Source organism: Copidosoma floridanum, unplaced genomic scaffold (assembly GCF_036245765.1).
Source record: "Copidosoma floridanum isolate Cflo_tuat_1 unplaced genomic scaffold, Cflo_Japanese_pri ptg000018l, whole genome shotgun sequence".
Classification (NCBI taxonomy): domain Eukaryota; kingdom Metazoa; phylum Arthropoda; class Insecta; order Hymenoptera; family Encyrtidae; genus Copidosoma; species Copidosoma floridanum.
Window position 1 is genome coordinate 1,787,639 of NW_028321895.1, and position 72,089 is coordinate 1,859,727.

Below are 72,089 nucleotides of genomic sequence, written 5' to 3' on the forward strand. Positions count from 1 at the left end.
AAATGAGTCTTCTTATTTTATGACAAAACTTTTATTTTAAAAAGAAAATAAAATAAAAAACATGCATGTTTTGTTGTAATAAAATACGAGGTGTGCTGTTACACATCTCCACGGAGCTATAATAGCCAATCGCATGCACATTGCACTTCAAAATGCCACTTAAGACCATTAAGACACACATGGCGACCTTTGGGAGGGCGCAAAAATTTTTCCTCATGAACTAGCAGTATACACAAGAATAATTCTTGTTTACATTTTGGCTTCTGCTCCGTAGTACAAGTGACAACTAACATTTCTGTCTATGTATACAACATGCGTTCACTGTTGCCAAACCAATATTAAATTGAGATTTTTACATTCAAACTCAATACAAAATTAAAAATCAATTTTATTTGAAGAAGTGTAACCAATTTTTTTTTTCTCGGCATCGCATTACATGCTGAAGTGATCGAAATTTTTTAAAAACTTGAATTTTTGAATTTTAGGCTCAACGAATTGACTCATGCATAACGTTTATTTCCACAGCGTTTATTGAAGATCATACATTATTTATACAACGTATAATTCACTAATGCGTGAACTATATTTTTTAATAGTAAAATTCAAAATTTGGCGCCTAAATTGTTGCTTAACGCAGCAGTCGGTAGCAGTGGTTGCACGTGCTGTACAAGGCACTAGTGGTGGTGTTAATAGCGAAAAATAAAATATATTTATTTACATATTAATCTGTATATTTTCTATTTCCACAAATTTTTTGTAACTTGGCAAAATATTTGCAAACGATCTGTGTATATTTCATGTTAGCAAAATGTGTAAAAGCTGAACAAATCCAATTTCTTATGATTCTCACCGCAAAAAAACTTTTTCTTCAATTATAAAAAAACGCAAAATTCGAGAATTTTCTGTTACGTTTTGTAAACGTTGCATACGATTCCGCATTTATTGGCATATTTAAAATTTATTAACAGGTATCCTCTCGTTAAGTTCGCCAAGCCGGTGCAGCTACGTATAGACTAAGGCCGCGGTCACATGGAGAGCGTAACGCGTACTGCGTAACCATTTCAGCCCATAAGAGTGAGAGAGAGATATAGTACGCGAACCTCTCTCTCACTCTCATGGGCTCAAATGGTTACGCTACGCGTTACGCTCTCCATGTGACCGAGGCCTAAGAGCTGAGGCCCGAGGATAATGGAAAATTTTAATTAGCCACCACTCTCACCATAGAGATATAAGGATAGAGTGCGCTAATTATACTAATGTACGTAAGAGGGAGCGATACGGTAAAAGAAAGATATGGTCTATGACTCTCACAGAATCGAGGAACCTTATTGTCCCAGGGGCCACACCATACAACTACTTTTCTTTACATCGGCCTATGTTATAACATAGGCCCGCGAAGCTAAAAAAAGTTATATGGTACGGCTCCAGGAGATCCGAAATATTTTTGTCATATTTCTTCTGATGAAGTGTTATACGGTAATTATAGTTGTGCCATACAGTCTATTCTATAAATCAGCCACAACTCAGACAAATGGATGGAATATTAAAAGATGCCGAGAGATATAAGGCATTGTAAATTAGATTATACATAAAACTAGAGACACTGTTTGAAAATGATACTTTGGTTAAGTTTTTGTTTGGTACCTACCCTCACCCCGGCTGGGAGAGAGACAGATATCCACGCTTGAGGCTGTTTCTTTCTACCCGTGCTTTAGTGTCGTACATACCGTAATAGAATAGTAGTTTTCCTACGAGTTTGAAAAGTCTTTATTTGCGAACCGAGAGGTTTGCGGCCCGAGCCGAAGGCGAGGTCCGTAACGAGGTTCGTAAAGGAGACTTTTCGAACGAGTATCGGAAAACTGCTTTTTTGCCCGAGGAAGTACCAGCCTTCCAAAACCACCCGAGGGCGGTCTTTCCGAGCAGTATACAAACTATTACCAGGTGCGTTTCCGGGCAAGTTCAGGCTTTCTTAGCTTCCGCCTTCCAGTTGCTAGGAATAGACCGTGGAGTTCCTGTAAGGTACCAAGTACATATTAAATAAATAACAAATTCAACAAACGTCGGTGACATGAAAATAGCGTAGCTAATGAAAATAAAACTATACAAAAACAATGTAGGGTAAATAAAAAATTTCTATTAGGTAATTTTATTAGGTAATAGAAAAGAAGTTAAAAAAGTACGATCCTACTCAACCCATGTAATCATAATTATACCCATGATGATAATTATCATTATGTTTTGTGTGACATAGGTAACGTAAATTCATACTTTTTAAACTCCTTTAATAAAAAGGACTCCTTCAAAAAACCTCATCACTATCATCAGCAGGAGCAACGCGATACTTGTCGGCAAACGTTTCCCTTTCATCCTCAACACTTTTACTCAACTCTGATTCATCAATAAATACATCATAATTTTTATGATTAAAGCAGTGTATTTCATCGGAATAATTATCCACGTCAATACCTTTTTCATATTAAATAACCAAATTCTGAATGTGTATTACATCACTCACATTGATGGTCTTCGAAATTTTTTTGTTTTTGTCGAGTTCTCTGGCTTTCCGTTTTCTTATACATCGCATTTAAACTTTCTTATAGTACAAATGAGATTCGAACTTTTTATCGATAGTACACGTTTATTTATTACTTCAAAAGTATTTGTTTGTATACAACGATAATTTGGAGTAATCGGAGCAGAAGCTATAACCTCCAAGTTTAAGATGTACCTTCAGGGCCAAGAATGGTCGGTATATGGTAACCGTACCTTCAGGTCACCTGAACCCGCACCTGGTAACGCCACCTGCGGAGGCCATAGAAATTAGTGTCCGGTAGCGGGAGATGGCCCTGAAGGTACCTTAAGGGAAACGGAATCTATTTCTATTCGGGTAAGAACGAGCAGTCTATTTTTTATATGTCCATGCGCAGGATAGAATTGTCCCCACAAGCGACTGTGTTAAGTCTATTGCGCTGCAGAATAGACCTATTGCACGGCGCAATGAACTGAAGAGAGGCACTTATAGGGACAATTCTATCCTGCACACTCTATTGCGCTTCATCCCGAGTAGAAATGAACGTGGGCAGCCTAGCTTAAACGCATAGTCCAAGTCAAGCAACCAAGCCTGGCCGCAGGTGGGTTTGTAATAAATACGGCGCTGACTTGGTCGCAGCTTGGCCTGACTTGACATGACTTTTGCCCAGCAATCGCCCACTTTCGTCTGCACTGATATTGAATATATACAAGCACATAAGTTTGTATATTCATGTGTGTGCTGCGGCTGCGCGCGCGCAAATCATACTTTATTTGTATACTTATATATAGACGTTTCTGTATTATACTGATTTGCAGACGAAAGAGGGTGATTACTAGGCAAAAGTCATGTCAAGTCAGACCAAGTTGCGCCCTAGTCTGCGCCGTATTACAAACCCACTGGAGGCCAAGTCAGGAGCCAAGCTGCGGCCAAGGTGGGCGGCATGGCAGCCAAGATTGGGCCCAGTTTTCGCCGACTTTTAATTTGTACTCAGGATGTGACTACAGCCTTATAGAGATTTTATAGAGATAGAGATAGAGATATTAGAATAGAGAGCGTTGAACCTACGCAACCCTGTATATCGATGTTTTCATCATAACGGACATTGGTTGTCTCGATTTTTGTGAAATATTTAACCGATCAACAATGGCCTATTTATTCGTCTCGTTGTTAAGAGAGGCTGCATTGAAACTGGAACAGATTATTGTTTGTGCTGTGCTCCGTAAATTTCATCCAGGTAGGCTCATTCGATAGTAACACGTAGCGTACAGTAAAACTATGCTTGACTCTGAGCAAATAAAAAATAAAAGCCCATATACTCCAAGATGTAAGAAATGCACATCAATATTTGTCAGCAGAATACATTGATATACCTTTTTTTTATTGTAATGTTATACATCTTTTCTTTTGCGGCACTCAACACACGATAGTGAGATAGAATAAAAGAAAAGGTGGGAGCAGGTTATAGGGTAAGGGAAAATTTGTGAATCATTAAATATTGCGCTGTTAACATTGCACTAATTAAAATTGTGTACGTCTGTTTTTGTGAAACGAATTAAACTGCCACTTTTCATAAGATTATGTGTTGAACTGATCAGTAGAAAATGCCCATCTCTTTCTTTCTATGCATCCTAGGACCACAAATATGTCAGTGGAACATTTGGGCACTCTCAAATCTAATATGTTAAATGTCATACAAGTCTCGCCTTCAAGATTAAAGCTTCACTATTTTCAGACCAACTCAGTTCGTTGATGAATATTGGAATTTTATTTTTTCTGAGGCTGTATTAACACTATGTGTTCTCTGCTGCAAAGTTCCACTCTCTATGTGAAAGTATGTTTATACTATGTAAATACGACCTGTGTATGTTTATTTTTCACACAGATGCTTAGTGCTTTCGAGCATGTTTGCACTACAGCATACACTTATGTAGGATGTTCACAGGTTCTTTAAAGCCCTCTATTGGTTGGTACCGGCTCTGCTGTAAATATACATTAAAAAACTTAAGCTTTTTATGTCTTTGCTCTGTACAAACAGGTAAATTGTTAAAATAACATTTATATACGAAAATTTTATGAAGAGGAATCAAATCAAGTAAGATATGCAAACTTGAACATTACCGTAACCTGTCTCCGATGGTAATTTCACATTATTTACCTTTATTAAAAAAAAATTTTTGGTTCTTTTAGTTGTCTACATGAAAATATCTTATAGTTAAGTCAAATACCTACTTAACTGTACTTAATTCTTAAAAAATTTTCCGTCCTATGTGTTGTCCTTCGAATTGTGTCTCTCAATTTTGATAATTTCTAACTTTTCGCACCAATTTTCGCAGTATAATCGCTTTTTCGACTTCAGTGGGCTCGGCACTGACTTTATCTACCTTTACTTGTATGGACTATGTTTATAAACCTTCAAAGCGGTTGAAAAATTGAAAAACTTTTTTGCAACAGTATTTTTTTCGTGCACTTGTAAAAATAATGTAATTAGTCATTACCGTAACCGGCTATCTTGTCGTCAAGGTCTATGTACGTTAAGTGGTTAGAAATCGAATTAGTTGGTAAGTACAACTTATACATGCGAGGAAAATATTTTTAAACAATTATTTAGTGTCTACACTAAAGAATTAAATGGATTTCTAAATCCATTTATTAAGACGATTAGTCATTACCGTAACCCAAAAAAATGAATTTTACGGTTAATTATTTAAACAGATATATTTTTTCGCGTAGGTTACAGATTTAGTGATTTAGAGTGGCCCTGGTTTTGAGAAAAAATATACAAAATTCCGTGAAATTTTGTAATTATTGAGTTTTAAAAAATTGATATTTATCGTAAATGGCATTACATAACCTATAAATCTGCATATGTTGAGTAAGTTCCTAATTTGAACTGGATATTTTAAAAAATCATGAAAGGATGGGCGTTTGTCTTTTTGTTTCACAGGCTCTGTCAAAATTGCAGGTAATTCGATGCATAACTTTTAAAAAAAAGTTACATTTCAGATTATGAACACTGACACACTCTTTTATTATCAAGAAATGTAACTTTTCTCTCTCAATTTGCAACGGATTGCATTGAGTTTGGGCTCGATTGACTCCTTAAAGTACCAGCTTTGGGACTATTCTCCTTATTTTAGATTTAAATAGCTAGATAATAAGTTATTAACCATTATTTCTCACAATAGAGAGGTTGGTAGAGTAGAAACTCCGGCCTATATACTGAATGCCCTTAGGTAGTTGCCTGGCACAATAAAATAAGGTAGCCCGAGCTTAAAGTGGCTTAAGTAATCAAGCGATTTCCTTCCGTCTGGAGGGCTCGGGTATCAAACTCCGTTCCATCACTCTTTCGCAGGAGCGCCATGGAGTTCGCCCACAGAGCTGTTAAAATCTAAAACAAACTTGATGTATCGATTGCGCGTAGAAAATGCTGTAGAAAGTTATTTTACAACTTTTTTGCGCGTGCAATTGTTTAAGAGTTATAAGGGAAAAACACTTAAGGGCTGTCCCCAAAACTCAGTGGCTAATTTCTATTGATTAATTATCACAACGAATTATGTATTATTGATGAAAGGATTGCGCGTAAGCTGCGCGTGCCACCCCCAAACGAAATGATAGCTTAAAAACCTTGGATGGTAATTATTAATGCAAATCTGCTTTACGCAACAATTTCAGTTAAACCGCAGCCAACGCACATGCGCACATCCCTTTGATTGGCAGCGATAGGATCACGAAGTAAGAGATAAGGTGAGGCGCGAGATTCAAATAAGGCCCAATAACACAAGCATCGATCACCCAATAACCCGGGGCGCTTACTGGCCTCTCTGTTAAAAAAATAATTATTAATAAATAACACAATCGCCTATCACCCAATGACCCGGGGCGCTTACTGGACACTCTGTGAAATAAGTAATTTTTAATAACACAATCGCCTATCACCTAATGACCCGGGGCGCTTACTGGCCACTCTAACAAATGAATAAGGTGATAGGCGCTTGTGTTATTAAAAATTATTTATTTAACAGAGTTGCCAGTAAGCGCCCCGAGTCATTGGGTGATAGGTGCTTGTGTTATTTATTAATAATTATTTATTCAACTAAGTGGCCAGTAACCACCCCGGGTTATTGGGTGATAGGTGCTTGTGTTATTTATTAATAATTATTTATTCAACTAAGTGGCCAGTAACCACCCCGGGTTATTGGGTGATAGGCGCTTGTGTTATTAAAAATTATTTATTTAACAAAGTGTCCAGTAAGCGCCCTGGGTCATTAGGTGATAGGCGCTTGTGTTGTTTATTAATAATTATTTATTTAACAGAGTGGCCAATAAGCGCCCCGGGTTATTGGGTGATAGATGCTTGTGTTATTGGACCTTATTTGAATCTCGCGCTTCACCTTCGGTACTATTTTTTTTTCGATTTAGTGATTTCCCACGTCAGAGAGGTTGGGTCCTAGAGAATTCCCAAATCTGGCTGGAACTATATCCCATCCACGAAGTAAGAGATATCTCTTACTTCGTGATCCCATCGCTGCCAAGCAAGGGGATGTGCGCATGTGCGTTGGCTGCGGTTTAACTGAAATTATTGTGTAAAGCAGATTTGTATTAATAATTAACATCTAAGGTTTTTGAGCTATCATTTTGTTTGGGGGCGGCACGCGCAGCTTACGCGCAATCCTTTCATCAATAATACATAATTCGTTGTGATAATTAATCAATAGAAAGTAGCCACTGAGTTTTGGGGGCAGCCCCCAAGTGTTTTTCCCTTATAACTCTTGAACAACTGCACGCTCAAAAAAGTTGTAAATCAACTTTTTATAGCACTTTCTACGCGCAATCGATACATCAAATTTGTTTTAGATTTTAACAGCTCTGGGGGTGAACTCCATGGTGCTTTTCGCAGGTACCTCTGTGGTTTTCCTATAAGTCGCAAATGCTGTGGAGCTCCTCAACATGGTGTAATGCTTCCGTGACATCTGAGAGTAAGGGAAAAAACGGTGCCTGGCTCTGCGGTGTAATGCACACCGTGCCGTCGGAGCAGTAGGAATCAACGATAATACCGATGTCGCAATGCGTGACCCAACACCAACCACAAAGATAAAAAGAAAAAACAAGATTGGTCCATGCGCATGTTTACATGATTGAACTAAGCAGAGAACAAGCCTGCACAACGTCATAATCGGTGCTAAATTCAAATTGTCTATGCAAGTAAACAGCTAGCAACTTAGGGCTCGGGCACATGGAACCGCGTAAAGCGTGAAGCGTATCGCTTATCGCGTTAAAGTAAGGAAGGTTAGGTGTACGCTACTTTGTGGTCACATAGAAAAGGCGTAAAAGCCTTGCGTATCGCGTAAGTTCGAAGTAGAGAGTAGTTAACCCATCTGCTGTCTTGTCAACAAAAAAGCTTTCGAAGTTCTCATCGCAAGTGAATTCTAACCTGTACATGTCAAAAAAAAAGTTTTCAAGTATACACTTCTTATTTTCTGTTCATTTGAGAGCCGTAAATACATTTCATACAGCTTAATCATTACACTTTTTACCTTTTCTTTGCGATATTGAGTCATCGCATGGGTCGTATATACTTTCCACAGTTTGCCCAAAATTCTTACGATTTGTTTTTCATCCATGTCAGAAATTCGATTAATTATACAATTGAGACTTTACTTGTTGTTGTTGACATTAGCTGCTGACTGTATTTACAGGTTGCGTACTTTATTTACACTTTACGCAAAAAAATTCGTCACCGTACACATGGGTACAAAAATATGGGCGTAACTTTATTTTTTCCATGAGTGCCAGCGAGACAGCATGTGCAAAGCCAACGAAATACTCGCTGTGATTGGTTTAAAAACACTTACGGGCGTATTTTTTACTCCCAAGTGTGCGATGACAAATTTTTTCGCGTAAAGCGTACCTCACCTAACTTTCCCCGATCCTATAATTTTATGCGATTCGCGGTACGCTTCACGCTTTACGCAGTTCCATGTGCCCGAGCCCTTAGTTATTTATTGAAAAGACGAATGCTGATGGTCAGTGTTATTTAAAAATATGTCGTATAACGTCTGATTGGTAAGAACGACTAACCTGTTTAAAAAAATTTTTAATTATAAGTTTTGAGTAACAAAAGAGAAATAAAATAGCTTTTAAAAAAAATTTCAAAAGTTATCAATAACATAAAGTTACCATTTTTTTTGCTGCGACATAAAAATTTGTGTATGAAGTCTTAAATTTTATTTTTGCACATAAAATAAATATTATAAGTCTATTGCTTTTATAACTTAATATTAGGTATTTATTTTATTTATTCAGATTCATTTAGGTATTTATTTATTCAGTGAATCAGTTTAAAGATAGCCTTGTGACTCACGAATCATGAGCCCATGTCTTTGATCTATCATGATACTCCATTTAATTTGCTGTTATTCAAATGATTTCATACTTACCACTAAAATTTGTTCAAATTTGGCTCTCAATTATGACGTCATGCAGGCTCCGGTGCGTACTGGGATAAAAATTGTCTGGTTAGTGGGCCTATCTTGTTTTATTATACCATGGGTGATAGGTAGTTAAATCACTTGTATCCCAAATTGAAGTAAGGTGGTTCAGGAGGTTTTAGTTCGCACTTCGATATCCATATTTAGTCAGGGTGTATGAAAGCTTCTATCCACCATAAATAGGCAAGCTGTTTGATTTCCTCAGTATTTATTTTATTTATTTCATACTCCGTCCCTTACGGGTTTGGAGGGGTTCCGTAACATTTTTGTACATTTAATACATACTTAATCTACGCTATATAATATATTCATTTTTAATTCAACTATTCTTCATATTCTACTTTTGTCTTTTGTTAAAATAATATAGTAATAAAACAAACTTAATATTACTACAATTCCAAATATACAAAACTCAATTCTCAAAATTCAAAATTTAACACATGTCTATCAAAAATTCAAAAATTTCCAACTTAATTCTAAAAATTATCAAAATTTCCCATATTTAACTCAATAAACAAATTTTCTAATACTACTCAACTATCAAAAATTTCAAAAATTAACAACTCTTTTCTTTAAATTGTCCATATATTTACTTGTATTCTTCATTCTTTCTTGCATTTCTTTTTCTCTCTTCTTTCTTGTCCTACTAATCCTTCTTCTTTCTTTACTACCTTAACTTTCTGCATACTTTCTTTTATCTTTTAGATCTTTTCTGACTCCTGCCTTTTTCTGATTACTTTTCTTTGCACTTCTATCTCTTTTGCTTCATGGCTTAGTATTTTTTCCATTTCTTCTTCATTTCTCGTATCTCCACAAATCTTTAGTATGTGTCTATGATCTTCTTCTTCCTCCTTGCATAATCTACACTTCTCATCCTCCTCTCCTTTTCAGTATTCTCTACTTCTACATTCATTTCCGCATCTAAACCTTGCTACTAACTTTCTATCCTTTAATGGCATATCCTTTTTCAAGTATTCTGGTTCAGCTTCTGTTCTTATACTTTTATATATTCTGTTGTACCGTGAATTCTCTATCTTTTCCATACTCCTCTCTTTTTCTTTTCTTTCCTTGTTGATTAATATTTTTTCTCTTACTTCCTCCCTAAATTCTACTCCTTTCATAAATCTTGTTTCTTTTACTTTCTCTTCTCGTAGTAATTCAGCTCTCTTTTTTGATTCCTTTCCTATTCTCTCTCTTTCCTTGTTCTTGTCCTTTTCTCTTATGCATTCTTTTACTAATTTTATGTCTGACTCCCAAATTTTCCCTTCAAACTTTAACGCTCTCCTTAACTCTTTCATACTCATCCTTTCTAATCTACACTCCTCCTCCACTACATAATTTGGTGTATTGCTGTCTAATCCTAATATCCATTTCATATATCTTCTCTGTACACTTTCTAGTCTTTCTTCTTCTTCCCACCCCCACACTTCCGCACCAAATAGCGCTATACTTTCTACTAAGGCTGTAAATAATTTTCTTCTTTTTTTTGTAGCTATTCTTAAATATTCTTTCTCCTATCCTCCATGCATTTTTCATAGCTATCACTGCTTTCCTTTTCCTTTCTTCTATATGCCTATCGTTTCTCCCATTTTTCTGTAGTATATATCCTAAATATCTTATTTCTTTTACTTTTTCTAATTCCTTACTCCCCCACTTCCACCTTCTCTATCATTCCTCTGTCTTTTTTCGAACACTAAAATTTTCGTTTTTTTCTCACTTAAAATTATCTTCTTTTTATTTATGTACTTTTTGAATTTTTTTAACATCTCTGTCAATTATTCTTCTCTATCAGCTATTAATACTATATCATCCGCGTAAGATAGACTCCATACTTTTTCCTTACCAACTCTGCATCCTCCCACCTGCCCTTTCTTTAATTCCTGCTCCAGATCCGCTAAGTACACATTAAACAGCGTCGGGCTCAGTGGGCAGCCTTGCCTCGCACCTTTTTCTGTCCAAAATTCCTTGGATTCCTCTTCTCCAACTTTAACCACATTTCTCGTTTCTTTATAAATATCCATAATCCTATTTCTTAGCTTTTCACTCACTTCCATTTCTATTAATCTTTCCTTTAAAACTTTCCTATGCACTCGATCTAATGCTTTCTTTAAATCAATAAAACATGTAAATAATTTTCCTCTTTCTTTGCTTAATTTTTCATCAACAATGTGTTTCAATGTGTATATAGCTTCTATTACTCCTCTCTTTTCTCTAAAACCAAACTGGCTTTCTGATAATTTACCTTCGATTTTCTTTTTTAACATCTCATTAAACATACTCGCATAAATCTTATATGCTGTACATGTCAATGTAACTCCTCTATAATTTTCTAACATATCTTTATCACCTTTTTTGTGAATCAAACAAATCGTACCTTGCCTCCACTGATCCGGTAATTCTCCTTTTTCCCATACTTTTTTCAGCAATTCCCAAAGGGCTGCATCCACTTCTCCCGGCATGTACTTCCATACTTCATTTTCCAGCTTGTCTTCTCCTGGTGCTTTTCCTACTTTTAATCTGGCTATCTGCCTCTTGAACTCTTCCTTGCTCATTTCTTCCTGATCCTCTGCATTTTTTATCTCTTCTTCTAATCTTTCAAACCTTTTCCTATTTGCCTCACACCAGTTTCTATACTCTCTTTTTTTATCTATGTAATAACCTCTTTCTACTTTCTTTTTTCTCCACCTTTTCATTATTCTTCTGAAATCCTTCATCTTCTCCTTCCATTCTTTATCATGCCATTTTTTATCCCCAATCTTCCACACTTTACACTCTTTTTCCACCTTAGGTACTGCACTTTCTATTTTTTCTTTCAATTCACTCCATCTTTCTTCAACCTCTTTTCCCTTCCGCTCCCAGTCTTTACACCTTTCTCCATACTGATCAACCAATTCTTGAGTCCAATCCCTCCTTGCCTCGGTTCTCTCTTCTTTCTCTACAATTTCTACCTCTACTTCCTTTTTTAGGTATTCTTCTAGCGGCATATTATCTGATTCCGTTTTTTGTCCTATCTTCATTTCCTTAATCTGATCTAACGCTTCTTGACATCCTATTGCGTAATCTATTACCGACTCTCCTCTGCTACCAACGTATGTGAATTCTCCTTCTTCTCCTTTTTGCCCATTTACTATACACCATTCTTCTTCTGTTATTTCTTTTATTAGTCTTCTACCTTCCTCGTTGATCTTTTCGTCTTTCGACTTTCTTAACCTTCCGTCCTTGTCGTCACTATCACTCTCACTATCACTTTCATTAATCCAACCTCCTTCTCTCCCAGTTCTTGCATTCCAATCTCCTAGTATAAGTACACATCCACTTTTCTTCGTTTTTACTTTTTCCTTTATAATTTCCATCGTCTCTGCTACATTTTGACTATATACTCCTATGATCTTCCACTTCTGATTTCCGTGTTTAATCTCCTGCATTACTATATTATCGCTCTATACTTAATGATTTCTACTCTCCAATTTTTTGCTTGTTCCTAATATTACTCTTCCTTTCGCTCTACCTTTTTTATGCTCTCTAGTCGCTGCTATACACTTCCACTTATAACTTATTGACAACTCACTTTCTACATTAGCCCACTTGTCCAGTTCCAACCATGTCTCTACTAACATCATCACATCAAATTTACTTAGATACTTCCACACTTCACTGTCCTTATTTAGCACTCCCACAATGTTCCACGCACAAACACTAACATTTCTTCTTGTCACTCCCTCCTCCTCTACATCTTCTTGTTCTCCTCATTCTTGGCTCCTTCTTCTTTCCTCTGTAAAGTCTCCTTTCCTTTCATCAAATCTAAGCCATTTACCATCGATCAAAATCTTCTTCATTACTTCTTCTTTCATTTTTTTACTTGCCAGCCTTACTACCACCAACTTCCTCACATTTTGCCCAGCGTTTACACTTATCTCTTTAGCCTTCTCTATCTTGACTTTTAATTTTATCTTTTGTTCAATATATTCTTCGACCTTCTTCTCCAGATTCTCTCCTTCAATATTTGCTCCTGTTATAACAATGTTCGGTCTCCTTTTCTCTCTCTCACCTTTTTCTGTTTCCTGTTCCAACTTGCTTAATCTTTCTTCTAACGCCTTCTTTTCTTCTATCCACTGTTGCCTTTCTTTTATCCACATCTGTTTTCCCTCTTTCCAATCTTCTTCTTTTCTTTCTAGACTACTAATCATGCTGTTCAACTTCCTTTCCAACCTGCTCATCTTATCGTTTAATTCTTTATTTTCTTGATTTTCTTTTGTAAAATTCAATAAAGTCTGTTTCTTTAATTTTGCATTTTTATTATTTTTTGGACTCATACTTGCTGCAGGCGGCTTTCCGGCCATTTTTAAATTTTGCCGATAATGCAGTTTTCTACTTAACCGACTTCTCCCCTTCTTTCGACCAGAAATTCTATTTACTAGCCTTACTCGACAAAGTAGTGATCTTCCTTATCGACCTTAATATTGTTTTTTTAAGGGTCCTCCCTTATCTACCTCTCAGATTAACCCTTTTATCGACCTCTTTCTCCAATTGCTGATTTTTTTCTTCCTATAATTTTTTTTCTAACCTCACTTTCTTTCGAACTTTATTGCACTTTTTCTTTTACTATCACCACTTTAACACTGTTTTCCTGTCCTCTTGTCTTTCGTTTTTCCGCTCACTAATACCTTTCTTTATAATGCCCTATTTTTACTACCCACTCCTTACTTGCCTTACACGTGTTCCGTTCTCTTTACCCTGACACTACCACACTAATCTCACTTCATCCTTTCAAACTTTTATAATTATTCACTTTACACTTTTTTCTCTGCTGCTTCTTCACTTTTTACACTTCTTGGTACTTTTTGTTTCTTTTATTTTTACTTTAATTACTTTTTATTACTCTTTTCTACGGAGCGTTCTTTCGACACGTCCGCACTCTCTCGCATGCACAACGGAACTCTATGGATTTATAATGACCTTATTTGTTGAACTTCAAAATGTGAAGATTGTAAGTCATTTTTTTAAAAGGTGGAGAGCCTCCTCAAACTCTAGTTCGTATTAAAGTTTGTGCTATTCGAGGTTTTAGACTTTCGATTGCTCATATATTAGAAAATGTTGAACTGAATTGTTAAGTCAGTAATATGCTTGTATAAAAATAAATAGAAAAATACAATATTACGTCGGGATGAGTAATTTTGAGACTAACTTAACTGCTGTAAAAACAGGAATTGGTATTGTCGTTCCATTTGAGGATGCACTCGAAGCTCGGAAGTCTATTACTGTTCAAGGTGTCTGGAAACAGGGAATTCTCTGGGGAGTTCCAAAACACAGGAGAAACATCACAACTCGCCATAACCGAAAATTTGGCTGGCCTGACTATATTTGGAAGCCAATGGTACCTAAGAATAATTTAATTATGTGCCGAGTGTGTGGGCACTTTCATGAATCCCAAATTATTTGCAGTAAGCATAAGTCTTTAAGTCTTTAACGTATTTTATAAATTAAGTAGACCTTTTACTCATTTACTATTTTTAGGACACTGTTATGAAAAAGTGAGAAATGAAACAACTGAGATTCAAAAAGTCATGGAAAAAGAATTAAAACTTGACTCCATGGAGAATGAGATCATTGTCTCATATGAAGGAGAGGACTACTCTAAATCTGAAAAATTTTGGAAGGTTAGCTCAGGTGTCAGTTTATTACACATACATAAAAATAATAGACCACGTGTGATACTGCACAGTTGTCAGCTCATTGCGAGGAGTAACGTCAGTGCTATTTCTCTCTAACAACTAACGCGATTGGCTGTTGCAGACGTCACGCGTTTAGTTCAGATTACGGTTGAAAGCACATTAATTATTATATTATGATTAAAACTGAGCTTCTGATTACACATGAACTCTCAATGAACAATAGTAATCAAAAAACACTATGAAACAAGCTCCCAATTTAAGCCTTCACACAAACCTTGCCTGAGGGCAACACCTTAAATATTACTTGCATACATATACTGGTAATATGCATCGATAGCCGAGTGGGCTAAGGCAATGCACGCTCAGAAACGTGCATCGGAGGATCAATGATCGATTCCTGTGACCATCTATTTTTTTTTTTTTTTTTTTTTTACATTTTGTTCGTAAGAAATTTTTTGAAACTGTAACTGTAGAAATGACTTTCAAAAACCCAAAAATACTTTGATTATTTAAAAATTTATCTAATGGGTTATTATTTTCAGAGTTTGTGGAAATGTTTTTTGTTTGGAGAGCTCATAGGCTGACAAATCGTGAATGACCAAAAAAAAAGGTCGCAAGAAATAAAAAGTGTTATAATTTAAAACATTTATCCAAACTGTACGTATTGGCAACAATATTAAGTATAAAAAAAAATTAAAATTTAATAAAAAATAATAATAATATGTATTTAATCAGGTAACAAAAATACTTGAGCTCTTTCGTTATTTCCGCCAATGAATTCTTTAATTAATTTATTCATTGATAAATCTTAAGTTTGTGTTTTATACGCATTTAAAAGAAGTAAATTTATTATTCTGCTCTGTATCATGGTATTCCATAAATCTGTTAGTAATCGCTGGAGAGCATTGAATGACCGTTCAGCGCAAACTGATGTTTCAGGTGCAGTTAAAATTAATTCTATCAAATTAATAATTTCACTAATCATATCACGCCCGGTTTTAGACTCTTGTTTAAAGATATTCACAATTTGTTGTACAGTAATCTCAATTTTGTCAAACTTAAATACTGATTTTGCAGTACTTTTTTTTTAGTAACACTTTGAGTTAGTAAATGTTTTTGTATGATTTCCGGTAAAAACTGAAGATAAGTTAATAAGCTAGATACACTAAAATCAGTTGCATAAATGCCTGAAGATGTTTGTAGATCATTCATATCGAATGTTTTTCCCTTGGCAGATTCAAGTAGTATGTTTTTCAATGTTATTAGGCGATCAATTTTATCTTGACTAAAGCGACGCTTTATTTCAGCAACAAAACAATCAATAATTTCGTTAAAATTTTTGCGCATGGTTGTTTTTGCATCTAATTTCACAGGCTCTGAGCTCACCACATCTAAATATTCGTATTTACGAGGAATTTATCTTTTTCTCTTCATTTCGGGGCTGCGTAACTCTATTTAAATTAAATTTACAGACAGTGAAATGATAGAATAAATTGTATTACCATTCCTAAAATACAAAACTAAACGGAATTCTTACGTAGTTCCTCCGATGCTTTTTCGACAGCATTCATTATCAAAATATTTTTCTGTTCCGTATCCATTTAACGTTTCCATCAAATACTCTGCAACTTTTTTGCACCGTAAACCGTAAAATTAGAGCTCTGTAGAGCAACTGCAAGCTCTTCACACTGTGCAAAAATTAATTTTGATATATATAGTGCATAGACAGTTTCGAATCGATGTAAGTGTTTTAAGTAGCCTTTAAGACTGGTTCTTAGATCATCACGAATATATCTTGGTAAATCCAATAACTCATCAACAATCTGTTGAACACGTTTTAAATTTTTAATAATTCTGTCGATCGACTTGACTCGGACAACCCAGCGAGTTGGGCCTAAAGCTTTTAAATCAAGAGTTTCGCTGTTGTACCTTTGATCATCTGTAGAGATTAGTATAATAATATCACGATACATATTTTTTCTCTTAGATGATTCTAAAATAACATTTGATACATATTTAACGGTTGTGAGAGAGTCATTGAAATCGTATTTTTGTGCTTTTTCTTGCAGAGTCAAATCTAGTGAATGGTTAGAGCAATGGATAAAAATTGATTTCGGATATTTGTCACAAATTTTCTGTTTCACACCACTGATTTTTCCTGCCATGTTTGCCGCTCCGTCAAAACAATGATGTCTTAATTTGTTCAAATCTAAGTTTAATCTTAAGCAAATGTCCAGTATGAGGGATATTACTTCATTTTGAACGTTATGGCTTAGCCAATTGTTTCTTTTAGTCAACCAATTTTGCAGTACTGGTGAAAATTTAGATCTTTCTTTTAACAAGTTCATAAAATTTCCAGAATCAGACTCATGATCTTGCAGAGCAAGCCCGCATCTAGATAAGAAATTTGTGCTAGAAACAATTATTTTTAGTACTTCTAACGCATCTTTTCGTTGTTGGTGAGCCTGTTTGTTCGAAAGATATACTACTTTATCATTTTTTTGCAACTGATGATTTTGAAAAACAGCTTTTGAATATGCATTGCTGTTTTGGTACTTACTAAGTTTTTCTAATGCTCTTTTCCAACTGTCCATCCCCTTAGTAATAAAATCACTATCATCTTCAGATGAAAAATCATTGCCTAAAGCTTTTAAACATTCAAAACTAAAAACTTTGTCTCTTTTACAATCATAATGCAGCCATTTGTACGTCTGAAACCATTCTTTTTGGTATGAACGGTTTTTACTATTTTTTGGAAATTTGAAATCTAAAGATGGAATGTACCGATTTTTTCCAATCAAAACTCCATTAGAATTTTTTTCCTTTTCAGGTGCCAATGCCAATGAGCTAGTATTATAATTATTACCAGAAATTTTATCATTTACAAGAGAATCTGTATTCGAATCTAAAGAAATCGATTCATCTTCTGATTTCCTTTTCGATTCATCCTCACTTTTTTTTTATCTACTATTGATGACTTTAACCAATTTATCAAAAACATTCTTTTTCCGGGCATTTCTAATGATTTTTTATTTGCTTGAGCGGAAAATTAATATTTACACTGAGTTAATTGTTAACTTTTATTTATAAATTTTAACAGCTGACACAAACCTTGTATTTTTATTACACTATCTTCGTTTATTGCTAAGTACATTTTGTAGTACCACGTGTAATTGAGTCGTAAAAACCAATTGATTAACGCAACACCACATATATGCGTGATGAAAAAACACAACCTACCTTCGTTTGATACTCAAACACATTAACATGTAACAAAAAAGCTCACTGAAAAGCTGTGGGCCTGTGTGAAAAGCAGAAGCTCTTTAGGCCTTATATTTACATCTCAGATCACAAAAATATAGTTAACAAATTAGTAGATGATTAAATAAACAAAAGGGCAGAACAGGTAAGAAAGATGGCTTCAACTATAAGCTGGCGATCATTTTAAATCGGAAGGGGCACTTCTTTTTTTTTTTTTCCCCAGCATAAAAGTAAGCCAGCAGGGTGTGTGGTTTTAGATCAGTTGAGAATTAAAAGAAGCTTGCCTACCAGTTTCGTATTTTTGTAGTTATTTATTCCACTGATTTTATTTATTAACAACTCTAGCACCTCAGATTATGTGGCTATTTAAGCGCTAGAGTTGAATTATATATCATGTATATTTGAATTGTGTGTACTGTAAGTTTTGTGTTGTATTTAAAAAATTAGGGGGGCTGCGTTCCCCCATTTTTTTAACAGGGGGCTCAGGCCCTCTAGTTCTGCAGCCTCTGATTATTTTTATACATGATTTATACAATTGGAATTCGGAACAGTCTGTATGAATTGTAGCAGGGTGAATTCTAAGGAATAAGACAACTTATGAGAATAGTAAATATTGAATCGTAAATAAATAAAAAAGTTTTTTCGGTAAAATACAAATATCACATAGTTAAATATAATAAACGCAGAAGCCAAACTGCTGATGGTTGTTACTGTAGCTTTCAGTTTTAACTATTGGTTTTGACATAATGTTAGTTTCTTGTTCCTGATTCTGATTTTTTGAGAATAAGCTTCCTTGCAAGAAGCTTCGTGGTGAAGTCGTATTTAGAAGAATTTATCTAAAATCAAGCTAATTAACTGATACCTGTGATTAGCTAGTGAAGTTTGTTTAAAGCAGTGGTTGTTGCTACTGAATGTTGTACGAGATATAACGCACATTGTTTTAATAATCAGTTTTTGAAATTTCATTTCTCTTTAATTTACAAACTTTCTCAGCTAATTTGAATGTATGTTGGCCATCTTCAGACGCGCTCGTTCAAGAACCACGACACTTGCGTTTTTGCAAAAATGATAAACAGTTTCTGTTGTTCTTTTCCATTACACTGCTTAAACAATTATCGCATCCTATTCTATTTTTGATGGATTTAACAACGAAACCAGAAATATATGCAACATTGTCTTCCGCAACAAAATATAAATAACTCAATCTCACGATAGAACTTGAGTGTTCTAATTCAATGAGGTTGACGTCGAAGGATTTTTCACTTTTATGTTCATGATGACGACTCGTATGAATCAATAAAGTGTCATCTCGAGGAATTAAATTTCCGGTCAGTGGAACTTGAATACTAACATACCTCAGTAACTTTCTGTTAGCGCTTTTAAATCGTCGGATTATTATTAAACCTACTGAATTTCCTGATACAAGAAAAAAAGTTTCGAGATGATCTTTTGATATCTTAAAAGTGCATACAAAACTTAGCACACTACTTTCAAATAAATTTTGAGCTAGTTTGACAGCATTGTTCAATCCAACTATAAACCCCAAAAATCCGTTTCGTCTGCTTGTCTGTAAAATAGGTATTCCATGTATTTTCAAACTTTCAATATAATGAATGAGTTTTTGTACTTTATCTATGATTTTATTCAAGTTGGCCGATGTTATGGCATGTTTTCCAGGATTTTTATTAAAAATATTTCTAGAGTTAAGTAAATCAAAGCAGTCGTTCATATTTTGACAGAACTCTGCTGTCGCGCTAGCATTTTCGAAATTTTTCAATTTGTAATCGCTTTTAATGGTAAGAAGAGCTTTTGTAACACTGCCGTCTAAAACTTGAGCAGCTAATCGAACCTTCAATTTTTCAATTGTATAATACACATGTCGTTTCGTTCCTTTATTTGCGCAGTATAATCCCATCTTCTCTTGCAAATCATTGAGAGTTTTGATATTTCTCCATGAAATAGTTTCGTTTCGTTCATTCGTCAAATCGTATTTTGAGAACTTTAGCATATGATAAGCATCTAAAGTCTTAAATATAGGAGATGAGTACGGTTTGGAAGTAAAAAAAAGCTTCACTTGTGTTGTCGTAAATTGTTGCTCCAAGTTCTTCGACCGTTTTAACATTTAATAAAGCATCATCCATCGTATTGTTGCAAACAATAATGTCATTCAGAGCGCGCGGTGGCTCAGTCGGCTAGGTCGTGGATTGGTACGCGGGAGACCGTGGTTCGATTCCCGGCCAATGCAAATTTTTGGGCAAGTACCTCTGTGATTTTTCACATGTGCTTTTTCACTACGCAATGCTCCTTGAGGAGCTTTTAGGCGACCTTCTCGCAGCAAAAATTGCCTCATATCCCCCTACCCCTCTCCTGTAATGGGAGGCCTCCCATCCCTTTCCTTGTCCCTATCCCAAGTACCAAGTGCCCACAGTAGTGCCCTTATTAAAGGAGCCGGACGTAGAGCACTATAGTATGGAAAAAAAATGGATAATGTCATTCAAAAAACATTCAATAATTAGATCGCCCGAGTCGCTTTTTTCCTAACAAACTATTGATAAGGTGAAATGCTATTAGAATTTTGAAGTATGTATTTATACCAACTAGCATGAATACCAGTGCAATAGTTGCTTGTGGGAAATTGTCATTACATTGCTCACCATCATCACCATCAATGCCCAAATCTACGTAACCGGTAAACTGCTTTCCATCTCATTCGTTTTTTTTGTGTATCGCCATTTCGTCAAGTGGCAGATACCAATTTTGTATTTTTTTCTTTTGCAGCTTATATTAAATTTTTCACCGTATTCAATGCATCCGTAAAAATTCCGGTGTTGTGATTTTTTTTTTAGACAGTCACGCCTAGAAGAAGGATGCAGAAGAACTTTAATGAAACTTTTGCCGACGAAGTCATACGCTGATGGAGAGTAAAAGTGAAGGGTCACAGCAAAGTTTTTTTAAATCTGATGGAATTTGTTTGCATCGTCTATCAGCTAAAATGCTGTTTATTAGTTGTTTGACGCCGGGACTTAAAGATTTCAGCAAAAAATGTGATTAAGTTGCAAAATTTAATCACTTTTATTTTACTTTTTTATGATAAAATAAGAAATAATAATTTTTAAACACAATAATACAAAAATTGGATTTCTTAAGAAATTATTGGAATTCGGAACTTTCGTTCATGTTGCCGTACACTATCGGTTTTGCACAGACTATTTTTTTTTTTCGGTAAAAAAATTTTTTATTTTATCAGTCACGGATTAACATTAAATTTTTATGGTAATACATCACGACTGTATCTAGGCCTATAATGTATTTTTATGATTTTGCTTACGTTCTGTAATAAACTATGAAAAACTGTACAGTTAACAAAAGAAGCCGATGGCGCGACATTTAAATGTGAAATCCATCTTTCGAATTCCCTTAACAATAAATATTCGAGGTGAGACGCGACTACTAGTGCCGAAGAGCTTGACAATAACGCGAACAATAACGCGTACTAAAACCTGTCCTACAAGTATCACCTCGAATTAGAAGCGTCATGATTGTGAGCTATACTCAAATGGTTTACAACCTTTGAGTGGCATAAACGTCTTTTATATCCCATTGTAAGAAAATGTAAGATTATTATTATTATTATCATTACTATTATTATTCAAAAAGTTCATGCGATAACCTGTCAGTAAGCACCACCGTTATTTTATAATAAATATTTGCTTTTGAGTGTTGACATTCATTCGAAAAACTTTTGACTTTCTTTTTTAAGGAGGTACTTCAGCCATGAAGTACTAACCTAGAAACGTCTGAAAAATGTCACTAGAAAAATGTAACTATATTTCTCTACCAATCTTAGCGCTATACAAATGTTTCGATGAGACGCGTAGGTGACGTGTGACGTACGATCATAAGAGCAGGTGTCATATGTAAACATGACATGAGTTTTTATTGGAAAGAAAATTTTAAATGCTAATATCTCATTCTATGTATCTACTATCGATGTATTAATAATAATTTTAAAGTTATTGAAGATTTATTTGCAGAAGATTCCAAAGGACTGATTCGTGTAACCAAATCACAACATGAGATAAGCAGGGTGAACACTTTTATAAAAGAATTATTTGACCGAATACTAAATTGATAAGGTAGTAGTATTAACACTCAAGTCTTTGATAGTCTGTAATTTTTTGTTCAAAAGTATTTTTTATTTAGCCAAAATTATTTGTAATTAATTAAATTATTCGAGTATTACTTAGTTATGTGCTAATAAAGAAAAAAAAAATTTATGGTTTGCCAAACCAAATTTTTTAGAGTTACGTTCGTATTTCCTGCCAACAGTGCCAACGCATCATGGCATCAAAAGTAACCAAGTCCCGCGAGTGTCATTTATAAATAATTGATTGATCATTGAATTCAGAGGTGAGGTCATTGCCTAATTTCTTTACCATACTTTTCCTTGTATGTTTATTTATATACTCCCTAATTTTTATAAAAATGATCATAATCTCCACTTTTTCCATAAGAGTGCATATTGTTACATTTTTCTCTTCAACTAACTAACCCAGGGCAACAAAAAATTAACGGTGAATTCTATATTTTTAAAGCATCAATTGTACGAAGTTTAAACAAAATCTATTCGGTAACTTCGTGGCTGAGGTACCTCCTCAAATACCGTTGACTGTCTTTGAGATTTTTTATTTTACGATTCTTTTGGCTAACTAATGTTACTAAAGCATTCCAAATATCATCTAATTGCAATTCGTCTCTTTTAATCCATTTCGTTTTGTTATTACTTATCACTTGCAATTCTTTTTTTTTCAACTGGACTGTCATAGTTTTGTGCTTCATGTTTCCTATTAGAACATAAATTTTCATGGATATTAGTAATTTCATTACGAAATGTTACAAAATGGTACCATCATACTGCATAATATGTCAAAATTACAATAGAGTTACTGAATTGGTGACAAGAAAGTGAAAAATTTTATGTTACAGTCAATAGTATTACCGTTTCAAAGTACTGTATATTCGCTGTGAGGATGAAGACCAGCAGCGATTCAGCGGATTTTTTTCAAGACCTGAACGTGTCGTGAGCCAATTGTTGTGCCGTGATACATACGGACTCGTCGACATAACTATTTAATGCACTTAATTGAGAGCTCCTGGTACTCTGCACCTTTATTGTATGAAAGTTTGTGTAATGAGTTATCCATAAAAAATTTGTTAATCTATCTCAGTGCTGTGCATCAGCAACAAATATGAAGGATGATACAAAACGGATATGGGTATAATATACATGTGTATATACGTGTGTGTCTCTCTGTGTGTGGTTGTCGACTGTAGCCGCTGTGCCGACGCGGCGACGACTGTACACAGTGTACACTTTGCTATTTATAACTAAATCAAAGACATACTAGATCGAGTTACTGTCAGCCAATTATTAAATTCTTATGGATAACTCATTACATAAACTTTCATATATTAAAAGTGCAGAGCACCACAAGCTCTCAATTGCAATAAATATTCATGTCTCCGAGTCCGTATGTATAATAGCACAATAATTGGCTCATGACACGTTCAGAACTTGGGAAAAATCCGCTGGAGCGCTGCTGGTCTTCATTCTCACAGCAAATAGCTACTATCTTCGGTGCTTCACTAGCTTTGTTTTCGTTATTCTCATTATTCATCATTTCTTCGAGAGCACATTCATTATTACGTATTGTACTCGGAAAAGAAAAAAAACAACTATTTTAATAATTATTCTCGTTAATGTTAATACTCACTATAACACAATTTTTCGGTGTAGTTTTTAACTCACTTATTCGTTAGGCCAACTGATAAAACGGCCTTTGATCTTAAACGTCTACAATTATAAGTAGTATTGCAGAAATCTGTGTGCAAAAAAAATTTGCTGCAAACACAAGCTTCATTCGAAACGTATGTTTAGCCAGTGCTGATTAACCACTTTGTTTTCTCTTCAATATCTTTAGAAAACCTAAGTACATGTTTATGTACTTACTGACCACATTACACTAATAATAATACTTACGAATGATATGAAATATTCTTTTCCGTAGGATTCTTTTTACGTTTACATATAATGCAGTACCGAATCATTTTCACTGCCAGGAACTAACTATTTCACACGGCGAAAATTTTTTTTGCACGAGACGAAACAAACAATAACAAATCGTCTGCAAGTTTAGACTTGCCATATAGCAAAAAACAAAACTTCGCAACGCGTGAAATTTCAAAATTTAATTACTTTAAGGATAAAATTTTAACTACAATACTTACCTGCACAGCATTAAGGTAGAAAATCCGTCGTCACTAACAAATCAAACTTTTCTTGAATTTGAAGTATAATGTACATCAAATTATTTCATGTTATCAAAAATTTTTTAAAGTTAGGGTATCGGGACAAGTTCTTAAGATATTTGAGTTCAAAGTGCCTTTTTTAACATAGGTTGAATAGGTAATACCAATAACAGCTTTGAAGACATACGTAACAAATCAAACTATTTTTATAAAAAATACTGTACAAATCTTAAAAATGCATACTGTAATTTGGTCCTTTCAAATTATGGTGTGATGGCACTAAATAAAAATCAGTTTATTGATTAATATATATCATGTTATAAAAGCATACGGCCATAACCTGTGAGACTGTCACAATACGGTAAATGACGAACTTCACTCACTTGATTAACTCAGTACACGGATTTTCTACATTTACTTAACGAAATAGTGCAAAATATGTATCTCATTCATTTAAAATATTGAAAGCATTTTCGAGTTCTTGAAGGTTATTTCTACACCTATAGTTTCAAAAAAGTTTCACGTACAAAATTTAAAGAAAAAAAAAAAATAAATAAAAAAAATAGATCGTCACGGGGAACAATCATTGATCCTCCGACGCACGATTCTGAACGCGTATTGCCTTAGCCCACTCTGCTATCGATGCATATCACCAGTATATGTATGCAAGTAATATTTAAAGTGCTGCCCCCGCGCAAGGTTTGTATAAAGGCTTAGATTAGGAGCTTGTTTCATAGTTTTTTTTGTTTACTATTGTTTCTTGAGAGTTCGTGTGTAATTAGAAGCTCAGATTCAATCACATTATAATAATTAATGTGCTTTAAACCGTAACTAAGACTAAACGTGTGACATCTGCAACAGCCAATCGCAGAGATGAGTGGAGAGATTGCTAATGCCAAATGCCAATGCTGCAAGGTGAGAGGACTTTTTGGCACTGATCAGGGTGACCCACCGCGGCCAGCCGTCGAACCGGGTGCACATTTTACGAGAGAACTAGACTCGTATCGAACAGCGTGCGCCTACGAGAGGAGGAGTGGATTCGCGTGAAAATGAGCATATAGGGGCACATTTTGGAGGTACGTGGAAAGGGTATACCGAATTTGTGCCTACGAGGAGAGGAGCGGAAACGTCGACTATAGCTATATAGCTGAGCCACGACACAAGTTTTTCTCTTTTGACTGCAATCGAGTATATGATATATACATTTAACTGACTCTTGTATCTATGTTGTCCTATTAGTCTGATTCAATTAAATCGTGGAACTAAATGCTAATAATCACATGCACAGAATTTGAATTCAAAACATTTTTTTTTCCGTACGTTAATATTTATTTTTCAATCCAGTATGATTTAGAAAAAATATTCAGCAATTTTCTAAGGATGGCAGTTCAGCTATAACCACTAATATATAATTTTTTCTTATTATAATTGTTCTGTACTGTCGGACAAGCTCCGCAGGTTGTCAATGAACATATGCGACTTTAAGATCTCTCTCACCCAAACTACCGATAGCTAAGATGGTTAGGGCTTATGCCGCTGCTTTTTTTGTTTTACTATGTAAGGATCTATTCCAGCTGTTGGCAGAAAAAATTTTTTATTTGAATGTGATTCATCATTCTCTTTTATATATATATGTATGTTTTATTTAAATTTATAAATAATGTTACAGAACTTTTTTCCTATGCGTCAAAATAAATTTATTTTTAATATTAATTTTATTAAGTAATTTGGTAAGCTGATACTTATTGTTAGCAAGGCCATTCGTAATTTTAGAATAATAAAATAATTTTTTAGGATATGAGTGGAATTCTTACATTTTAAAACTCCCAAGAAATTATTAACATCCAACTTAAGAGAGAAAAAATCCGAAGGCACAAAAAAACTTACACAAAACTCCCTAAACATTCATTTTCCGTCTATTGTTATAAAAAAATTTTAGGTATCGCAGCTATACTTATTGTATTGATAAAATATTTCATTTCAATTTTAATTATATAATGTTGATTCTAGACCAAAGTTTTGATTAGCGTATGTAGATATCAAAACTTGATACCTTTGAAAATTAATCTACAAAAATCTGAACAGTAATGAAAAACAGATCCTATAGATCGAGATTAATTTTTTGAGTAGTAGTTAAAGCTGTTTTCTTGCGTACTACTGCAAATCAGAGCTACTTAGCTATACTTCATTATTGGTCTAAATTATTGAGACAAACCATCAGCGTCCGTCTAGTATGAATAACTGCATGTTGAAATTTTTATCAGTAAAAACATTTAATAAATACAATAAAAAATATTATTGTGAAATTAAAAATTACTTTAACATCCTTTATTAGGTACATAACTTAGTTGTAATTTTAGACTGAAAAAAGAATTATATAATAGCATTTTGATCAATAATTAATTGAATAAAATCATTTGGCAAGTTTTTTCTAAGGCATAAGAATTTTTCCAATATATTTTATTAGTTTGTAAATAAACAAAATTTTGTAGCAGTATGCAAGAAAGCAGCTTCAACTACTAATCAATATTAAATCAAAATTAATCAATCGATCCTTCGATAGAAAAACAAAAAAAGCAGCGGCATAAGCCCTAACCATCTTAGCTATCAGTAGTTTAGGTGAGAGATCTTGAAGTCGCATATGTTCATTGACAACCTCCGAAGCTTGTTCGACAGTTCAGAACAATTATGATGAAAAAAAATAATGAATTAGTGGTTATAGCTGAACTGCTATCCTTGAAAAAATGTTGAATATTTTTTCAAAATAATACTGGATTTAAAAATGAATATTAAGGTACGGGGAAAAAAAATTTTTTGAAATCAAATTCTCTGCACATCGACTCCCTGGGCGAAGACTAAGCCTTTTTCCGCAGTCCGGACGAAAACTATGCCCTATTGTCTGTTTCAGACGAAAACTATGCGCTTTTCAGGAGTACAGACTAAAATTATGTCCTTTTGTATGTTCTAGACGAAAACTATGCCCTTTTGGAGTCCCGGACGAAGACTATGCTCTTTTCTCGCGCTTGGACGAAAACTATGCCCTTTTTTTCTAGTCCGCGTGAAATATTACATTTTTTCCGAGTCTGGACGAAGATATTGACTTTTTCTGGAGCCCGGATAAAGTACAATTCATTTAAGCTCACCTTACATTTTTGTTTGTAATTAGATATATAGTCAAATATACTTATATAGTGGATGTTGTTTACTTTTACATAAATAATTGTAAATAATAATACAAATCAGTGCAATTTAATGCATTTTATTGCAAAACTGTAGGTTGTAAATTAGCGAAATTAAGGTCCTTAACAACAAGTTTTTGTTAAATAACTTTTTTGTTAATTAATTTAAAAATCTGAATTTTTGGTATATCATAGGCATCATCAGTACCTACCGATTTCAGCAAAGCAGATTTTGATTCGTCTTGAAGGACACGCTGTACAGACAATTCAAATTCCAACTTACCAATTTTGCAATAGGCCGCCATTTTGAAATTTTTCAATTGGACCGGGCGCATAATATTAAGTATATCAAAGACTACAACATACTCGATTTTCATTGAATTTAAAGAATTTTTAGTACTGTTTTTAAAAAATTCAATTTTTTTTGCATTTTTTTACTTTTCTGCCTGGGTAAACTAAGAATTAATTTTTTTAATTTTTTGAAATGCCTAATCTTTATGCAGAATCATCTCCTGAACAACTTTTGTATTCAACATTTTTCTCTACAAGCTACTGTTTCGGAGATAATCGACAATAACCGAAAAAAAAGCTGAAAAAAAACTTATTTTGCAATAATAAACAATGTTCCCGACCTCGACCATTGTCAAGACTTTAGGATGTTGTTCTATATATTTTTCTTGTAATTTTGAAATAATGGAAAGGACCACGACTTTTCGCTTTTTTTTTAGTCTCTGGTGCCCCGACTATCGCCCGGAACGTCGAAAGGGTATAGTATTCGTCCAGGGCCAACTAGGGCATAGTCTTCGTCCGGGGCGTCGATATAATTTATGAACATTTAGTTCCACGATTTAATTGAATCAGACTGATAGGACAACATAGATGCAAGAGTGAGAGAGCAAGAGTCAGTTAAATGTATATAGCTTCTACTCAATTGCAGTCAAAAGAGAAAAACTTGTGTTGTCGCTTGCTTTGGCTGTGCGCTGAGCTATATAGCTATCGTCGACGTTTCAGCTCCTCTCCTCGTAGGCACACATTCGGTATACCCTTTCCACGTATCTCCAAAATGTGCGCCTATATGCTCATTTCTACGCGAATCCACTCCTCTTTTCGTGACCGCACGCTGTTCGATACGAGTCTAGCACTCTCGTGAAATGTGCGCCCGGTTCGACGCCTCACCCCGATCAGTGCCAAAAAGTCGTTTAGTCGTTTCGCATCGTAGCATTGGCGTTAGCAATCTCTCAACTCATCTCTGTCGCAATGAGCTGACGACTGTGCATAGTACCCGGAAGTACGAGCCCCGTTAGGTTGCGTTGATGCTGATCTCAAAGTTATATTAAGACCACTGTTACGTTCAAGCAAAAAATGCTTGAACGCGGGGACCTTAATATCGATTGTTCGGGAATTACTGAGGATCAATAAACTGTTGAGTGGTAGTAGTTTAAATAGCGTTTATTTAATAGCGTATGTATTTACCATAGCGGTTAGCGGAGCTCAGAGCGCAATTGATGTTGGCTCTTTGCTTGTTGAGACGTATCTGATTTATTACAATAATAGCGGAGAGAATAACTAAAGTTAACTATACAAATATACACTGTAGTCGTCATATGAGTCAGAGTAGAAAAAGAGATAAGATAAGAAAATATAAGTTCTGAAATTAAAGTATGTATAAATGTAAAGTGAAAGTTATAAAATTGATAAGTGTTACTTTTAGATGATAAAGCAAAGATAAAGCTATTACAATTCCAGGAAATATAACTATTGCATTTAACGTATTGTGCTAAAGAAAATTAGAAAATGAAGAGAGAAAATTAAATGTTCACGATTGGCGTGAACAACCACGTTATACAGAGGGGCAAATACAAAACTTGTTTACAATGTTGGTAGATTAATATTATAATGTTGTTAATATTTATCAAAATTTCGTGTCCTACAATAAAAATATTTAAGCTAATTAAATATGTTAATGGTGAAGTAAAGCCTTTTAAAAAAGGAAGCATAATTTTAAATTCAAGTCAAGTTTTACTATGTAGTCATTATAAGAACTCTAAAACAGGATTAGATAAATACTTTGCTCTGTATTTGCAATCGTCTTTTTTTAATAGTTACCCCACGAAATCGTTGATATTAAAATTGACAATAATAAGAAAGAAATCGATGCAATGTGCAGTTGTAAGGCAGGGAATTCTGGTTCTTGTAAACATATTGTGATATTGTGGGTGCATGTTTATTTTTAAACAGGTAAATATTCAATGTTAATAGGGTACTGTAGCATCCATGTTGGAGGGAAAACGAAGAGCACTGTAGAGCAATTGAGTTGCACAAATTCAAAGCAGCATTGGGGTTATATTAGACAAAAAGGTAACGATGCATATATCTTGCAACATTATTTGAGAAATTTTGTCATCGAGAGTCCACATAAAATATGATACATATCCTGCAGCAATTAGGTCAATATTTAAAATATTTAGCACCACAGACGTGGAGCGTAAGTTCTTATGTAATGTATGTTTTGTTTATTTTGAAAACAGTACACTGTAGTAGTAGTACACTACAGCGTATGTACACTGATAGTAGTGTAACACTACAGTCGTCTGCTTTGTTTGGTATAACTTTGAGATCAGTATCAGCGCCACCTAACGGGACTCGTACTTCCAGATCACACGCGGTCTATTCTTTCTGTGTCTATGGTTTATTACTTCCCATGCCAGTATAACATTATTAAGACAATTACTGAAATACTATTATGCTGTTTTATTTTAATGTTGAAGTATATCTATAGCACAACGTAAGTTACCACAAAAAAATTTTTTTTTAACACTTTTAAGGGAGTATCCCCCTTATGTATAATAACATCAAGATTTTAATGATATTTGAAATGTAAGTAAATAATGGCAAAACAAAACTTAAGTTAAAATTTCAAGACTATTCACCGCTTTGGAAGCGAGTTATTAATGAAATTGTATCTTTCAATTTAACATGGCATCTAATGGGCGCACGCGTTTTTTGCCTGTTCATCTGTTGATATCTTACTAAACAACGTCAAGATTAAGGTCACATCCGAACAGAAATCCTGTTGAGGCGATCGAGAGGCCCTTTAGATGATACCTAAATAGCCTATGGAGGACCTACTGAGGCAAAGTAACGCGGCATACCGTTGGTCCTCTTTAGAAATCATAAATAACTGTGTATCTAGCCAAACTTGAAGAGTCTCTAGAGTTAAAAATACATATAAATTCAGTGTGAGAGAGTGATATGAAATCATAATGAAATCCACTATCATACCTACAGATGTTTTATTATAGAATAAAAAATAGATTGGTGCAAAGAATGTATACTTGTTTAAATTACTTTTACGTGCTGTACAATAATTTAAAAAATTACAACTACTTTAACGCTGCAGTTATAATCATTATTTAACAGAAATGTGCAGAGTAATGAAATATGTAAACCTTTGGCATTATTCTTAAGCCTATTGTATATATTTTTAAGATATTGCATCTCAAACGTACTGACATTGCTTATACTTTAAAAACATAATATATACTTGAAGTTAAATAACTACATTAAGTATACAAGTATAATCAATTTAAGTACTTTTGAGTCACAAAATACCTCATTTAATCAATAATTTACATATATGTAGGTTAGATTGTTTTTCATTTTTCAAACGATTGTCATAATTTGTTTACTGTATCTAGCAGCTATCTTACTCTGACAGATTAACTCTATTTCTGTCCCTCGCTTTTATTGAATTCACTCATGCATTTATTGAATGAAAAAATGCTTTAAGTTTGGTTATGTACACGGTTATTTAGGATATCTAAAGAGGACCAACTGTACCAGAGAATATATAGTTTAATTTGATAATTTTTATTTCCATTGTACAGAATATACATATTCTTTTTACAAATATTTGTCCCCTTGGCACGACAGTCCCGTGCATTCGCCATGTCTCTTATACTATACGCTTCGAGTTCTAGCCGCCGCCGTTTATCTGTTCGTTTACCTACTTTTCTATCTCTTCTATCCCGCAATCTCTCATACCCCTCTTTATTTACCTTTCTTTTCACCTGATCTTTACCCCGTGGCAGTCCCACATGTGCGCATTTAGCCGCTTCTACTTTCTTTCTCGATTCTTCCGTCAGGCTATATCTATACCCCCTTCCTGCGTCTCTCATCTTTCCGGTACCTCGGTTCTTGATCTGTTCAGTCTTTATTTTCTAATTCTCTACTAAATTTACAGAAACACCTAATCGAATCCCCTTTCAGTAAATTTAAAACCTTAGCTCTTACTTCATCTTTCGATCCAGTTAGATCCCACTTTTCCACTTCCGTCACCCAAATTTCGCTAATTATTTCCTTTATGCCCAAGCACGTGAAAATGTGTTCAAGTTTTTCTGGTTCTTTTTTGCAGCCCCTACACAATACCTCACTGAATCCTTTATTGCCCGCTCTTCCCACATTACCGCACCTTAGCCTTGTCCATTGTTCTTTTGTCCCTCCGTTTATCTCTCTATCCTCCCAATAGTTTTCTACTTTCGGTTCTTTCTTTAATTCCTTATAATAGTCACAGTATTTCGACTTTTCAATTTTCGCCCAATTTGCCTGGATCCCCTGGTCTTTCTTTATTTCTACCCCTCTGCTGAGTCTTTCCCCGAGGTTCTCAGTTCCCTCTACCTCAAGTACCCCCCCCCCCCGATTCCTTTTCCATCCCCAACCCCTCTCAATGCCGCTTCTATTGCTTTAAACCATTTACTCGAATTTCTGTTTCCCGCGCTTCTCAATTCCTCTTTTAGACTAATCCTAGGCCACCTTTCTTCCCCCATTTTTGCTATGTCCAATAAGTATCTCCCTGCTCTTTTCATAGTTTCTACTTCTAAGTTGCTTCTATTACTTTCCATCTGCCATATGTATGCCGGTGTATTGCTACTTAATCCTAAAGCCATCTTTACAAATTTACTCTGCACTTTTTCTATTTGCTCCCATTTTTCCCAGCCCCATATTTCCACTCCGTACAGACATCCAGCTTTAAATATTGAGTCCATTAAGTACAACCTCCCCTTCAAGCTCCCCATGTTAGCTCTTTTCCAAATTCCCCACACAGTATTTACCACTTTCTTGACCTTATTTGCCGTTTTTGTTACATGTCGACTCAATGTATTGGTTGCTGTAAACCAAAAACCTAAATACTTGTATTCATTTACTACCCTTAGTTTTTCTTTCTCAAAATACCACTCCTCTCCCCTCGCTAGTTTACCCCCCCTTCGGCATACCATGACTTTCGTTTTTTTTGTGTTCACCATTAGCTCTGTCTTGCTACTGTACCTTTCTAGACCATTTAACATGCTTTGCAACCCCTCTTTTGTGTCTGTCACTACTGCTACGTCATGCGCAAACTTCAGGCTGAAAATCTTTTTCCCCCCCAAGACTGTAACCCCTTCGTTTCTCTTTTCCCATTCGTCTTCTAGATCATCCAGATAAATATTGAATAAGCACGGACTCAACGGACACCCCTGTCTAATCCCCCTTTCAGTTTTGAACCTTTCTGAAATTCCCTCTGCCGAAATGACCTCATTTTCCGTGCTATTGTAAATTCCTTTTATCATATTCAAAAACTTTCCCTTTATTCCCATTTTTTCCATTTTTTCTGCTAATATCTTCCTATTCACTTTGTCGAACGCTGTTTTAAAGTCCACGAAACATATGTATAATTTACCTCCTTTATTTTTAAGTTTGTTATTTATCAGGCTATTCAGGGTGAATATGTGATCCCTGGTACTTCTTTTTTCTCTGAATCCTGCCTGACTTTCTTTTATTTTCCCCTCTGCCTCCAACCACTTCCTCAGCCTGTTCGCCAATATATTCGTTAGTATCTTGTAGCCTACATCCAATAAAGAGACCCCTCTATAGTTTTTGACGTCATTTTCGTCCCCTGCCTTGTGAATAGGGTAAATTCTCGCCACCTCCCAACCTTTCACTAGCTCTGCCTTGCTAAACATTTCGTCAAGTATTCCTGCTAATTTACCAACCCAAAACATAGTTAGCCCCTTATAAAACTCTACTGTTATCCCATCCTCCCCTGCCGCTTTGTTATTCTTCATTCTCTTTAATGTATGCAATACTTCATCCCCTGTTATCTTCCCGTTTAGGTCTTCTACCAAATTTTCCAAATTTGGTTCCTGCTCTCCTGTCGTTTCGTTTCCTAACCTGAATTCCGTCCTATCCCCTATCCCTCCCCTAATTGACTCTTCTTGTGCCCCTAACAAATTTTTAAAATGCGCTAACCAGTCCTCTTTGCTAATAGCCACCCCCGATTTTTTCTTTCTCGGCCTAAATTGATTAATTGCCCTCCAGAACTCTGTCATACCTTTACTCTCTACTACCCTGTTCCATTTTTTGTCTCTGTCTTCCTCGTATTTACTCTTTTTGATTTCTCTAAGTCTTTTTCTTTCTGCTTTAAGATTCTCTTTATCCCCTTCCTTTCTTGAAACTGACCATTTTTTTAGCGCAGCCCACACTTGCTTTTTCTGTATTATAACTTCCTCGTCTCTTTCTAAAGTCCATTCCCTCCCCGTTTTTCTGACCATTTTCAGCTTTTTACCCGTCTCCCAGATAATTTTTGAAAGCGCATCCCACCTTTCTTGCATATTCATCCCCTCCATACAAACATCTTGTTCCCTCTTTTCTACTTCATTATTATATTCTGTGCCCTTACTTTCCTCCCATTTCAAAGAAGTCCTATTACCTGACCTAACTTCGGATTTCCACTCTTTCTTTTTTCCTCCCTCTAGCCTCAATTCTACTGGAAGATGATCCGATTCGGTTCTTAGCGTCACTTTAAGCTCTTTAACAATACTACCTTCTTCATTCTCTAATTCTAATGCCAGATCCAGAACCGAGTGACCATTATCCCCCACGAATGTGTACATTCCGTCCCAATCCCCTATTGTTGCTCCGTTCCTAATGCTCAAGCCTGACTCTTCACAGAAATCCAGCAACTTCTCACCTTCTCTATTAACCGTTTTATCAGCTGAGTTTCTGCACATTTCTTTTTCCCCCTCTTCGTTTATCTGCCATTCTCCGATTCTCGCATTAAAATCCCCCACAATTAATACTTGCTCTCCCCTATTTGTAAAAACCTCAACGACCTCCTGTAGTTTACTTAACATTAGTTCAATTTTTACATTATTATAAACGCCAATTATATTACATTTTTTATTTCCCTTCATCTCTATCCCTCTTATAGTTAACCCATAATCCCATTCTTCAACCAATTCTTTAGACAAAGATTTTCTAATACCTACCACCATCCCTCCTTTAGCCCTCCCTCTTTTCTTATCTCTAACCGCTGTTTTCCAGCTCCAATCGTAGTTTTTATCGAGTTTATTCTCCCATTCTTTCTCTTTTACCTTTTCTACCCACGTTTCCTGTAATATTATAATTTCGAACTTATTCACGTAGTTATATACATCTTTTATTTTCCTCATACCTGCTATATTCCAAGAGACTAGTTTTAACTCCTTATCCTCTCCATTATAACATACCTTCTTCCAATCGAAATTTCCTACTTTTATCTATTTCTCTCTGCTCCACCAGTTCCCCTTTCACATCGTCCCACATCCACTATTTATCCCCTCTTTTTAGCTTGAGGTATCCCTTGCGAACTTCGAGTCCCTTACTCTTTTCTTCCTCAGCTTTTATATCGATCCACCTCAAGATTTCTTTCTCTCTTTCTGTATAATCGTCTTCCAACCATAGGTTAAGCCCTTGCAACTTCCCCTTATTCCGCATCAACTTTACTTTATTTTCTAAAGATCCTAATTTCACAACTAGCCCCCCTCCAATCGCTCTCATTTTGACAATATGCGCCTCCACACCAAGTTTATTGTATAATACGTCGTTCAATTCCCGTGCTATGCCCCCACCTACTGTGCGAATCCCTTTCACAAATACATTATTCTTCCTCAATTTTCTCTCTTTTTTCTCATATTCAAACTCCCTTGCGCTCATCGCTTCCGGGATTCTCGCCGTGTTTACATTTTTTTCTTTGACTCCGCGTTCCTTATTACAGTTCATGCCGCCCCGTTCCGACTCATAAACGCTGTCGTCTTCTACTGCCTTGACTACGCTACTCCCTCCCCCATTTGATACCTCGCTGCCCGGACTCACTAACCTATCCCTTTTTTGACTTGCTATACTGCTATCTGCTCGCTGTCTACTCCGCAACTGCTTGCTTATTTTACCCTCAAGCTCCTTTCTGAGACTATTGTCACTCTCGAGTTTCCTAACCACTCCACTCAGTTCCTCCCTTAACTCTCTATTTTGATTTCCGATTTTCTCAATTACTTTTCTTGAGAACCTCTCCTGCAATTCTACCTTGTATCTTTTACTTTTTTCGCGCTCTAATTCGAATTCTAACCTTTTTATTTTTTCTCGCAAATGCAGTTCCTGCACGCTGTTCCCTGTCCTAGCACCCATGTCGCTTTCTGACCTCGCTCTCAAACGCATACCTCTGCTTACCGTTCCGCTTCTGCCTTCTCTGTTACTGCTGACGTTGTTTACGACTCTCTTGCTACTCACGCTGACATCAGTTCCGTCACCGCCGTCAATTCTGTCATCTCCTCCACAGCTCGCCTCTTTCTCCCTTCTCCGTGCTGCCCTCTGTGTTTCGTCTCGTGAACTTGCCTCCTCTGCTTGCGTCGACTGATTATCTTCCGCCGGTAGTGTCGGTACCTCGTTCAGCCTACAAGCTATCACCTCCCCTTCCTCTGTACTCTGCATACGCATTTGCTTGTCCTCGTCTTCTTCTGCCCTCCCCTTCCCCTTCTGATTTCCCCTCCTTCTATCAGGGCGTCGCTATCTTGCTCTTCTTTTTCTTCAACCTCCGCTGGGTTCCCCTCTTGTCTTCTCTCTCCTTCTTCACTTTCTCTCCATATGCCTGTTTTCGGAGGAAAGAGTTCCCTTCTTACTGTCTTGCCTGCTTTTATGAAACGTTCCAGTCTCTCCACCTCGGGTGTGTACCCATCTGATGCTCTCTTCCTTGGCCTACCTCTCTTCCTTACTTGACTTCCCTCCTCACCCCTCACCTTGACTTTCTCCTCTGCATTTACTGCTTTGGTCTCCGTTTGCCCGTCGCCCGCCATTGCCCACTCGGTCCGAGCTAACCTCACTCTCCTTGCTTTTTTACATTTCTTCTTTACTCATTAAGTACCTCTCGCTTGTTGACGCTACCACTTTCCTCTCTTCCTTATATCACGCTCACCACTTTTATCGCTTCAATATAATTACTTATGCACTCTCTTAAGACCCAAATTCACTTTAACGCGGACCCATGTTACTTTCCGTCCGACCGTCAGCGAACCTACCACAAAATCACCAGAGAATATATAATATATCTTACAATATATCTCTTTAAGTATAGAAGGCCAGGGCAGGCCTTTTCTTGTTTCCAACTTTTGAGGCATATAAATTTAGTTAGGTACCCCATAAAGCAGGTGGCGTTAGCGTTGGAGGTAGTGTACCAAAGCAGAAACTGTCGTTACCATGTGGGTCGGTGCTGTAGGAAACAGTTACCATGTGTTACAGATCAGCTGAATCTATTACCATATGCATTGACGTAGTAGGTAAACCAACTAAAATGTCAAAAAAAGCCTAGCTCCTTTTAAACGTCTTCAATTTTTTATTGCCACAGTTGATTTGCCTAAATAACAATTATGATCATTCTACGTATGGATGCAAAATGTTACGTATTATATTTATGTGCATGTAAATTATAGTATGATATATAATGTATAGCGTTGCAGATCAAAACTGGTGTAAATTTGATCTCCATAAAAAAACTAACTTTGTTTTAAAGTAAAATATTAAGCGAGTTTGATGTGTTTCGTACATATCGAAAAAAGAATCATGACTCCAACAATAACGTGATATAGTGGTATGTAATACAGTATTTATTTTAATAGCAAACTATAATAATACCAAGTGCCTCTTTCGATACAAAACGTTGTTTGATACATCAAAAAGTTATTAAAAAGAAACATTTTGATAATAAATAAATATCTTAATTAAATATCTGAGTAAATAAAGAATTTACAAAATGAAATTAAAGATTTACAAAGTAATAAGACCAAGATAAAATAGTCAAGTTATAAAACATCAATCTAAACCTATATAATTTTAATAACAGAAACTATGATAATACTAAGTACCTTGTTAAACATGTATAATATTTCTTATGTAACTTATACAAAAGTATTAAACGAAATAAAAGATTTTAAAAGTAATGAGACCATCAAAAAATAGTCCAATTTGTTGCTACATGAAAGATTTATTATTTACAAAAAATAATGGAATAATAACATATCTTTGTAAAATATCTAAGTAAATAAAAAATTTCGCCAAACGAAATTAAAGATTTACAAAGTAATGAGATCAACAAAAAATAGTCAATTTTTTAAAGATCACCCTGAATCTATATTACAATTGTTGACAATCGTTGAAATACTTAAATAAGGTAAATATTTTATTACAGAGCAAAACATGTCAGTATTTTGCAAAATTCTTAAACCTGTATAACTTGCCGGGCTGGCTTAATTTATACCGTTTTGGACGTATAATACAAATTGTAAAAATTCCCGTTTACTTTCTGAAGAAGTTCATAAATTGGTGGATTGTGGAAGCTGTAATACTTGAAATATTTGTTTCGAAGAAAAATAAATAAGAAAGCATAAAGTCTTCGGACAGACATAAAAAATATTTGAAGGCTGTAGAAATTATTTGTACTAAAAAAGCTAAGGGAATGAATAAGCACGCAAATCGGTTTCTGGTTAATTTCACGTAAACAATTATAATATATATTCTTTTTCCAAATTTACTTGCAATTGTTCACCAAAAAACAGTATAAAGCCAGCCCGGCAAGTTATACAGGTTTAAGAATTTTGCAAAATATTGACATGTTTTGCTCTGTAATAAAATATTTACCTTATTTAAGTATTTCAACAATTGTAAATAATTGTAATATAGATTCAGGGTGATCTTTAAAAAATTGACTATTTTTTGATGGTCTCATTACTTTTAAAATCTTTTATTTCGTTTAATACTTTTGTATAAGTTACATAAGAAATATTATACATGTTTAACAAGGTACTTAGTATTATCATAGTTTCTGTTATTAAAATTATATAGGTTTAGATTGATGTTTTATAACTTGACTATTTTATCTTGGTCTTATTACTTTGTAAATCTTTAATTTCATTTTGTAAATTCTTTATTTACTCAGATATTTAATTAAGATATTTATTTATTATCAAAATGTTTCTTTTTAATAACTTTTTGATGTATCAAACAATGTAACTATTTTTTGTTAATCTCGTTACTTTTCCAATCTTTCGTTTTGTATTGAAAGAGGCACTTGGTATTATTATAGTTTGCTATTAAAATAAATACTGTATACCATACCACTATATCACGTTATTGTTGGAGTCATGATTCTTTTTTCGATATGTACGAAGCACATCAAACTCGCTAAACATTTTACTTTAAAACAAAGTTAGTTTTTTATGGGGATCAAGTTTACACCAGTTTTGATCTGCAACGCTATACATTATACATATAATACTATAATTTACATGCATATAAATATAATACGTAACATTTTGCATCCATACGTAGAATGATCATAATTATTATTTAGGCAAATCAAGTGTGGTAATAAAAAATTGAAGACGTTCAAAAGGAGCTAGGCTTTTTTTGACATTTTAGTTGGTTTACCTACTACGTCAATGCATATGGTAATAGATTCAGCTGATCTGTAACACATGGTAACTGTTTCCTACAGCACCGACCCACATGGTAACGACAGTTTCTGCTTCGGTACACTACCTCCAACGCTAACGCCACCTGCTTTATGGGGTACCTAACTAAATTTATATGCCTCAAAAGTTGGAAACAAGAAAAGGCCTGCCCTGGCCTTCTATACTTAAAAAGATATATTGTAAGATGTATTCTATATTCTCTGACTGTACGCCACGTTACTTTGCCTCAGTAGGTCCGCTGTAGGACAGAGATTAGTAGGGAGATTGCTGACTGCCATGCTACGGAGTGTGCCCACTTTTTTCCAGTGGTTCGAGCGTCCCGCCGCGGCCAAGCGGCCGAACCAGGCGCACATTTTTTTTTTTATTTGAGAAGCACGGTAGGGGTATGAGAAGAGTGGATTCGCGTGGAAATGTCCATATAGGCGCACATTTTTGAGACGCGTGGAAGGGGTATACCGAATGTGCGCCTACGAGGAGAGGAGTGGAAATGTCGGCTATATAGCTGTATATATCTGAGCACACAGCCAAATTAAGCTACGACACGAGTTTTTCTCTTTTGAGAGTCTTTTGTCTCTGCAACCGAGTACAGGCTATGTATATATTTAACTGACTTGCTCTCGCTCTGGCTTCAATGTTATCTATAAATCTTATTCAATTAAATCGTGGAACTAAATGATCATTAATTATAAATACACAGACTTTTGATTTCAATACATTATTTTTTAACTCTCCCGTACTCTTAACATTCCTAAATCCATTTATGTTTTGAAAAAATATGTAGCTTCAACTATTTTTTTAAGGTTTTTAATACAGCTTTAACCACTAATTTATTAATTTTACACATCCTAACTTCTGTAAACTGTAGGGCAAGCTCCGGAGGATATCCATGAACATATGTGAGTTGGAAAGGGACACCTCTCGTTCTTCGGATAGCTAAGATGGATAAGGCTTATGCCCCTTCGTGGATTGTTTTGCACTTAAGGGTTCAAATCTACTTCATGGTAGATATTTTTTTTTTTTCCTTTTATTCAATTTATTATTTTGTCTTCATTTCTTTTATTTATGTTTCGTTAAAAAAAATGTATATATATATAAGACGTCAACATTTTTTTTCGGATACATCAAAATAAATTAATATTGTTATTTTGATACTTCTTGTTAGCAAGGCAATTACATAATTTTATAATAATAAAATAACTTTTAAGGATTTTAACATAATTTGTGTATGTATGTATATAAAAAAAGCCGAAAGTAGAAGAAAACTCATACTTTTACTACGACTATATCAAATATGATCATTACCAGTAAAGTACAACTTACATCCAATTATACGTGAATATTTATCTACGTACATATATTATATTTTTGAGCTTGTATTTACATTCCTTATCAATACCTTGTGGTTATTGCATTGACAAAATTCGTACTACATATATGTACAAACATGAAAGTAGAATCTTTAGTCTTTATAAATAGTGCGTATTTTAGATTAAAGTGTCTAACAGAAACTGAACAAAGCTTTTTTCATTCAAGACATATAAGTTTCAACCACTTGTAACTCGGAGTATGGATTTAAAAAAAAAAGTTGTATTTTGTATAAACAATTAACCTTTTTAAATATTAACAAAAATTAACAAAAATTTTTTTCCTCTGTTTTAAAGGTGGCACTATATATATTTTTATAGATGAATAACTATACAAAATATTAAAATTTCACAATTTAAATTGCTCTTTTAATCATCGCAATCGATCAATTAATTTTACATTGTATGCAACACACAATGATTTGCATAAATTTATTCGATTGTTTGTAGTTGATAAGATAGACCATCAAAAAACATCTCTAGCCACACAACGCAAGGCAACTAATTTTTTTTTTTTGTAGTAACAGTCGTATTATCGGTATCTTCAACTACGCGACATAGGTTGCTTTTATTAAAAAGCTCGCTAAACTCTTACGACGAGTAGCTTAACTTTAAAATCTTTAAAATGCCTTTTTCATAGCTCCACATATTAATTTTTGAGAATCATAGCTGAATTAATTCATCGTAAAGAAGTATGCACTTAAATACAGTAAACAATAATAGTTTGAATACTTCACGATTTTAAGAATAAAATGGAGAACTAGAATAAATAATTGGTCGATTTTTTCAGAAAACTGTAGATTTTTTAAAGATTTTGCACTACAAATGTGTATGTTGATACTATTTTGAGGGGGTTGTCGTGGTACAGTCAATTTCAAAATTGAATTTTCGTGTTAGAAATGTCTTTGTTGTAATTATTCTTAACAAAACAGGTAAATAATTTAAAAAATAGGTGTGTGAAACAGAAAAATGCCCAGGAAAGTAAACACAAACGTTAAAACAACAAATTAACCTAACTTTCACCTCGGACTGTACCACTACATAGGTATTTTAGTAACGTTGTAACTGGACTTGAAACTGTTATATTTTAAAAACGGTGAAGCTAGGCTTCCCCAATTTTATTTCAACTATAATAAACCCTAACATATTAATTTTTTAAAAGATTCTTAAAAAAATTTCAAGAGTTATGAGTAAAAACGTGCATTTTCCGACAAGTCCTTCTTAAAAGCATGTGTATAAGTGGCCAACTTCGCGATTTTATTTCTCAAAAACGGTGAATCTAGGCTCTTTGAAATTTTAATATGTTATTTATGATACTGAAACATACCTATACAAATTTTTTCAGAAATTTCTTAAAACAATGAAATATCACAACATCCCCCTTAACTCTCAATCGAAGTTTTTGCTAGCAGAAATAGACCCAGACTCAGTTTTTATTAATATATAAATTTGTAGTTAAAAAATTTTTTTAGTTCTCACAATTCCTGATTCTAAATAATTCGTCACGTTAGCATAATAAAGAGTATTTCCAGAGTAATAGGCGTAAAAAAGCCTTTTCAAATTGAATATAAGAAAGAGCCTTTAATTTTTATTTCTTTGATTTTAAGTTGGTACTACATTTATGTGTGTATATATATAATAGATCTATAAAAATATATACAATACTACCTTAAAATAGAAGTAAACAAATTGGTTAAAAAGGCATCGATGTCTTTTTGTTAAACTCCTCGTTTTGCTCTTCAGTATAGAATAAATATGTGGATTCGTACAGGGGTACGAGACCAACCGAGAGCTGGGTGAGGAGCAAATAAGAACTCAAAAATGTCGAAGAATAATCTTAAGCGACGATTCGTTGGGCTTAATTATACCAATCGACGCCGACACCTCAGTGCGAGTGTACCTCTGTATAAAAAAGCTTTTTCTTTTAGTTTAAGAAGACTTTCTTCTGCCCGAAAATTTAAAAAGGCTCTTTCTTGACTTTTACTCTAAAAAGACTCTTTCTTGTACTCACCCGATGGTATCATTGTTAAAAGTATTACGATGCTTTTTCTGCATTCAATATAAATTATTAAACTTCCTTAATAATCTACAGCCTAAAAATATGTTTATTACAATCATCACTTTTAAAGGTAATTAATTTTTTTTTTTTTTTTTGTAACAAAATACTGCGGTATTACAAAAATTTTTTGTCTCAGAATCTTGCCGAATAAATTTTATTACTTATTTATCAAACTGTTTTATTCATTATTATTCTTCTGGCTGTCTAAAAATAAATAAAAGTAGCCCACCTTGTTAAAGATTTGCAAACAATTTTAAAATATTTACAAAACTATTTTCTATTGTGTTTATCAAATTTATTTACTGATTAAAATTTCAACATTAAGTAAATAGCAGTAGACGGGCGGCTTTTTTTTGTCGTGAAAAGGATGTTCATAATTTCTTAGGAGTTTTAAAATACACAAATTATGTTAAAATCCTTAAAAGTTATTTTATTATTATAAAATTATGTAATTGCCTTGCTAACAAGAAGTATCAAAATAACAATATTAATTTATTTTGATGTATTCGAAAAAAAAATGTTGACGTCATATATATATATATACATTTTTTTTTAACGAAACATAAATAAAAGAAATGAAGACAAAATAATAAATTGAATAAAAGGAAAAAAAAAAAATATCTACCATGAAGTGGATTTGAACCCTTAAGTGCAAAAAAATCCACGAAGGGGCATAAGCCTTATCCATCTTAGCTATCCGAAGAACGAGAGGTGTCACTTTCGAACTCACATATGTTCATGGATATCCTCCGGAGCTTGTCCTACAGTTTACAGAAGTTAGGATGTGTAAAATTAATAAATTAGTGGTTAAAGCTGTATTGAAAACCTTAAAAAAATAGTTAAAGCTACATATTTTTTTAAAACATAAATGGATTTGGGAATGTTAAGAGTACGGGAGAGTTAAAAAATAATGTATTGAAATCAAAAGTCTGTGTATATATAATTAATGATCATTTAGTTCCACGATTTAATTGAATAAGATTTATAGATAACATTGAAGCCAGAGCGAGAGCAAGTCAGTTAAATATATACATAGCATGTACTCGGTTGCAGAGTCAAAAGACTCTCAAAAGAGAAAAACTCGTGTCGTCGCTTAATTTGGCGGTGTGCTCAGATGTATACAGCTATATAGCCGACATTTCCACTCCTTTCCTCGTAGGCGCACATTCGGTATACCCCTTCCACGCGTCTCCAAAATGTGCGCCTACATGGACATTTCCACGCGAATCCACTCTTCTTATTCCCCTACCGTGCTTCTCAAATAAAAAAAAAAATGTGCGCCTGGTTCGGCCGCTTGGCCGCGGCGGGGCGCTCGAACCACTGGAAAAAAGTGGGCACACTCCGTAGCATGGCAGTCAGCAATCTCCCTACTAATCTCTGCTGTAGGATACCTATAGAGGTCCTCACGAACTAAGGAGGTATCCTCAATAAATTTCTGTTCGGGTATGGTTTTATGAGACATATATCTATAAGGATCACACTATTGTTCCTTGAATAACCATTCAGGAGATGTAAAATTACTTATAAATGAAATAACAAGTAAAAAGCTAGGTTAAAACTCACATGTACATGTATACAATGCATTGAAAACTATGCTGGTATTATAGTTTTTTACAGCAAATCTAGTCAATAGAAGGGATACTCCCTTAATTACACATTTGCTATAATCTCTTTTTTTTTAAAAACCCTTGTCAAATTTATCAAACTTTCACTGAAATAAATAATAGTTCTTTTAATCTTATTCTTGAACAAACAATAGCAATAAAAAAGTGGAATGTTTATGAATCCGGTTATGAAAATATTTTAACTTTCAGAGTCAACGCATCATTGAAATGAAAAAAAAGAGGCCATCCTGGTTTCACCAAAATCTACTTGAATCAACATCACAGAAATTGTCTGATAGTAAAGGAGTTAAGCCTAACGATTTAGCTTAATAATCTCAAATTGTAATAAAAAAATAAACTCTTCATTTCTTTGTTATTTAATTATTAATTGTTCATAGTTGAGTTACTTTTTTCATTCAGAAATTAAAATACATTTTTGAAAATGAATTTTATGACTTTCAGCCTAATAATTTTTTGGAGATTTTGTTTTAATAGCTTTTTCATTACGTACAACCAAAGAACCATTCAAGAACCATCTGAAATTTCTTCAGTAAAATGACCAACTACATGTTCATGTAATGAGTCAAATGATGACTTCCTGTAAACAACACCACAAAGAGGACAGCTGTTTTCACCTATAAGAGTTTTTTTATGTAGTTTTATATTGAAGGTTGGACAGTTAATTTGAGCTGCTTCCGTTTCTTTTAAACTACTTTTTGAGACTAACTGCGTTCTAGCTTGGTGCACTATTTTGTCGGTGTTATTATTTTTTTTACCAACATGATGTACATTATCTAAAAAAATTAATAATATCAATAATTACATATTGTGAGGCTCATTCATTTTCAAATACAAAGACTTACCTTTTTTTATTTTTTTCAAATACTGTAATGAATGTTTCAACTGTTCCCGTTGTAATAAAAGACCTTCTTTTATTTTCTTCAGATTCATATCATGACATTGAAGATATTCTAGTAAGTTCTGACTTATATCTTCTGGGTAAGCTAAGTCATTATTACTTGATTTCATTTTCGTATTGAATTGGAGCTTACATATCTGTCATCAAAATTAATAAGTTTTATTGATTGTAGCATCAACCATTTTTAACTTCCATTACATTTTTCCTTACTCACGCCAGTACATTTTTCCAATTCTGGTGGTTCACTGAAACTTCTATCAACTAAGAGAAAGGGTGTATTTTTTTGACTAAGCTCCTTTTCTGTAAAAGTAGAAATGAGTTTCTTTTTTAACTATTAAGAAATATTGTGTTCGTGATACAATCAAGATTTTCCAGGCATCAAATAATGTCAGGAAGAGTGAAACAAACAAAAAAATTAATTTTATCTAGGAATCAAAAGCAAACAACGTAGAAACACATAATGTGCTTCTATATTTTCTGCCCTTAGTGAACTTTTGAGATGCAAAATCAAAATACAGTATCTGAAATAGTAATTTTTGTACTTCATGATACATATCCACACGAGTAATTTATTTTCTGAAGCAAGGGTTTTAAAAGTCTAAAAATTTTTGAAAATTTTTATAATTTTGCAAATCAAAAAAATTCCGGTTTTTAACTACGAGATCTTATACAATTTTTAGATCTACTTTTATAGAATTAAACGAAAGACAACCATAGGCATGAAACAATCGATACCTTATGCATTTACAAAAGTTAGCTAAGCTAGTTACATTACACATAAGTTTTCTACAATTATAAATCCAAAGAAAAACTGCTGACTCCTCAAAACGTCTACTGCCTTTTTAACAATACTTATTACTATTTCTTTTTTCCTGATTTATGAGGCAAATGTCACACTTCCCTAGATATAAAAATTACGTTTACTGCTTATACCGTTGTTAGTGTCATTAGTACCTTCACTTTTGATTCACGAGGCTATTTTCATGTACAAAATGCTAAAACAATTTTTAACTTAGTAGTAAATGCGATGTTTATCCACGAAAAGTGATTGTGCTTTTTATCCTCAAATCAGATGAAAAATATTGTACTAAAAGTGTTGGAAAGGCAAGCAATTATAAAAAAGATTTGAGGAGAAGTACTGCATAATTTTTTCACTTACTTGCCTTTGCTTCGTAAGGTAATATGCATTAGACAGGTAAAGCTGTACTTTTTGCCTTTATGGCATGTTTTTTTTTTTTTTTTGAATAAAATTCGTTACCTGCAGTATTTGGTATTTCATTATTACAACTTGTAGTTCTTAGTTCCAAAATTTTGGTGTTACTATTAGATGAGTTACAAGTTGTGCTTGGTAAATGTTTCGGACCATCAGAGATTTTTAACAATTGATCGCTTGAACATCGGTAAGGCTGTGATATTGTACATATTTTTTTCCACAGTTGTCGATTTTCTGATGATACCATGTTTAAGTTGTCAATTAGCTGACATTTTAGATTTTTCAACCCATCCCTATTTTTCTAGAAGAAAAATTAGAATGCTATATCACTCTTACCCAAAAACTGTAAATTCATTTCAAGTTTAATAGACAAAAATACTAACTAATTTATAGATCATTGAATTGTTCTCTTCATTAATTTTCATTTTTGTAACAGATACAAAATCACACGTCTCGTTTACTTGACGCAAGTTAGAATTTTCTTCTTGAACAGCAGATAACCGTACTTCCAGCTGCTGGCAGCGCTCTGTCATTGTTTGGAGTGCGATTCGAAGTGCATGATGGGATTGCAGATATTCTTTTTCCATGACTACAGAATTACTATGCTGCGTAAGTAAGTCCAATGTAAGTAAAACTAATAAGCCTTGATATAAAAATTCAATTTGATGTAAGAAATGTTTTTAGGACCGAGATTCAGCGCCCAATACTAACCTTCCTTCACCAAAAATACATGGCCGTTGTATATTTATATTGGAACTATTCACATAGAAATTTTTTGCTTCTTTCATTGTAAACGTTCATATTAAAAAGGGGGTTCCACTGTTCCGCTAGACTTAAATTGAGTGAACAGACTGAACATACCTGTGCTGTGTTCTCTGTCAGTCAACATAGTTGCGACCATTGGGATTATGCCTCTACCACGTGACCTCAGTATATATATGACTAATGTAGAGGGAAAATAACACAGGTTTTATGGGAGGAATCTTGTTTTTATTTTTTTTCGCACTTAAAAAGATATTGAGCTTAAAAAGGTTGTTAATTCCATGTTACTGACATAATGAGAGTTACGTGGTTATTTTTTTCCTTTGATGAATTCGTTCATGAAGGTTGAAACAGCCCTTTGAACGCATACGGAGTGCCGTTTAACCCTACTTTGAACTGTTTGTTTCAGCTGTTGCTGCTGCTGCGCTACAGGAGCCGTACCATATAACTTTTTTTAGCTTCGCGGGCCTATGTTATAACATAGGCCGATGTACAGAAAAATAGTTATATGATACGGCCCCTGCTGCTGATGCTCAGAGATAAACAAACAGCTCAAAGTAGGGTTAAACGGCACTCCGTATACGTTCAAAACGCTGTTTCAACCTTCATGAACGAATTCATCAAAGGAAAAAAATAACTACGTAACTCTCATTATGTTAGTAATATGGAATTAACAACCTTTTTAAGCTCAATATCTTTTTAAGTGCGAAAAAAAATAAAAACAAGATTCCTCCCATAAGACCTGTGTTATTTTCCCTCTACATTAGTCATATATATATACTGAGGTCACGTGGTAGAGGCATAATGCCAATAGGCATAGGCTTTGTTGCCAGATGAAAAAAGAGGTATAGGTCTGTTCAGTCTGTTCACTCACTTTAAGTTTAGCGGAACAGTGGAACCCCCTTTTCAATATAAACGTTCACAATGAAATAAGCAAAAAATGTCTATGTGAATAGCTCCCTTAGAGAATATATACAATGTATATATTCTCTAAGATAGCTCCATTGGTACAGAGAAGGGGTGTGTTCCAGTAACTCTCTGGAACACGAAAGGACGTAGTGCACTTGTTATGACCTGGCTCACGGTCATAGACAACGGAGATGTAGAGGGCGCTCTCCGTTCTCCATACACTCCATTTCGGCTATGCTTACAGGGGTCTGATCGGGGCATTCAATATCTTGCTTAAGTAACAGCGATGGGATATAGTTCCGGCCAGATTTGGGAATTCTCTAGGACCCAACCTCTCTGACGTGGGAAATAACTAGATCAAAAAAAAAATAGTACCGAAGGTGACGCGCGAGATTCAAATAAGGTCCAATAACACAAGCGCCTATCACCTGATGACCCAGGGCGCTTACTGGCCACTCTTTTAAATAAATAATTATTAACAACACAAGCGCCTATCACCCAATGACCCAGGGCGCCTACTGTCCACTCTGTTAAATAAATAATTATTAATAAATAACACAAGCGCCTATCACCCAATGACCCGGGGCGCCTACTGTCCACTCTGTTAAATAAATAATTATTAATAACACAAGCGCCTATCACCCAATGACCCGGGGCGCTTACTGGCCACTCTTTTAAATAAATAATTATAAGTAAATAACACAAGCGCCTATCACCTGATGAACCAGGGCGCCTACTAGCCACTCTGTTAATTAAATAATTATTAAAATAACACAAGCGCCTATCACCCAATGACCCAGGGCGCTTACTGGCCACTCTTTTAAAAAATAATTATTAACAACACAAGCGCCTATCACCCAATGACCCGGGGCGCCTACTGTCCACTCTGTTAAATAAATAATTATTAATAACACAAGCGCCTATCACCCAATGACCCGGGGCGCCTACTGTCCACTCTGTTAAATAAATAATTATTAATAACACAAGCGCCTATCACCCAATGACCCGGGGCGCTTACTGGCCACTCTTTTAAATAAATAATTATAAGTAAATAACACAAGCGCCTATCACCTGATGAACCAGGGCGCCTACTAGCCACTCTGTTAATTAAATAATTATTAAAATAACACAAGCGCCTATCACCCAATGACCCAGGGCGCTTACTGGCCACTCTTTTAAAAAATAATTATTAACAACACAAGCGCCTATCACCCAATGACCCGGGGCGCCTACTGTCCACTCTGTTAAATAAATAATTATTAATAACACAAGCGCCTATCACCCAATGACTTAGGGCGCTTACTGGCCACTATTTTAAATAAATAATTATTAACAACACAAGCGCCTATCACCCAATGACCCAGGGCGCTAACTGGCCACTCTTTTAAATAAATAATTATTAACAACACAAGCGCCTATCACCCAATGACCCGGGGCGCTTACTGGCCACTCTTTTAAAAAATAATTATTAACAACACAAGCGCCTATCACCCAATGACCCGGGGCGCCTACTGTCCACTCTGTTAAATAAATAATTATTAATAACACAAGCGCCTATCACCCAATGACCCAGGGCGCTTACTGGCCACTATTTTAAATAAATAATTATTAACAACACAAGCGCCTATCACCCAATGACCCAGGGCGCTTACTGGCCACTCTTTTAAATAAATAATTATTAACAACACAAGCGCCTATCACCCAATGACCCGGGGCGCTTACTGGCCACTCTGTTAAATAAATAATTATTAATAACACAAGCGCCTATCACCTAATAACCCGGGGCGCTTACTGGCCGCGCTTTTAAATAAATAATTATTAATAAATAACACAATAATTATTCATAAATATGTCAAGCACCGTCTTCCTGATGATCCAGGACACTTATTTGCAACACTATTAAATGAAAAAAAGTTGATCGATAACATATTAAACATATCACAATTTCGATTGCTTATCTAGTACGACAAAGGTCTTTTTAATTGGTGCTCTTGTAATTACTTGATAATTTAGTATTCAATAGTAGCCAGTAAGTACCCCGGGTCATTAGGTGATAGGCGCTTGTGTTATTTTAATAATTATTTATTTAACAGAGTGGCCAGTAAGCGCCCCGGGTCATCAGATGATAGGCGCTTGTGTTATTTTAATAATTATTTAATTAACAGAGTGGCCAGTAAGCGCCCCGGCTCATCAGATGATAGGCGCTTGTGTTGTTAATAATTATTTTTTAAAAGAGTGGACAGTAAGCGCCCCGGGTCATTGGGTGATAGGCGCTTGTGTTGTTAATAATTATTTATTTAAAAGAGTGGCCAGTAAGCGCCCTGGGTCATTGGGTGATAGGCGCTTGTGTTGTTAATAATTATTTATTTAAAATAGTGGCCAGTAAGCGCCCTAAGTCATTGGGTGATAGGCGCTTGTGTTATTAATAATTATTTATTTAACAGAGTGGACAGTAGGCGCCCCGGGTCATTGGGTGATAGGCGCTTGTGTTGTTAATAATTATTTTTTAAAAGAGTGGCCAGTAAGCGCCCTGGGTCATTGGGTGATAGGCGCTTGTGTTATTTTAATAATTATTTAATTAACAGAGTGGCTAGTAGGCGCCCTGGTTCATCAGGTGATAGGCGCTTGTGTTATTTACTTATAATTATTTATTTAAAAGAGTGGCCAGTAAGCGCCCCGGGTCATTGGGTGATAGGCGCTTGTGTTATTAATAATTATTTATTTAACAGAGTGGACAGTAGGCGCCCCGGGTCATTGGGTGATAGGCGCTTGTGTTATTAATAATTATTTATTTAACAGAGTGGACAGTAGGCGCCCCGGGTCATTGGGTGATAGGCGCTTGTGTTGTTAATAATTATTTTTTAAAAGAGTGGCCAGTAAGCGCCCTGGGTCATTGGGTGATAGGCGCTTGTGTTGTTAATAATTATTTATTTAAAAGAGTGGCCAGTAAGCGCCCTGGGTCATCAGGTGATAGGCGCTTGTGTTATTGGACCTTATTTGAATCTCGCGCGTCACCTTCGGTACTATTTTTTTTTTGATCTAGTGATTTCCCACGTCAGAGAGGTTGGGTCCTAGAGAATTCCCAAATCTGGCCGGAACTATATCCCATCGCTGTTAAGTAAGCTGTTTTTTCGATAATCCCTACAAAATAACCAAAAATAACGATAAGGCGCATGCGTAGTTTAGGAATTATCTCATTATCAAAAAAAAGCTTACTTAAGCGAGGTATCGAATGCCCCGATCAGACCCCAGAGCAACGGGAGCTATTCACATAGACATTTTTTGCTTATTTCATTGTGAACGTTCATATTGAAAAGGGGGTTCCACTGTTCCGCTAAACTCGAAGTGAGTAAACAGACTGAACAGACCTATACCTCTTTTTCCATCAGGGTCCGTACCATATAACTATTTTTCTGTACATCGGCCTATGTTGTAACACAGGCCTGTGAAGCAACAAAAAGTTATATGGTACGGCCCCAGGCAACAAAGCCTGTGGTCGCAACTATGTTGACTGACAGAGAACACAGTATAGGTCTGTTAAGTCTGTTCACTCAATTTGAGTTTAGCGGAACAGTGGAACCCTCTTTTAAATATGAACGTTCACAACGAAATAAGCAAAAAATGTCTATGTAAATAGCTCCACTATTTCTACATTAACCATGATGTCTCTTAATCGTCTCAAGCATTCTACTACTGTAACGACTGAAGGCATGTCTTCGGATTCGTTTTTTGTAAAGAGGGAAAAAATTATCCGTCCGTTGTATAGGTCCGTTTATAATATAGAAATTATTCTGGGGTTTTTAAGTCTCAATTTCTTAATATCAATCATGTCTAAGTCTTTCAATTGTTTGTATACAGTCGTTTTATCACTACAATCTACTGGCATAAAATGTGCGATATTGTCTTTTCTCATAAGCAACTGATCTCTTGAGAACTTCATATGCTAAATTACCAAAACTCGTTTTTCATTTTCGTCCCTATCGTCGTCAAGTCTCACCCTTTGGCCACCCGTCGTACTGTTCTGTACTGTAATTCTGTACTCCCGTCTGCTCTCAGCTGCCCCAAAGACACCCCCCAAGAGATTAGAATTGATAGGGCTTTCTATATAAACACCGCGAAAGCAACCCTTTCTGATACTCCCTCCAATAAAACTAGGCTAATACATCCACTGACGAAACTACCACCGCAGGAACAGGCCAGAGATGAGTAGAGAGATTGCTAACGCCAATGCTACGGCGTGAGACAACTTTTTTCCACTGATCGGGGCGACCCGCCGCGGCCAGCCGTCGAACCAAGGCGCACATTTTTCGAGAGTGCGAGACTCGTATCGAAGAGCGTGTGCCTACAAGAAGAGAAGTGGATTCGCGTGGAAATGAGCATATAGGCGCACATTTTGGCGACACGTAGAAGGGGTATACCGAATGTGTGCCTACGAGGAGAGGAGTGGAAATGTTGACTATAGCTATATATCTGAACGCACAGCCAAAGCAAGCGACGACACGAGTTTTTCTCTTTTGACTGCAACCGAGTATGTGCTATATATATTTAACTGACTCTTACTCTCTCGCTCTTGCTTGAATGATATCTATCAATCTTACATTCGATTAAATCGTGAAACTAAATGCTCATATAATTATATGCACAGAATTTGATATCAAAACATTTTTTTTTTTCCGTACGTTAATACTTAATTTGAAATCTAGTATTATTTTGAAAAAATGATCAGCTTAATTTTTTTAAAGATAACAGTTCAGCTATAACCACTGGTTAATTGTTTTTTCCTCATCATAATTGTTATGAACTGTAGGACAAGCCCCGGAGGTTATCGATGAACATATGCGACTTTAAGATCTCATACCCTCGAAGTCTCGATAGCTAAGGTAGTAAGGGCTTATGCCACTGCTGTTCTCGTTTTGCTATCTGAGGATCGATTCCAACTGTCGGCAAATTTTTTTTTTTAACATGATTCATCATTCTAGTTTATTTTCTTTTTATTTATGTTTTATTTATGTTTTATAAATAATATTAACAAAACCTTTTTTCCCTATACATCGAAATACATTTTTTTAATACTAATTGTATTAAATAATTTCATAAGCTGATACTTATCGTTAGCATGGCCATTTCGGAATTTCATATAAATTCTTATAAATTATCGAAAATTATGTTCAAGGTTAAACTTTTACTTTTTTGAAATTCATAATGTAAGTGACAAGTGGTTGTAACTACCAGGTAAAAATTTTAAGTAACGTAACAGTTAATTTGATATATAAGATCTGTTTTTCATTACTGTTCAGATTTTTGTTGCATAATTTTCAAAGGTATTAAGTTTTGATATTTACATACGCTAATTAAAAGTTTGGTCTAGAACCAACATTATGTAATTGACATTGAAATTACATATTTAATCAACACAATAAGTATAGCTGCTATACCTAAAATTTTTTTACAACAAAAGACGGAAAATAAATGTTTAGGGAGTTTTATGTAAGTTTTCTTGTGCCTTCAAAGGTTATGATTATTGTATAGATAGATAAAAATAGCAATCAGAACAGCTTAATCATTTCTTAGAAAAAAAAAAATTAAAATTAATGAAAATTATGTATAAGGATTTTTTGTCTCTTACTTTGGATGTTAATAATTTCTTGGAGTTTTAAATGTAAGAATTATACTCATATCCTAAGAAATTATTTTATTATTATGAAATTCCGAAATGGCCATGCTAACGATAAGTATCAGCTTATGAAATTATTTAATACAATTAGTATTAAAAAAATGTATTTCGATGTATAGGGAAAAAAGGTTTTGTTAATATTATTTATAAAACATAAATAAAACATAAATAAAAAGAAAATAAACTAGAATGATGAATCATGTTAAAAAAAAAAATTTGCCGACAGTTGGAATCGATCCTCAGATAGCAAAACGAGAACAGCAGTGGCATAAGCCCTTACTACCTTAGCTATCGAGACTTCGAGGGTATGAGATCTTAAAGTCGCATATGTTCATCGATAACCTCCGGGGCTTGTCCTACAGTTCATAACAATTATGATGAGGAAAAAACAATTAACCAGTGGTTATAGCTGAACTGTTATCTTTAAAAAAATTAAGCTGATCATTTTTTCAAAATAATACTAGATTTCAAATTAAGTATTAACGTACGGAAAAAAAAAAATGTTTTGATATCAAATTCTGTGCATATAATTATATGAGCATTTAGTTTCACGATTTAATCGAATGTAAGATTGATAGATATCATTCAAGCAAGAGCGAGAGAGTAAGAGTCAGTTAAATATATATAGCACATACTCGGTTGCAGTCAAAAGAGAAAAACTCGTGTCGTCGCTTGCTTTGGCTGTGCGTTCAGATATATAGCTATAGTCAACATTTCCACTCCTCTCCTCGTAGGCACACATTCGGTATACCCCTTCTACGTGTCGCCAAAATGTGCGCCTATATGCTCATTTCCACGCGAATCCACTTCTCTTCTTGTAGGCACACGCTCTTCGATACGAGTCTCGCACTCTCGAAAAATGTGCGCCTTGGTTCGACGGCTGGCCGCGGCGGGTCGCCCCGATCAGTGGAAAAAAGTTGTCTCACGCCGTAGCATTGGCGTTAGCAATCTCTCTACTCATCTCTGAACAGGCTCCCTAGAAACAGAAAGACACACGGATTACGAATTAATATGCACGAATAATGGATTAGGGTCCATTATCGCCCGTACAACGGCACTATTGAGTTCGGAAGGCCTGCCGAATCCAGTGCCGGTATGCAAGACACCATCGGAGTCTAGTCCGCAACATCAGCTAAGGAAAGGTAGAGAGATAGGGAGCACCTGTGCTGATGGTTTGGCCTTCGTTCACAGGCCGGCACAGGTGGAAGCTCTAGAAAAAAAAAAAAAAAGATAGAGAGCGCCTGTGTTGCTGGTTTGCTCCTGGTACTGAAGCTGGTACACGTATAAGCTAGCGTTGGGTTAGGTGGATTCAATATCGGAACTTTTTCCCTAAATCTAAGAATTGTAATATTAATAACACAAGCGCCTATCACCCAATGACCCAAGGTGATTACTGGTTGCTTTATTAAACGACATATATTATTAATTAATAACACAAGTGCTCGTCACCAAATGACTCGGGGCGCTTACTGGTCGCTGTATTAAATAATAAAATAATGATTATTAACACAAGCCCCTATCATCCAGTGACCTGGGGCGCTTACTGGCCACTCTATCAAATAAATAATTATTAATAAATAACACAAGCGCCTATCACCCAATGACCCGAGGCGCTTACTGGTCACTCTGTTAAGTAAATAATTATTAACAACACAAGCACCTGTCACCTGATAACCCGGGACGCTTATTGCGAAGGTAGCTAATAAATAATTATCAATAAATAAGTAAAGCACCTATTTTCTCATGACCCAGGGCACTTATTGGCCACACCACTGAATAATAAAAAGTTAATTGATAACAAATGTAAACAATTCAAAATTTCGATTGATTGTCTAGTACGACAAAGATCTTTTTAATTGGTGCTCTTGTAAGTGATTGATAATTTATGTTGTGTAGTTCATTCTTTTAAAAAATACTAATTTCGGTGTTCGATAAAAGTCGTAAGACTCATGCGCTCAAATTGACAAAGGAATGTATAAAGAAAAGACAATCGGAATATACGAAAGAATCTCCAGTTTTTTGCACGTACAATTTCACTTCTCACAAAACTCTCTTTCTGATCGCACGTCGCTATAACCCTCGTTTTTAACCCGAAAAAGAAAATTGAGATCGACTACAAGCTTGCGTCAATCGTGACCAAACATCGTCTCCCAGCGAGGCATTAACGATATTTCGTGGCCAGCAAACCCGAAAAAGCCGAGCTCCTTGCTCGCATCTTTGTTCAAGTTAAATAAATCTAAGCGACAGATTCATCGCAACCATAGTTCCTGACAAGGAACAATCCCCTAATTAAATTTAGAGAGCGACGCTTGACCCCTGGGGTCTTACTCTCTGCATGGCATTTCATTTTTAATTTGAAAACAGCTGTGCATTCTTCGTTTCAATTTATTATTTAATAGTGGCCAGTAAGCGCCCCGGGTCATTGGGTGATAGGCGCTTGTGTTATTAATATTACAATTCTTAATTTTCGTGCGTTGTGGGTACCGTCTTTGGCAATGCCCCTTTACTGCTGTCTGCTCGGCGGAACATTTTTCCTAGATCGTATAGCTATATATACGATTTAGGGAAAAAGTTCCGATATCATAGAGATATTAGAATAGAGTGCGCAAGATATACTGCTGCCAGTAAGTTAGCCCGTCAGACAGTGCGAGAAAGGCAGATGCGAGAATCTCTCTCCGTCTCTCTCTAGCCGATCGCTGTGATTGGCTCTACTCCCTCTCCAAGCGCTGAATGGCTGGAAAACAGAGAGAGACGGAGGGAAATTCTTGCATCTGTCTCTCTCGCACCGTCTGACGCAGTTTTCAGGCATTAGCGCACTCTATTCTAATATATCTATGTCCGAAATTCAATCCGCCTAACCCAACGCTAGCTTTCCTGCTTTACAGAAGTAATCACACATGGAATTCCGTCTTTCTTTTTCAGGTGGGGTGTCGTCCGTATATGTTGAAATATATATGTGTGTGCAATAATATATTTGTTTGTATTCATATATGTATGAGTTTGATGAAGAGTTGCGGTCTAGATGCGCAATAGGTTAGTAGAGCTAGCGACGTAGCGACGTCAAGAGGAGACTCGACTACGCATCATCGTAGAGGCCAGAGATTAGTAAGGAGATTGCTGACTGCCATGCTACGGAGTGTGCCAACTTTTTTCCAGTGGTTCGAGCGCCCCGCCGCGGCCAAGCGGCCGAACCAGGCGCACATTTTTTTTTTTATTTGAGAAGCACGGTAGGGGTATGAGAAGAGTGGATTCGCGTGGAAATGTCCATATAGGCGCACATTTTGGAGACGCGTGGAAGGGGTATACCGAATGTGCGCCTACGAGGAGAGGAGTGGAAATGTCGGCTAAATAGCTGTATATATCTGAGCACACCGCCAAATTAAGCGACGACACGAGTTTTTCTCTTTTCAGAGTCTTTTGACTCTGCAACCGAGTACATGCTATGTATATATTTAACTGACTTGCTCTCGCTCTGGCTTCAATGTTATCTATAAATCTTATTCAATTAAATCGTGGAACTAAATGATCATTAATTATATATACACAGACTTTTAATTTCAATACATTATTTTTTAACTCTCCCGTACTCTTAACATTCCTAAATCCATTTATGTTTTGAAAAAATATGTAGCTTTAACTATTTTTTTAAGGTTTTCAATACAGCTTTAACCACTAATTTATTAATTTTACACATCCTAACTTCTGTTAACTGTAGGACAAGCACCGGAGGATATCCATGAACATATGTGACTTCGAAAGAGATACGTTCCGTCCTTACGATAGCTAAGATGGATAAGGCTTATGCCCCTTTAAAAATTGTTTTGCACTTAAGGGTTCGAATCCACTTCATTGTAGATATTTTTTTTTTTTTTTTATTCAATGTATCATTTTGTCTTTATTTCTTTTATTTATGTTTCGTTACAATATATATATATATATGTAGTCAACATTTTTTTTCGGATACATCAAAACAAATTAAATTAATATTGTTACTTTGATACAAGGCAATTCTATAATTTTATAACACTAAAATAACTTTTAAGGATTTTATCATAATTTGTGTATTTTAAAACTCCTAAGAAATTGTGAACATCCTATTTACGACAAAAAAAAAGCCGCCCGTTTACTGCTACTTACTTAATGTTGAAATTTTAATCAGTAAATAAATTTGATGAACACAGTATAAAATAGTTTTGTAAATATTTTAAAATTGTTTGCAAATCTTTAATTAGGTGTGCTACTTTTATTTGTTTTTAGACAGCCATAAGAACAATAATGAATGAAACAGTTTGATGAATAAGTGATAAAATTTATTCTGCAAGATTTTGAGACTAAACATTTTTTATAATACCGCAGCATTTTGTTAAAAAAAAAAAAAAAAAAAAATGAATTACCTTTAAGGGTGATGATTGTAATAAACATATTTTTAGGCTGTAGATTATAAAGGAAGTTTAATCATATATATTGAATGCAGGAAAAGTATCGTAATACTTTTAACAATGATACCATCGGGTGAGTGCAAGAAAGAGTCTTTTTAGAGTAAAAGTCAAGAAAAAGCCTTTTTAAATTTTGGGGCAGAATAAAGTCCTCTTAAACTAAAAGAAAAATTGTGTATTTTTTTTCTAAATAATACATCTAAAAAAAAAAAAAAAAAAAAAAAAAAAAAAAAAAAATTAATTAGCATAAATATGGTTATGTAGATTAAATATAATAAGGCGCGTTATTACGCATTAAAATTAAAAAATAATGAAATGAAATATGAAAAAAGAAATGAAAAAAAAGAAAAAACAAAAGAATGAATATAAATAGAAAAATATAAAAAAAAGAAATAAAGGAAATACAAAAGAATGAAAAAAAAGTAATGAAATTAAATATGAAAAAAAAAGAATGATATATGAAAAAAAAAAGATTAAATATGAAAATAAGAAAGAAATTAAATAAAGGAAATACAAAAAAATGAAAAAAAATGTAATAAAATGAAATATGAAAAAAAATGAAACAAGAAATGAAAAAAAAATAAATAAAACAAGAAATAAAGAAAAAAAAAAAAAAACATCAAACCAGGGGGGATGAATGGGTCATGGGACCCACGGTAAGAACGAAGTTCTTTAAACATGACATGAGTGTAAAGCACAATTTCTCAGGTAACAAGGGGGTCGCCAGACCCGTAGAAAGAACGAAGCTCTATAAACGTTAGTACTGCATTCATGTAATTCACTAAACAAAAACTTGAAAAACGAATAAAAAAAAAATAAATAAAAAAAATAGTTCAGTACTCACGATGGTTGAACTTCGTGAGAACGTCGTGCATAAATACAGTACTCACGAAGTTCAACCATCGTGAGTACTGAACTATTTTTTTTATTTTTTTTTTTTTTATTCGTTTTTCAAGTTTTTGTTTAGTGAATTACATGAATGCAGTACTAACGTTTATAGAGCTTCGTTCTTTCTACGGGTCTGGCGACCCCCTTGTTACCTGAGAAATTGCGCTTTACACTCATGTCATGTTTAAAGAACTTCGTTCTTACCGTGGGTCCCATGACCCATTCATCCCCCCTGGTTTGATGTTTTTTTTTTTTTTTTCTTTATTTCTTGTTTTATTTATTTTTTTTTCATTTCTTGTTTCATTTTTTTTCATATTTCATTTTATTACATTTTTTTTCATTTTTTTGTATTTCCTTTATTTAATTTCTTTCTTATTTTCATATTTAATCTTTTTTTTTTCATATATCATTCTTTTTTTTTCATATTTAATTTCATTACTTTTTTTTCATTCTTTTGTATTTCCTTTATTTCTTTTTTTTATATTTTTCTATTTATATTCATTCTTTTGTTTTTTCTTTTTTTTCATTTCTTTTTTCATATTTCATTTCATTATTTTTTAATTTTAATGCGTAATAACGCGCCTTATTATATTTAATCTACATAACCATATTTATGCTAATTAATTTTTTTTTTTTTTTTTTTTTTTTTTTTTTTTTTTTTTTTTTTTAGATGTATTATTTAGAAAAAAAATACACAATTTATAAAACAAATTCATAATTGAATGTATTATCAGTGAATACATTTAAAAATGGAATGTTATAGTTACGAATTACACGATAAGTACAAAAAACCGACTTCTATAGTCGGCAGCGCTCGTAGCAGAGTGGGTAAGGTACAGGACTCACATGCAGAAGGTCTGGGGTTCAAATCTCTTTATTGGAAAATGTTTTTTTTTTTTTTTTTTTTTTTTTTTAGAATTGTAAAAGAAAAAAAAATTCAAAATGAAAGAAAAATTACTGTGGGGAAATAAAATTAAAATTTGTTAAAAAATTAATTGCTTGGGAGTGTGAGGGGGAATGGTGGGTAAAGGTGTGGTGCAGAAGAGTAACACGGCACGGTTGACATATATACATATGTAGTGAGGAGAGGGGAAGTATGTAGAGAACACTTGGTGAGGGGGGCCGGGGTGAGGGGAAAAACTTGAGAGGAAGAGATTTCTAATTCAAAAAAAAAAAAATCTGTCGGTTTTAAAATTCCAGCCCCCCGAGTAACGCGACATAAAGAACTTCGTTCTAAAAAGCCTTTTTATACAGAGGTACACTCGCACTGAGGTGTTGGCGTCAATTGGTATGATTGAGCCCAACGAATCATCGCTCAAGATTATTCTTCGACATTTTTGAGATCTTATTTGCTCCTCACCCAACTCTCGGTTGGTCTCGTACCCCTGTCCGAATTCACACATTTATTCTATACTGGAGAGCAAAACGAGGAGTTCAACAAAAAGATATCAATGCCTTTTTAACTAATTTGTTTACTTCTATTTTAAGGTAGTAATGTATATATTTTTATAGATCAATTATATACATACACACATAAATGTAGTACCAACTTAAAATCAAAGAAATAAAAATTAAAGGCTCTTTCTTATATTCAGTTTGAAAAGGCTCTTTTACGCCTATTACTCTGAGAAGACTCTTTATTATGCTAACGTGATAAATTATTTAGAATCAGGAATTGTGAGAACTAAAAAAATTTTCTAACTACGAATTTCTATATTAGTAAAAACTGAGTCTGGGTCTATTTCTGCTAGCAAAAACTTCGATTAAGTTACGGGGATGTTGTAATATTTCATTGTTTTAAGAAATTTCTGAAAAAATTTGTATAAGTATGTTTCAGTATCATAAATAACATATTAAAATTTCAAAGAGCCTAAATACACCATTTTTGAGAAATAGAATCGCGAAGTTGGTCACTTATACACATGCTTTTAGATGGACTTGTCAGAAAATGCACGTTTTTACTCATGACTTTTGAAATTTTTTTTAGAATCTTTTAAAAAATTAATATGTTAGGGTTTATTATAGTTGAAATAAGTATACTAAAATTGAGGAAGCCTAGCTTCACCGTTTTTAAAATATAACAGTTTAAAGTCCAGTTACAACGTTACTCAAATACCTATGTAGTGGTACAGTCCGAGGCGAAAGTTAGGTTAATTTGTTGTTTTAACGTTTGTGTTTACTTTTCTGGGCATTTTTCTGTTTCATACACCTATTTTTTTAATTATTTACCTGTTTTGTTAAGAATAATCACAACAAAGACGTTTCTAACACGAAAATTCAATTTTGGAATTGACTGTACCACGACAACCCCCTTAAAATAGTATCAACATATACATTTGTAGTGCAAAATCTTGAAAAAATCTACAGTTTTCTGAAAAATCGACCAATTATTTATTCTAGTTTTCCATTTTATTCTTAAAATCGTGAAGTATTCAAACTATTATTGTGTACTGTATTTAAGTGCATACTTCTTTATGATAAACTAATTCAGCTATGATTCTCAAAAATTAATATGTAGAGCTGTGAAAAAGGCATTTTAAAGATTTTAAAGTTAAGCTACTTGTCGTGAGAGTTCCGCGAACTTTTTAATGTAAGCAACCTATGTCACGTGGTTAAAGATACCGACAATGCGGTTGTTACCATAACTACAAAAAAAAAAATTAGCTACCTTGCGTTGTGTGGCAAGAGGTGTTTTTTGATGGTTTATCTTATCAACTACAAACAATCGAATAAATTTATGCGAATAACTGTGTGTTACATACGATGTAAAATTAATCAATCGATTGCGATAGTTAAAAGAGCAATTTCAATTGTGATATTTTAATATTTTGTATAGTTATTCATCTATAAAAATATATATAGTGCCACCTTTAAAACAGAGGAAAAAAAATTTTTGTTAACTGTATATGATTTACGCACTGTCAAAAATTTTGGTAACTATTTCTGAAAAATTACAATAACATTTGATTATGGGTAAAAAGATTAATTGTTTACACAGAATACAAATTTTTTTTTCCAAACCATACTCTGAGTTACAAGTGGTTGAAACTAGTATCTGTTGAATAAAAAAAGCTTCGTTCAGTCTCTGTAAGACTCTTTAATCTAAAATACGCACTTTTTATAAAGACTAAAGAATCTACTTTTATGTTTGTACATATATATGTAGTACGAATTTTGTCTATGCAATAACCACAAGGTATTGATAAGGGATGTAAATATAAGCTCAAAAATATAATATATGTACGTAGTTAAATATTCACGTATAATTGGATGTAAGTTGAACTTTACTGGTAATGATCATATTTGATATAATTGTAGTAAAAGAATGAGTTTTCTTCTGCCTTCGGCTTTTTTTTGTCGTAAATAGGATGTTCACAATTTCCTAGGAGTTTTAAAATACACAAATTATGTTAAAATCCTTAAAGGTTATTTTAGTGTTATAAAATTTACAGAATTGCCTTGTATCAAAGTAACAATATTAATTTAATTTGTTTTGATGTATCCGAAAAAAAATGTTGACTACATATATATATATATTTTTTAACGAAACATAAATAAAAGAAATAAAGAAAAAATGATACATTAAATAAAAAAAAAAAAAAAAAATATCTACCATGAAGTGGATTCGAACCCTTAAGTGCAAAACAATTTTCAAAGGGGCATAAGCCTTATCCATCTTAGCTATCGTAAGGACGGGTCGTAACTCTTTCGAAGTCACATGTGTTCATGGATATCCTCCGGTGCTAGTCCTACAGTTTACAGAAGTTAGGATGTGTGAAATTTTTAAATTATTGGTTAATTTTTTAAAAACATAAATGGATTTGGGAATTTTAAGAGTACGGGAGAGTTAAAACATAATGTATTGAAATCAAAATTCTGTGTATATAATTAATGAGCATTTAGTTCCACGATTTAATTAAATAAGATTTATGGATTACATTGAAGCCAGAGCGAGAGCAAGTCAGATAAATATATACATAGCATGTACTCGGTTGCAGAGTCAAAAGACTCTCAAAAGAGAAAAACTCGTGTCGTAGCTTAATTTGGCTGTGTGCTCAGATATATACAGCTATTTAGCCGACATTTCCACTCCTCTCCTCGTAGGCGCACATTCGGTATACCCCTTCCACGCGTCTCCAAAATGTGCGCCTATATGGACATTTCCACGCGAATCCACTCTTCTCATACCCCTACCGAGCTTCTCAAATAAAAAAAAAAATGTGCGCCTGGTTCGGCCGCTTGGCCGCGGCGGGGCGCTCGAACCACTGGAAAAAAGTGGGCACACTCCGTAGCATGGCAGTCAGCAATCTCCCTACTAATCTCTGGTAGAGGCAAGGCGAAGGGCAGACGTGCTGGACGCCATGTGCTTTGTGCTTCTACGTGCAAGATTCGCTTATAATTATAAAAGTATCAATATCTAAGCCTTTTTATTCATCCCTGTTTTCTGCAGTTAATTATTTTTCGCATCTCTGCTTCCTGATTCTACATACTATATACTAGCTGTGCCATTCTGCTGAATTGGTTCGGTGGAGCCGATTTCAAAATATCAGGCTATGGGCCTCCATTTCTGGACGTTGGTGTAAATTTAGGCAAGTGCAAAAAGGCGGCCGTGTTGTCGACAAGAACGTGCAGGAAGAAGGACAAGCTTCGAAACGCCGAACTAATGCATTAGTCGAGTTGTGACTTTGTATACATTATCCTCGAAAGTTACTTTTGTAGTTTAATGTTATGCCATGAAGAATAAACTATTATTTGGGCTCAGTAACTTAAAGGAAAAGGAATTTCGTTCGATACATTTTGGGCCTTATGAGTAAATAGTATACGTGTGTGCGTGTGTAAGCACAAAAGGCACTAAAGATAACCGTGTTAGTGTATAAAAATTTTTTTTATCTCGTTTCCTCCTTAAGTGTTATTCACTTTGGGCCGGCAACGACACGCATCGCTCTTCTCCTTTGTTCTCTTTTCTTGCCTGTAGCAAACAAACGCAGCAAAATGGCGCTCCATTACCGACTGAGGAGCTACGAGGCCGCGACAATTACAGTTCGTGGGCGATTTCGATGCGTGCCTATACTTACAGGCTGATGTGCTCTGGGACACAGTCTAAACACCTCCTCAAGGAGAAATCAATGTAGACGCCGATAAAAACTCCGAGGCGTGCATCGTTCTCTCGATCGACCCACTACTGCACTACTGCACAGACATGTTGCCAATCTAAACACGGCAAAGGAAATATGGGATGCACTTAAGAAGGCTTTTGATGACGCAACTACAAAAAGCGTCGGCAGCCTTTTCAAGCAGCTCACCCATACAAACCCTCGTCAAGTGTGACTCAACCAAACAATACATAAGCATCATGACGTCGGCTGCACAGAAGCTCAGAGCTGCAGGCACACCCGTGTCGGATGAGTTACTAGGACAGATAATGACGAACACCCCATCATTTGTGGACAAGAAAACCACCTTACTTGTCTCATTTGCGAGTTTTCGGCTGCCCCGCTTATTCTCTTATTCCAGAACAATTGAGAGGTAAGCTTGACTCCAAGACCAAAGAATGTATCTTCCTTGGATATCCGTCCTATCAAAAGGGATGTAAGCTGTGGGACGAGCAAACTGATAAAATCATTATAGCCAGATGTAAAATTCATTGAAAATCCATCTGTTGAGGACCATAACAAGCGTTTCTTCTACATAATTTTTGAAAACGATTCTGATACTACTATTAAAGCGTTGGCTCCTGGACGTATCCAGCAAGGCTCATCTCAGCCTGTTGAAGCTGAGCCGCAGACCCTTCCGAAGCGACAAACCAAGCCACCTTCGCTGTAAGGATTACGTCGTGTACTCTGCTTCTCTCGTTGATACTGATGCTTTAACATTCAAGCAAGCCACGGAAGGTCTGGAGGCTAAACATGTGGACAGAGGCGATGCAATATATACATAGTAAGGTAAAAGTACGTATTATGGATACAAATTTCGATTGTTACGTTTCATCGACCAATATTAAATAAAAAAATAGTCATATGTCCATAATTTTTGGTTTTAATAGAAGCGCTATGCTCTTCTGAACAAATTGACATTTTTGAAATGAAATTTAGATGTAAAAAAAAAATTTTATAAGCAAATATTGACACGATCAAAATGTCCATAACTATGGAATAGCTAAAAAGTTGTGTCCATATTTATGAGACACAAGTCCCAATTATGAAATTTACATGTTAATTAAATGGGCTCGTGCGTTTCGTAAATAGGAACATCACATATTGCAGGTTATGTTTCAAACTGTCCGTATTATGAAAACCGGATTCGTAATAATATATTTTTCAATATAATAATGTTTGAAATTGTTTACTATTTTTGTTAATTTGATACGGTAGTATTATAGAGATTCTTCAGTATATTTTACTTTCATTATTAGAATTTTCATGATTATTTAATCTTGAGTTTTCATAATATGGGCACGTTTCATATTACGTACTTTTACCTTAACAAGGTTTGGACTTTAGAGAACTTACCTGCGGACAAGCATCTTGTAAGTACAAAATATGTATACAAGAAGAAGAGGGACCAATCTGGCAGGGTTATATATAAGGCTAAACTAGTTGCTCAGGGCTTTGCTCAATACACACTAAGATTCTTTCCCTTTACAAACATGGTGTACGTTCGGCCTTCACTCGCGTGGTGGCGTGACATCACTCGCTTAGTCGAGTACACTTGGATCGTTCATTGAAAATTCAGGGGAAGGAACTACGTTCACTGGGATTTTCTAGTGAACGCACTCGTAGAGCCGAGTGAACTTCGAGCGTTCATCTAGAATTAGGAGGAATGAATTGCGTGTTCACTAAGATTTCCAGTGAACGCACTCGTAGAGCCAAGTGACAGCCTAACCTTCACTGAAATCATCGATGTTTGTATTATTATAGCTCACTCACGACTACATTGTTGTGTAGCTATAGCGATCGAGGGAGATTAGAATTTGTAGCTATGAAGTAAAATTCTATGTCCTTTCTTATGATGACAGTAACTGTCATACTATTTTAATAGTTGGAATAAGGTAAAGAGAACTCAAGTGTAACAAATAAGTCATACAATTTCAAATTTTTTTTAAGTCCTTGGTCTGAGAGTCCTGGGGTCGTACCATGTAACTATTTTTCAGTACATCGGCCTATGTTATAACATAGGCCTGCAAAGCAAAAAAAAGTTATATGGTACGGACCCTGCAAAACATCACAGTGACCAAATACATGTTTTTAATGGGAGTGATCACATCAGCTACATCCAGTGCGGCTAAAATTTTGTGCAGGCAAGTTGACAAAAAGTTTTATAAAGTGCTTAATTAACTTGAGGTACCCAGATAAGAGTACACAAAATGATTTTAGAGCTGCCAACATCGGTTTGTGAGACCAATCTGTGTGTAATTGAGCACTTAAAAACTTTTTGTCAACTTACCTGCACAACATTTCAGCCACGCTGACTGTAGTAGTTATAATCACTCCCATCGAATACCTGTATTTGGTCACTGTGATATTTTGCTCTTGGGCCAAGGACTTGAAAAAAATTAAAAATGTTATGACTTTTTACACTTAAGTTTTCTTTGCCTTGTGATGGCAATAATGTAGTTTGTCAAATAAAATATTAAAAATTTTTATAAATATAATTTTTTTACTGCTTCTTCTTCTTCTTGGGGGGGGGGGGTTGTGGCTCCAGTGAGGCTACTATTGTGTTAGCAGCGTAACGTAGTCCACACGACCATTAACAAAACTTATTATCGTCTGCTTGCTTGATGAAGTGCGGCATGGTGAAAGAATTATGAAGTATTAGGTTTGTTCGATTAAGGAGTCCAGAGCATCCCGAGCAACCCCCCACCCCCCCAGGCCGCCGGGGCGCACGACCGCACCTACAGTTTTGGCCGCAAGTGCAAATACGCGCCCCGACGGCACCCGGGCCGCCCGGAGTGCTCCGGACATCTCAAATGAGTTAATTCATTGGGGGGGTAAAAGTGTAAACTTGAAGAATTATAGGGCAGTTAAGAGTAATACGATAGGATGGTGATGGTTTTTAGTAGGTGAGAATGTTTGTAGAAAATTAGAGAAAAATTTCTCAGTCACGTGGCATTTTTATGAGTTTGACTGAGGGGGAGGAGAGAAAAGAGTTGATCGTGAATGGGGGGAAGAGTTTGAATTTAGAGAGGGATTTCAGAAGGGTGCTTTGCTGCACGTTGAATAACCGTTCACATGACCAGAAGACATGGTTAATCTTCTACGCAATTGCCGCATTGACATAAGGGGTTGGCGATTAGGTTGTTGCGATGAAGGCTGAATGCGAGGTTGTAATGATTGGAGCGCATTCTGCTAAAGGAGGTGATTTGGTCTCTTGTTAGTGGAAGGGAATGGAACCAGGGTTTAGAGGAGGTTTTGAAGCATGTATTGATGTAGAAAAGGCCTTTGCCGGAAGTGTTTTCTTCTATGAGTTGTGCGAATTTGAGGGATATTTCAGAGTTGAATAGGGCTTGAATGTCAGAGTAGGGAAGGAGGTAATTGATATGTGTACCGCTGGATATTGCATCCTTTGCGAGTTGGTCTACTATTTCGTTCCTTGGGATTCCCTTATGACTAGGAATCAAGGCGAGGATTACAGATTTATTGGCCGAGCTAAGCTCTATAGGAGAGCTTTCTTGATTCTGTGGATCGTTACATGATGTGTTACATTGAGGGGAGAGGTATCAGCTATAGATTCTAAAGAACGAACTACGTGAGTCTGAGAAGATTATTGAGTGGCTTATGTCGTTTTCTATTATATATTCTAGGGTGAGGTAGATGGCTAGGGCTTCTGCGGTGAAGATGGATGCATGGGGGGAGATGCGACCTTTGACGGTGTGGCCGTTGGGAGGGGGGCAGTAGAAAGCAATACCAGTATAAGTGTTCTGGTCTGTTTTGGAGCCGCCTGTAAAGAAAGGTGTGTGAGTAAATAGCTGAGAACTAAAAAGGTCTAAAAACTCAGTTTTTGGATCTTGGGCAGTGGTGAGAGTGGATCCTGTTGAAAGCATGATGTTTGGGTTGAGTTCTTGGCTATCCATGGAAAAGAAAAAGCAGGGAGGTACTAAGTAAGCTGGAGAAAATGTTATTTTGATGGGGTGAAACCTTAAAGAGTGCTATGACGAGGGGGTGAGAGAGGGATCTGGAACCTTCAGGAGTAAAAGTGTTATGGAAGAGATGTTGAATCGACTGGATGGCGGGATGATTGGTAAAGGAGAGGCTTTTGGAGATGTAGTTCATTGCTAATTTTTCTTGCCTGAGTGGTAGGGGTAAGATTTTTGATTCGGCATAAACTACTCTGTTGGAAGTGGAGTTGCGGAGACCAGAGCTGCTCTAATAGACTGTCTTTAATTTTTTTACCGCAGACCCAAAATTGTATTTTTAGAATGAGCTTGTAAGATTTGATACAAATGTTGGGTTACATTACTTGTTTCTTTTAGACATTATGTTAATTTATAAGTAGTATTAAATAGATATAGCTTTTCTTCTATGCTTGAAATAAATCACTTTTACTATATTTTTTCAAATTTTCGTCTGTTATAACAGGTATAGCGCGGGTAGCGACCGAGGCTGCTGATCTGTTCAATATAAAGATGTATCAATATTAAATTCAAAACGAACAAATATAAGATAAGAAAAAAAAAATTTTTCAAAGTATTGTAACAAAATAAAAATGCTATGGTTCGTAAACAAGTTGCATTATAGGCTTCTACAACCGTAACTGTAGTTTAAACTCATGCACTTGAATTGTAATTAAATCCTACCTTGACCGTCTGCAGATTTTTTTATGTATTGCTACATACAGACCAAATACATACAGATTGTAATGTATTTGGAGAGGACAAGATGGTCGCTCAATAAGTAAGGCACAAGGAAAAGGTAGGCAGTATTCAACTAATTTATTACACTACTTACACAATATAATACAGTCCGCTGAGGTGCGGTGTTCACGCTATGGGGGCTCGCGATCGTCTGACCACGCAGTTACAATATCGTCTGCGTGGTTACACACACACACACACATTTACGCTTCGTCACTCAACTGCCAATACATAGTCCAACACTCGTACACAACACTCCTCCCCCCTTTACAAAAAAAAAAACAAAAAGGCTCTTACAAATTAAGGCGTTTGGGAACTTTTCGAGTTCGACCCGATCGACGCAACCCTTCGTCAACTCCGGGGACAACACTATCCCTCACCACCGTTGAATCCTCCGCACCCCCTGTGCTCTACCGCCGGAGGACCGGTTCTTTGGGTTTGCTCGGGGTGTCAATGGGTGAGCGCTCGCGTCTAACGTGCTCAGGTGGACTCTGTAGGGTCTCTTGACATATGCGCAATTGATCGAGGTGTCGCTTCCACACTCGATTGTTGCTCAATTTAACATCATAAGTCACCTGATTATTTCTGTTAATTATCTCGGCCTTTTGTCACTGATTCGCGACAATATCCTTGGCCATGACTATTTAGCCTTTATTATTGAATTGTCGATCGTGGCTACCCTTATAATATTGCCTCTGTCTGTCCTGTCCCCTTTCTACTTTAACTCTAACGGACGCGTCTATCGCCCCTAACCGCGTTCGGAGCTCTCGACCGAGCTGGAGTTGAGCCGGTGAACAGCCCGTGGTAATGTGGGGTGGCGTGATAGTGGAATAGATATTTACATAGTGCATTATGACGCGACATCGTTTTAACGAGTAACTTAAATTTTTCCTTAAACGTTTTAACCGCGTTTTACGCTGCACCATTTGAGGCCGGATGGTACGGTGCCGACCTTATGTGCTCAACGTTGTTATTTCTTAAGAAAGTCTGAAATTCGTCTGATGTAAACGTTGGGCCATTATCACTCACCACCACCTCCGGTAATCCCCAAACAGCGAAATACTCCTTAAGCACTCGGATAGTAGTCGCTACCGTAATATTACTTAACTCCCGTACATCTACCCACTTTGAATACGCGTCTATAATAACAATGTACATGCACCCGTCGATGAGGCCGCAAAAGTCGACATAAATGCGCTGAGTCGGCACGTCTGGCCACTTCCACACGTGAAAAGTTGCACGCGGTGGGTCATTACTGTGTCTGAGGCATAACTCACACGACTTTACTGAACTCTCTATATCCTTATCTATTCGAGGCCACCAGACGTACGACCGAGCCAGCGCCTTCATCCTTACAATGCCCCAGTGAATGCTATGGAGCTCCCTGAGAACCTCGCCCCTCATTGCCGCGGCGCGCCGCTGGGACAACCACTCGATGTCCCCAGAAAATACAGCCGTTCTCCCTCGTTAGTTCAAGGTGCCTATGTTTGTACGGCTCAAGGCCCTCCACCACTTTTTTGGGCCAACCTTGTAAAAGGTATTGTCGCACCTGCCTTAAAATCACATCGTGCGCTGTCTCGCGTTGAAAAACGCCTACATCTATGCATTTAAACTCATCCTGTACAAAATTTAAATAACTATACTCTTCGTTATCCGTAACACGCGACACAATACCATTCATTACGACTCGCGACAGTGCGTCCGCCGGAACGTTTTCTGCCCCTTTAATGTATTTAACATCGAAATTATATCCCGACAAGAAAACGGCCCAGCGTTGCACTCTACTGGCCGCCATCACTGGAATGCCCTTCTTTTTGCCGAAAATATATGAAAGCGGCTTATGGTCGGTCTCAAGTATAAAATTTCGACCGTACACAAACTGGTGAAACGATCTCACCCCAAAAACCAAAGCTAGCGCTTCCCGATCCAGCTGTGAATAGTTTCGCTCTGCTTGACTCAACGCACGCGACGCGTATGCGACCGGCTTGCACTCGCCCGATGGTAAGACGTGGAACAGCACTGCTCCCAGTCCATACGGTGAGACGTCGCACGTCAGCTTGACCGGAAATTCTGAGTTATAGTGCATTAAAACATCGTGTGAGATCAAACTATTTTTTGCACTCTGAAAAGCTCTCTCCTGGTCCGGGGTCCAGTGCCACTCCACGTCCTTCTTTAATAACGCATATAGCGGGCCCATCATGGTTTTAAAATCACGAATGAACTTCGCGTTATATGTAAGCGCTCCGATAAACGACTGCAGCTCCTTTACATTTGAGGGCCGCTTTATCTTAACTATCGCATTAATTTTTTCGGGGTCCACGCGCAAACCGCGCTCGTCCAACAAATATCCTAAAAACTTAATCTGTCGCTGCGCAAACTCGCATTTCCCTACTTTTACTGTCAACCCGCACTCCAAAAAATGCTGCAGTACCGCCCGCAATCTCGCATCATGTTCATCGCGCGTCTTACCCGACACATAAACGTCATCAAAATGTAAGGCCACTCCCGGAAAGTTATTCAATACTTTTTCCATCTCTCTTTGGAATAGCCCGAGGGCCGACGCAACGCCATACGGGAGTCTGTTGTATCAATACAGGCCCTTGTGCGTGGTTATCGTCGTGAGGTTTTTTGACGAATCATCGAGCTCTATCTGCTGGTATCGTGGGATAAGTTTACCTTTGAAAAGTACTTACCCCCCTCCAACTGTAAAACAAGATCCGAAATCCTCGGAATGAGGTATTTATCTACTATTAATTTAGGGTTAAAGGAGACCTTAGAGTCACCACACAAACGAATTTGCCCGTTAGATTTAAGTACGGGCACAATCGGCGTGGCCCTCCAACTCGGCCTCCAACCTGCGAATTTCGCACTCTACTCTATCTCACATGGCAAACGGCACCGGTCTCACCTTACAAAATACAGGTGTCGCGTCCAGCCTGACATGTAGCGTAAATCTTCCCCCGTATACAATCCGATCTTTTCCGAAAAAGTCGCTTCGTACTTATGTACCAACTGATTTTTAATACTGTCGTATTCTTTTAAAGCATTAACATTTAAGCTCGTTCCGCTGTCTGGACCATCTCGGATTATTTTTAATACACGGAGCCACTCATGACCTACGATCAGTGTCTCGGGTTCCCCCAGTATAACAAACAG

The 72,089-nt window shown here is 35.5% G+C and overlaps 2 protein-coding genes across 5 annotated transcripts; one reads left to right on the forward strand and one right to left on the reverse strand.

The window, feature by feature from the left end:
- Positions 1-3,583: 3,583 nt before the first annotated feature.
- mRpL32 (mitochondrial ribosomal protein L32) lies at positions 3,584-45,101 on the forward strand. 2 transcript variants are annotated; one of them, XM_014360886.2, is made up of 4 exons: positions 3,584-3,767; positions 14,226-14,462; positions 14,536-14,678; positions 44,493-45,101. In XM_014360886.2, exons 1-4 carry the CDS (start codon positions 3,677-3,679, stop codon positions 44,610-44,612), a joined length of 591 nt encoding a protein of 196 aa, XP_014216372.2. In that variant the 5' UTR covers positions 3,584-3,676; the 3' UTR covers positions 44,613-45,101. The 2 variants fall into 2 exon arrangements, with proteins under 2 accessions (XP_014216372.2, XP_014216373.2); XM_014360887.2 differs by lacking the exon at positions 44,493-45,101 and adding an exon at positions 15,236-15,332.
- On the reverse strand, positions 44,640-47,376 carry spn-F (C2H2-type zinc binding domain-containing protein spindle-F). Of its 3 annotated transcripts, none has more exons than XM_089592500.1 (7): positions 47,276-47,376; positions 47,126-47,170; positions 46,798-47,019; positions 46,460-46,715; positions 45,416-45,501; positions 45,146-45,338; positions 44,640-45,076 (listed from the first exon to the last, which is right to left on the reverse strand). In XM_089592500.1, exons 3-7 carry the CDS (start codon positions 46,999-47,001, stop codon positions 44,808-44,810), a joined length of 1,008 nt encoding a protein of 335 aa, XP_089448626.1. In that variant the 5' UTR covers positions 47,002-47,019; positions 47,126-47,170; positions 47,276-47,376; the 3' UTR covers positions 44,640-44,807. The 3 variants fall into 3 exon arrangements, with proteins under 3 accessions (XP_089448626.1, XP_089448625.1, XP_014216371.2); XM_089592499.1 differs by having other exon boundaries at positions 47,126-47,195; XM_014360885.2 differs by having other exon boundaries at positions 47,126-47,376.
- Between the last annotated feature and the right edge of the window lie 24,713 nt (positions 47,377-72,089).

Bases quoted from the DNA above. Each gene is read 5' to 3' on its own strand.
- mRpL32 (XM_014360886.2), top strand. From the start codon at position 3,677: ATGGCCTATTTATTCGTCTCGTTGTTAAGAGAGGCTGCATTGAAACTG. The intron at 3,768-14,225 runs GTAGGCTCATTC...CTGTAAAAACAG, and splicing joins GCTCCGTAAATTTCATCCAG to GAATTGGTATTGTCGTTCCA. The intron at 14,463-14,535 runs GTAAGCATAAGT...TACTATTTTTAG, and splicing joins TGAATCCCAAATTATTTGCA to GACACTGTTATGAAAAAGTG.
- spn-F (XM_089592500.1), bottom strand. From the start codon at position 47,001: ATGGAAAAAGAATATCTGCAATCCCATCATGCACTTCGAATCGCACTC. The intron at 46,716-46,797 runs GTTAGTATTTTT...TTTTTCTTCTAG, and splicing joins ATTCAATGATCTATAAATTA to AAAAATAGGGATGGGTTGAA. The intron at 45,077-45,145 runs GTAAGTCTTTGT...TAATTTTTTTAG, and splicing joins TTTGAAAAAAATAAAAAAAG to ATAATGTACATCATGTTGGT.